General features: G+C 34.0%; 3 protein-coding genes and 1 long non-coding RNA gene across 5 annotated transcripts; 1 reads left to right on the plus strand and 3 right to left on the minus strand.

The window, feature by feature from the left end:
* Nucleotides 1–2,719: 2,719 nt before the first annotated feature.
* Nucleotides 2,720–9,551, plus strand: LOC114261631 (sulfoquinovosyl transferase SQD2). Its single transcript, XM_028201921.2, has 11 exons — nt 2,720–3,367; nt 5,749–5,815; nt 6,316–6,386; nt 7,244–7,361; nt 7,480–7,553; nt 7,685–7,740; nt 7,837–7,920; nt 8,067–8,154; nt 8,243–8,320; nt 8,465–8,521; nt 8,773–9,551. The coding sequence occupies exons 1-11, from the start codon at nt 3,027–3,029 to the stop codon at nt 9,266–9,268; spliced, it is 1,530 nt and encodes a 509-aa protein (XP_028057722.2). The 5' UTR covers nt 2,720–3,026; the 3' UTR covers nt 9,269–9,551.
* A 7,339-nt stretch (nt 9,552–16,890) lies between these two features.
* LOC114266772 (paired amphipathic helix protein Sin3-like 2) lies at nt 16,891–20,089 on the minus strand. Of its 2 annotated transcripts, XR_014363452.1 has the most exons (6): nt 19,883–20,089; nt 19,606–19,789; nt 19,424–19,522; nt 19,117–19,290; nt 17,219–17,393; nt 16,891–17,029 (listed from the first exon to the last, which is right to left on the minus strand). XR_014363452.1 is itself a non-coding variant. In XM_082919129.1 (5 exons), the coding sequence occupies exons 1-5, from the start codon at nt 19,948–19,950 to the stop codon at nt 17,301–17,303; spliced, it is 618 nt and encodes a 205-aa protein (XP_082775255.1). In that variant the 5' UTR covers nt 19,951–20,089; the 3' UTR covers nt 17,066–17,300. The 2 variants fall into 2 exon arrangements, 1 of the variants encoding a protein (XP_082775255.1); XM_082919129.1 differs by lacking the exon at nt 16,891–17,029 and having other exon boundaries at nt 17,066–17,393.
* An 851-nt stretch (nt 20,090–20,940) lies between these two features.
* On the minus strand, nt 20,941–21,951 carry LOC114261634 (uncharacterized). Its single transcript, XR_003629016.2, has 2 exons — nt 21,517–21,951; nt 20,941–21,269 (listed from the first exon to the last, which is right to left on the minus strand). It is a non-coding gene; the product is annotated as an uncharacterized LOC114261634 (long non-coding RNA).
* A 728-nt stretch (nt 21,952–22,679) lies between these two features.
* LOC114261635 (BAHD acyltransferase DCR) lies at nt 22,680–24,327 on the minus strand. The gene has a single exon (XM_028201923.2). It carries the CDS (start codon nt 24,207–24,209, stop codon nt 22,866–22,868), a length of 1,344 nt encoding a protein of 447 aa, XP_028057724.2. The 5' UTR covers nt 24,210–24,327; the 3' UTR covers nt 22,680–22,865.
* Between the last annotated feature and the right edge of the window lie 47,762 nt (nt 24,328–72,089).

Genomic DNA, 72,089 nt, shown 5'->3' on the forward strand with positions numbered 1-72,089 from the left:
ATAGTGTTAGAATTACAATTATATTCTAATTCTAACATTATTTACAACGTATCTTCAAGCATGAATATACGTTAGTATATATATAAGTGTTAAGAAGTCATGTAAGATGGGTTTTTGATCACACACTTTCTTTGATGCCTTACATAAACTTTTGGACACTAGACAATTAATCGCTGTTTGGCATTGATTTTTTTGGTTAGCTTTTTTTAGTTGAAATTTTTTTAGCTTGGGACTACAAAGTTTGTTTGGCTTGATTTTTTTGACTTTTATAAGAGAAAAAGTGAAATAATTATGGTTTAGAAATGATATTTTGTCTTATTGACTTATTTAACCTATTTTGGGGGTGTTTGGGAACCTAACTTTATGGCTAAAATAGCCTCAAAAACAATTTTAGTCTAAAAGTTCCTAAATCAAAAGTTTTTTTTTTTAAAAAAAAGAAGAAGCCCAGTAGTGGGCTGTCACTGTGACAGTGCAGGCACAGCCTATAACTATTACAGTGACATGTAGGTAAATTACAATTTTACCCCTTTAGATTAATTTTGAAAAATGTAAGGTTAGGGGCAAATTTGTCATTTTAACTTCAAATATCATTTCAACATATTTTTCAATACACCAACTCAAATAAAAATCCATCCTATCTTCCTAAACACAAAAACTAGGGGTTGTAGGGTTGTTTGAGGTGTCCTAAATAAGTGCACTTTTTGTCTTTTTGGACTAAAAAGTTGAGAAAAAAAATATGGTTGTTTGAGTTAACTTTTTGACTTTTTACGAAAAAACGTATATTAAAAAATTATATAAATTAATGTGTAGGAGAAGGTAGGGAGAGTAGCAGTACGGCCAACCGTCTTAGGCAGAGGCATTTGACATAAGAAATGGTTGTCTCATTTGCGGGCATTGCATTAGACTGTGATGTTCGGCCCGTGGGGGCCCACCACGAGTCTCTTTTTGCTAATCGAAACCGTTCAATGTGTAGAACTCATCGAATATTATATACTTATAAAAAATTAGGTTGGTCGGATATCAATAACTATCTGATCGGATTAGTTTTTTTTTCAACTGTTAACTATAACACCATCTATTTTTTTATACAAAACTAATTTGGTCATATAGTTAGCGTTATCCGATCAACATAATTTTTTACAGTCATATAGTACTCGACGAGTTCTACACATTGAACGGTTCAGATTATCAAAACGGGACTCGTGATGGCCCCCTACGGCCTAAACAACAGCGTGCTTTTTGTGCAATATGGCTGTACAATTTTTTTCAAAAAAATTAGCTTCACCTGTGGGACGTCAGACGAGTTTTATTATTTTTTGTGTAAAATTAAGTTTTTTATTATTTTTTTGGGTGAATAATGATAATTTTATTTTTTTTTTGTAATTTTTTTACTTTTTACTAGGCCTAAAATAGCCTATTAAAATAGGTAAAAAACCAAAAAACTTTTAAAATAGTCACTTCCCAAACACTCACTTTGCCTTTTGTGCTTTTTTAGCCCACCTAAGGTAACCAAACGAATGCTTAGTAGAATCAAGAACAAATTCCTAACTTATTCCATAAGCCAAACTCTGATTTGCCTCCTTTGAAAACCATCACCATTAATGCAAAAAGATAAAGCTCACATAGCTTCAATTTTGTTATTGGCAAGGAAAATTTGGTAAAAAAACCTAGGACCACCCAACCCAAATTGTCACATGCTAGCATGTACTTATATTTTTCAAAAATGATTGGTGGCCCTAAAAAATTTGCCCCTAATGCCCCTAATTTCTAATTTTGGAAACTGTTTTTTTTTTTTCTTTCTTTTTTCCTTTTTTTTTTTTTTTTTTTTTACCTTAAACGGAATTTCGGGGCATTCGAGCCCCGAAACGTCGGGCCCTCAATCACTGCGCTATATTTTTTGTTTTTGTTTTAAATCAGTTTGATAGGAATAGAAAAATGAAATTATATTACACAAATGTGAGAGTTGAATTCAGATATTAACTTAATAAGAAATATCTATTTCATTAAACTTTTGAAATCATTGTTTCTCCTTATCTGAATCATAGTTTTTGGACTAATATGATAAAGGCAACAATCATTTTCTTCCCTTGTGCTTCCAAAAAAATAAATAAATAAATAAATAAATAATTCAAAATTGATGTGTGAATATTACATTAAAATTGTAAGTGGATCTAATGTGATAAAAGCAACAATCATTTCTTAAGTCATTTAATGGAATATTACATTAAAATTGTAGGTGATTCATTAATATGTATATCTATGTATTGATCATTGGGTTGGATTTCTTCCTTTCAATGATGATTCAAGATTTTTTAAAATTCCAATCTAAATATAAAAATAAGACATTATCCTATTAGATTTTTAAAATTTTGAGATCTGTGACAATAAAATAAACAAATGAAGAGCTTAATTCTATAAAAAAAATAAATAAATAATTAAAAAAATAAAAAACAAAGGAGTATTTAATTCTCAAAAAAAGGGGGAAAAATCAAAAAGTTGGAAAGAATAACTAGATAAAATGACCATATTGCCCCTGAATTTATATAAGAAACCAACATGAATCTCCCTAAAAGTTGGTTTAGAATGTGAGTTAATTTTTTAACTTTTTTATTTTGGAGTTAAAAAGTCTTGTTTAAATTTTTTTTAAAATTTTTATAAAAAAAATAAAATAATTATAATTTAAAAACAACTTTTCTACTTATTGCATATTTTTATAACTATTTTAACCCGTAACTTTTTTCTCCAAACGAGTGCAAAGAATGTATATACCAGCAAGCAAGCAAGCATATACTTTCCAAGAGCTTCAATTATTCCACCAATTGAGAGAGAATATCCCTTCACTCACAGAGAGTCATTCTCATGGTTTTTCGTTCTCTCCCTCCCCCCTTTCTCTCCACACACGCACGCTTTCTCTCTCCCTACATTAACGAAATCCAAATACCCAATTCTGTGGATTCATCTCTCTCTCTCTCTCTCTCTCTTTTACAAGTCACCATATACTTAACATCTATCTATCAATATTCACTATGTCCACTCTCTCTATAAATCCATCTTTCTCTCCATCTTTCTGTGCCTCTTGCTCTTCTGATACCCCTTCTTGTTCTTCATCATCAAATTCACAGCCACCATTCAAAGTCTCTTCTTTTTGTCCTCCAAGACCACAACAACCCATTGGCCTTGCTTGCACACAGTCTCAATTTTTGCTCTCTAAAAGACCAAAGAGTTGGGGGTTGACTCAGAGCTCAGCAAAAGACATGACCATCACAGATTTCAAGGATGATGAGGAAAGCCCTCCTCTTATGGTCGAATCAGAAGTTATTTCCAGGCCTCGCCGAATTGCTCTCTTTGTTGAGCCCTCTCCCTTTGCGTGAGTATCTAATTCTACTTCTGGATTGGTTTATACAAGAATCTTTGTGTATGTAGTGTTTTGTTAATCCAAAGTTGAATCTATGGTGACCCATTTGGTTAATTGTGCTCTTGTTGATGTTCTATTGTCAATTTTATGATTTGGGTTTGGATTGGTTGTGTATACCCTTTGTGTTTGCTGTGTTGACTTTGTTGCTGTGAGGTTCAGCTATGAAATCTTTGTGAATCTGATTACTTTGATGTGAGGTTGTGCCTGGATGAGTTGTTAATTTGAACTATGTGGATTAGATTTGGAATAAAGCTGTAAAGCTTGTAACATTTTGTGCCAAAATCTTGGTGGGTTCTATGGATTGGGATTTGCTTAAATTGGATTTGTTTCTTATAATGAAGTCTGGCAATGTGCTCTAGTATGGAGTTTAGTTATAATTTGTTCGTTTCTCCAGTTACAATGGTAGCTTAAGGTCATTTGACAGTAAATTGTAGTCGTATACATGACTTGGTCAGCTTTCTAACTTAGCTGGTGTTTGATGTGTAGAGTTATAACGGCCCGTTTGGCGTAACTGTTAAAACAGATTATAGATTATAGCTGTATAGATTATAGATTATGACTTTAATCAGCTGTTAATCTGTTTGGTGTACCTGTTGGATTATATTGCTCAATAGCGTTTGTTAAATAAGGTGTGAAGTAGCTTTTTCAATGAACTTTATTTTTTGTTATTCATTACTTGTGTACATTTCTCATAAAAAAATAATAATAGTAATTTATAGTACATTTGGGTCTTTTTTTTATTTTTTAAAAAAATAAAAATAAAAAAATCTAAGAATATAATCGTAAATTAACATGTCTACGGCAGAAGCTGATAATCAGAAGTAAGGGTGAGCAACTTTTCAGAATCAATTTTTTTTTAGTTAAAAAAAGTTGTTAGAATTAAAAATTGTTTGAAATAAGTTTAACCAAACAGTCCAAAATAACTTTTTTAACGTTAGAAGTTGTAAGTTGGCTCAAAAAAAACCAAACAAACACTCTCAGCACATCAACTATAACTTTGATAGGTCTTTTGTAGCCTGATAATTTGAATTAATGGGTGAGCAGTTTCTCAGAATCAGCTTTTTTGAGTTAAAATAAGTTGCTAGAATTAGAAACTGTTTGAAATAAGTTTAACCAAACAGTCTAAAATAGCTTTTCCAAAGCTAGAAGCTATAAATTGGCTCAAAAAAGTCCAAACAAACACGCTCAACACACCAACTATAACTCTGATAGGTCTTTTGTAGCCTGACTATTATAGTGTCAAGTTCAAACATGGCTGTCGAATTAGGCTTATTGATCTCTATTGTGCGGAGTGCTAGCATATTGTACATACCGTGTAGTTCCATGGACTTATGGTTGATGTTGAAAATGCATGTGAGTTTTGATTTAGCTCCTACTGAAGATGTTTAACAGTTTGTTGTTCAATAACCATTGTGTGGGAGGACTCGAGGGTGCATCTTGATTTCATTAGTTCAGTTTTGTCTTTAGTGGCATTTTTGTCGATTGACTTTTGATATGCTGGGTTGTCACAAATAATAATTTGAGGATGCTTATGCTTTAGACAATAACTTGTTAGCTAGATGACCTGTTACTTATGTGGTTTTTGTTTTTAAATTTATGAGGAATAATTATGTGTCTCTCTTAGCGTCGTTGACATAGAATAAATTCATTGAATTGTGCAAAAAGTAGTGCTTGTAGTCTTTATAGCTTCCCTCTTTTGAAGTTTTTCCATAATAAAATCATGCAAAAAGCAGTGCTTGAAGTCTTTATAGCTTCTGGTGGAATGAGATGTGAGAATGCACATGCAAGACTGGACATTTGTGCTTCTTGAGAGACACAAATTGGAATTCACATTTATTTAAAACATTGTTGAGTTCTCCTTCTCATCTGCCCGCATTCTTTTGTAAACTTGTAGTGAATCAAGATGGGACAGTGCTCATACCAAGAAATGAAAAAAAGAAAAAAAAAAAAGAAAAGAAAAAGAAAAGAGAGGAAGGTGGAGCAATCTCTGGTAAAGCTTGTGCCACTGCATATAAGCCTTTTGAGAGATCAAATGTATCTTGGAGACTTTAATTCATTTCTAAGTACACTTGCTCAGTTGAAACTTTAGAGTTGTGTGTATAAGAATGTCTTCACATGCCAACCATAATCATTTAGATGCCATTTTTACATTGTTTGTAACATCATAATGAAGAGAGTTGAAATTTTTAGTGGAAAAACATAAACCAGCCTTGTGTAGGTCTTTGTTTGAAGGAATTATAAACACGAAATTGTAACATCATGTTGTGACTTATTTTTTATCCTGCTTAACTTAGTTTCATTAACCTCTCTCCTGCTTTCTGTTGAATTTGCAGTTACGTGTCCGGGTATAAAAATCGGTTCCAGAATTTTATTAGATATCTACGGGAAATGGGAGATGAGGTAAATTCTTGTTTTTTTGCATAAGTTTGTTTTATTGCATTAGTGATGTCTTGGAGAAAAACCTTATAATTCCTGGCTATGCGATCTGCTCTCATTGTAAGCTCAGGCATTGTAACAAATAACAAGCACATTGTGGTGAATTGGCTTGGGTTTTCACCCTATGTTTAGCTGAAGAAATTCAATTCTTTTAGTTTTGAACTTGATTTAAGTTGGCAATCATAAGTTTTGGTTCCTGACCTTTGATCAACAGAATCAAGCTTGTCCAAGCTTGACTGAACTCAACCTCTTTAGCTTTAGAAAAAGTTTGAATCACTATTGTGTCAGTCAATGATTAGAAACTTTGTGAACATTACTTAACCAAAATCTTTCTTTTGACTTGCATCAAATATTTGAAACCTGATGGTTTACAAGCTAAAAACATGAACTCTTATTTTGGCATAGTTTCTACAAATGTCTTCACATGATTAACTGATAAAATGGCTTCTGGACACTGGTTGTAGGTGATGGTTGTGACAACTCACGAAGGAGTGCCTCAGGAATTTTATGGAGCAAAATTGATTGGATCTCGAAGGTCGTAATTTCAAAGTACTTTTTATATAGTACTTTCTGTTTTGTTTGCCCTTGCATTTTATTGCTTTAAAGTTTCATTCATTAAATACAAACTTGCCACTTTACATGTTATGTCAAGGTCAAGCAAAAGATCCATATCAATAAAATACTTTGAAGAGATGAGGCAGAGCAAAAGATTCTGTCAATAAAATACTGTAAATACTGATCTGAGGGATTCATTTTTTAATATCTAGTCAAGTTCATATACTTGAGCATGTGTGAGATCCTGGAATATTGCGAACCAAAGTGGTGGCCAACAACTAAATTCAAAATTAAATGTGATTTCATGAGCTTTCATCAAACACAAAATGGAATTCTTGCTACTAAATATACTAGTCTTCTTATAGTAATTTCAGTTATAATCTTTTGAACATTTGCATATTATACACGTTCCCATATATTTTTCTTATGCTTGTTACAACTGACTGAACCAGTTGGCATCAGATTTTTCCGTTTTGAAACCAGATTCTCAAAATAACCTTGGGTACATTTAACATATTAAAGGAATATGTTTCTTATGTGAAGATGTACTATCCATATCATTTCTTATTTAGCAAGTTAATGCCATTAGCTTCATTATATAATTTTTTTTCGTACTCATCAAAAAATTCAATAAGATTTTTTATAAGTATTTTTGCATTATAGTTTTCTTATGAATGATTTACCTTGTATTTTTCATTTTATTTATTTATTTATTTTTGTTGTGGGTCATCTGGGATGAGTGAACGAGGTAATTATTGAACCGCATTGTACTCATTGGCCAATGGACAGTACCTAAAACCATAAGTTATTCCTAACGGTTCTCAATTCTTTTTGCAGCTTCCCCTGTCCCTGGTACCAGAAAGTCCCCCTATCCCTAGCACTAAGCCCTAGAATAATCTATGCGGTTGCCCAGTTTAAGCCTGATATAATACACGCATCATCTCCCGGTATTATGGTAAGTCTTTCAATTGCTGTTCTTGTTCACTTGGCTGTATTGTCACTTCTCCTTTCAAAAATTGATGGAGGAAATTGGCCCGTGTTGCATCATTGACAGTTTGTGTTTGTATCTATAGGTTTTTGGTGCTCTCATTATTGCAAAACTTTTGTCCGTTCCTTTAGTGATGTCTTATCACACACACGTTCCAGTGTAAGTTGGATTCACAGCTGATTTTCCAGATAAATAAATTTGTATTATTTTGTCATTATGATACTATGGCTTTTTTTAGACATGTCAATCTAGTGTTCTGGGTTGAGCCCGATTCCTGTTTTGACTTGCAGATACATACCAAGATATACCTTTAGTTGGCTGGTCAAACCTATGTGGTGGGTCATAAGTACGTGAACTTTTGTTTCTAACCTCAATTTCACATGGATTCTAACTTTTTGTGTTTGTGAACTAATAAATGAAAGTTTTGTTCTTTTCTTAACAGAGTTTCTTCATCGGGCAGCTGATCTTACACTGGTTCCATCAGCTGCCCTTGCAAAGGAGCTTGAAGCAGCTAGGGTAACAGCAGGTAATAGATAACTCTCTGAAATTTCACATTGATCACATAACAGAATTTGACATTTATGCTTCTGCTTGAATTTTTATTTTATTTTTTTCAAATGTTTCTCTAAAAATAGCAGCTCATATCCATGTTAATTCTTTGTTTATTTTCAGGTAACAAGATTCGTCTCTGGAATAAGGGTGTTGATTCCGAAAGCTTCCATCCCAAATATCGCTCTCAAGAAATGCGAATAAGACTAAGGTATGGCTTTCTTTCAATCTGTAAAATTTCATTGCCATGCCATATGAGTTTCCTCCAAATGTTAATATATTGTTCTTTTTTTAATCAGCAATGGGGAGCCCGAGAGACCATTGATAGTCCATGTTGGACGACTAGGAGTTGAGAAGAGTTTGGATTTACTCAAAAGGTACTGCTCTTTTATTTCAAATGATAAGTATTTTCTGCTTTTGCAATTTAGGAAATATTACTTGCAAAATATTGACGGAATAATGCTTTTTTCATAATTAGTATAAGTTGTAACCATTGACATTTGGGATGTATGATTGAACAGTGTCATGGACCAGATACCGGAGGCACGAGTTGCTTTTATTGGAGATGGACCATACAGGTATTTCTCTAAGGACTTATTGGCTGTTTAGTTTTGTCAACATTGCCAGAACAATCTCTACAGAATATAGTATAAAATCATTCTTTGTATTAAAAACCACAAACTGCTGTCTAACGAAATGAATTATTTATTTTTATATTGTTGCTTACATCCAATGATACACAAATTGGGCCATGATGATCGCCTGAATTTATTTTCCAGTAAGAACCATGGGCAAAATTTATTCATCTAGAATGATTTCTTTGTGGTAGGGAGGATCTGGAAAAGCTGTTCTTCGGCATGCCTGCCGTATTCACAGGGATGTTAGGAGGTGAAGAGCTCTCTCAAGCATACGCCAGCGGAGATGTTTTCGTCATGCCTTCAGAATCAGAGACGCTCGGACTGGTCGTTTTGGAAGCTATGTCGTCGGGACTTCCAGTGGTGGCTGCTCGAGCTGGAGGAATCATTGACATAATTCCCGAAGACCAAGAGGGTAAAACTGGATATTGCTTCAGCGCTGGAGACATTGACGACTGTGTGAGCAAATTGAAGCCTCTCTTGCATGACGCTGAATTAAGAGAAACTATTGGCAAAGCTGCGCGCGAAGAAATGGAGAAGTATGATTGGAAAGCAGCCACTTGTAAGATACGCAACGAACAATATAATGCTGCCATTTGGTTCTGGCGGAAGAAGAGAGTGCTGCTACTGAGACCATTTCAATGGCTATTCAGGCGTTTTTTTCAGCCACCCGCAATTAACTACAGGTGATTTTTAGATATTGTTTTCCTTTTGGGGTTTTGACGTTGGTTGTTTTGAATCATATTTCGAGGTTGAAATGAAATTATTGATTGTTTGTGTCGGATAAATATTGATATTGATTGTTTGTCGGATAGATATTGATTTGTATTCTATTCGGACCGCTACAAGATTTGGTCTGTTTGAGCTGTTGTCATCAGCATAGCATCAAGGGAATTCATTGATTTTATGTAAGTTTCAATGTAATAAACGGGAAATTAAATTAGTTTATTGGATTGTGCCTTTTCGTCTGTAACATACCGGTCTGTTAATGGAATTCGACTACTTGATGCTACCGAAGCTTATCAACAAAACACCGTTTAAAACTGTCAATCCGGGAGTTGCGAATTTCAGAGTACCAATTTTTCTTATTTTTTCTTTTCTTTTCTTTTCTTTTCTTTTCTTTCTTTTTCTTGGCCTTGAAAATCAGGTACTAATCTGCATTGCCAAGTTTCTGTCTAAATTTCCTTGGATAAACCTTGTGTGTGTTTTTGTAGCATAACGGTGATTTGTCTTTCATTTTCTCTTAAACATATGTATTTTCTTTGTAGATAGAAAAGATATATTGAACCACTAGCATTTCTCAATGGTGTATTATCATCAATGATATCAAACATCTTAACCAAATTTGAAGGGACTAGCAACAAGGTTAGCTTCCACCTGACCAGCATTTCTTGAGTCTGTCTATGGCTCTATGATTCAAGGCAGTCAATTGAGATTTTTATTTTGAGGGAGTTTTTAGAATTGAAAGACTAAAACCAAACTAAATAAAAAAACAAGCCCTAAGTCCCATCAAATGGGTTTGATTACATGAATCTTTCTTCTTTACGCAGCCCTATAAAGATTATTTCATTAGTCAAATTAATATTTGAAAGACTAATTACAATCAAATTGAATTCACCATGTCAACTAATGACTGATGATATTTTTACTAATATATACATTATCAAGCTTAATTTGCATAACATTGTGGGGGAGTTTACCAAAAAAAAAATTCATAACATCGCGAACTGACATGGCAGAATAGGTGTCGATGACATGCAGCCAAGAACGGCGAGAAGAATCAGATCACCATACCTATCAAAGAGCTTATATAGGTTCCCGAGGGAAATTATCATTCACCGGATATCAAGAAAGTTTGATACCGCTAACTAACCTACTGAAAAATAAAAAAATGTTTGGATCCCCATGATTCTCACTAATGTATTAATTATTGATATGTTTGAATTTTTTTAAAAATTGTATCTGATAGTGACATGAATGATTCATATAAAGATCTCTATCATTCCTATTAAAAAATAGAAAAGAAGATACAAAGAACAAGATAGGAAAATATGTTACATCAAAAGGAAGGCGAAGCTAAATAGTCATCATCACAAAGGACAAACGAAATTTTATTTAGAAGCCTTCCAAATCAAAATATGTAACATACGAATACTCAAGAAAATATTAAAAACTCTCTAAAATAATTAACTTGATCATAGGAATGCTTATTTGGAGGAACCTTCCAACCCGACTCCAGTATCTTTTGTGTTCTGCAATTTAAGTAGTGAAAGAATGAACATATTTTCCGTCTCACCACACATTGATCATATTTTCATCATTAAATCTCATTTTCATCACTAATTGGTTAGTTAAATAGATGAAATGTTATTATCATCCTTTTTTTATATTAAATATATATATATATATATATATTTATTTATTTTTAAGAGTCAATGTAATTATTTTAAACTTATGTACTTTATTTTATATATACTAGTTGGACCGTGGGGTCGCATTAAAGTTAGAGTACTCATTTTGTATATATGTATATCGTATCATTTTGTCTGATTTTATATTGTATTCAATTTATTAAATAATCAAAAATCGAGAAGGCAATCATTTAAGTAATACCATTAACTAAAAAATAACAAGTACATAACAAAAGAATTAATTAGTAATAGATTAAGCTAGAAGCATTTCTATTTATGTACATACTCCATATTATGTGCCTATTCCCTATTTCTATTTTTCTTTACAAATATTTATCTAAATTTATGATCCCAACACAATACGTAAAGAAATTCTGAAAAATGCATTACAAATCATTCTATAGACAGACTAAAAAATAATTGTTCCATTACATTTTATTTCAACCGAATGAACCAAATACTACACAAGTGATTATCACACAAATCTATCTAAGAGCAAGATGTACATTCAAATCATTATACAAAATAAATAGAAAATAGAAACATAAATCTTACATTAGGTTGTTCTTGAATCCAATCCATTAATGGTGAAAAATCTAGAAATCTCCTAGATGTTGATTTGTGATTATGTATCAATTTTAAACAGAATATAACAATCCCAATCAAACAATCAAGACAAATCGAAACAACGATTTTATGTGAAAAAAATCATAATTGGACACCTCCAATTGTAATAAAAAAAACCACGGGCAATAGCCACAAAACAATCTACTAAGAAGATATAAAGGAATTACACAAGTATACACTCAATTACCTAACGAATCCACGCCTGAATTGAACCAACATCTATGTGCCTCTTTCAACCCTGTCTTCACCTCAGAATTGTCTTGACGATGAGCCACTCCGGAATCCACCAAAGCTTCAGGCTCGAATTCTTCAGAATCCATCGAAGAACAACTCTCTGTTTTGTGTAGAACAAACAAACAATCCTTTGATGTATACTCTTTAAATCATGAGTTGAATACTCAATCAAAACATCAAAGAAAATTAGCAAAATATCCCCAGATATAAACCCTAGAACCCAAGAAGAAAATTTGGAGAAGTAATCCTAGATTTGGACTGAAACACGTATTTATAGAAAACTGTCCCGCGATCTCCGCTCGAGCGTCAGATTGGCCGCTCGAGCGAACCTATGCTCGAGTGCGGAAAGTTCCGCTCGAGCGGGAAAAAACAACATCCAGTATTTTTGCAGGCGAATAAACTTCTGGAACTCAGCATTCTCCGCTCGAGCGGGGGAATGTCCGCTCGAGCGGACAGGCAACTTGGAATGCATCATAAACTGCTCTACAAAGCACGATTCGGGTTGGATTCGCATCTAACAACTCATATTCTCACTAAAATAAAAATGCGAATAAAATTACAACACAAAGGAGTCTAACAACTCATATCCTCACTAAAATAAAAATGCAAATAAAATAACAACACAAAGGAGTTTTGTCAAACGGGATTACCAAGAATAAAACCTAACAATCTCCCCCTTTGGCAATGCCGTGACAAAACACACCTAACAAATAAAATCCTAATTACCCCAACCCATTACAGTCAACAAAAACAAACTTCTTTCTCAATGTCATGATCTGCAAAACAGCTATTAGTGCCACAATCTCCAAAACAACTATTAGTCCCATAAGAGTATATCAATCTTCAAAACAACTATTAGTCCCACAAGAGTATATGAAAAAGCAATAAACATATGGCTAGATTATCTTGAAGCATGAGATGAAAATCATGAAAACCTAAGACACATGCACCTGACAACATAACTCTCCTTTTTTGTCACGAATTGACAAAGGAAGCTTAAACAACTATAGCATACAAAAAGAGAACAAGAAAGAAGCAGTGCATAGCAACATGCAACACAACTAAGGCCAATCTCCCTTACCAAAACAATTCAAAGAGTTCATGTTAACAAGCTTTTCCAATGATAAACCAAACTCCCCCTCACGAAAAACAACCACAAACATTGAAAACAATGAACAGGAAGAAAACGACAAAAATAATATAGTGGAGCAAGCAAGAAATTTCAAATTAGTACCTTAAAACACACAAGACTATCCAAGAAGCACAATTACTTGAAAACACAATGTGCACAGCCTCTAGAAGATTCCTCATAAAAGAAAGTGATGCATTATGTGAAAAGCATAGATCTCATGAGAAAAATGTGTGTGTAACTCTTGGAGTTTGACAAACACAAGATTCAAATCCTAGTAGTGATATCAAAGCTGGACCTCCGACTAGAGAATCTAAGCATAACACAAGAAAGTCAAACCACTAGGAATCAAGAGGTATTTGTTGAGTAAAGGCGGAGGCTCCCCCTCAATCAATGAATCCTTTATTTTTTTTCTTTTTTTCTTTTTTTGTTTACATCTTTTTCTTTTCTTTCTTTTACACATTTTTTTTTGTTTCTTTCTTTTGCACATTCATTGGCGGCTGACACGCTCAAAAGCATGGAAATCGAACCAGAGAATCGTGGATATAATAAGGATAGCCTGGTTGGTGACTTTGAGGTAGCCATTTCCTCATGGCTGGACTACAAAGAATAGAGGGGAAAACCGTGGAGATGCAAAAAGATAGAAGGTGGTTAAGAGACTCAACATCACCTATAATATGCTAGTATAGGTCAATTCCTCTACAAACAAAAAAGATCAATGACAGAAGTCCATAGAGAAAAAAAAATCACTAAGGCGGAAGACTCCAAGATTTGCTACTTCAAGAATGTGTACAGAATGAGACATACTAATCAAAAAACACACACTCCAAAATGAGTAATGACCACAGAAAGTACACACATATTAACATGTAATGGATATTCTTATCAATTCCAATATAAACCAAGGACCACTCACAAATTTCAAGCTTGCAAAACCATACTAAAAAAATCTTTTTGGATTTTTTTTTTTTTCAAAAATAAAGCAAGACAAAAAAATGAACAAGCACACATGTAATGACAAAAAAAAAAACACGAACAGAAACCCAAAAACGAAAACGACAAAACAAATTAACACAAGTTAAGTTTTCTCACCCAAACTGCTTTAGTATGAACAAAGTTGTGAGAATTGCGGTTCTTGGGTGGTGTCTTGACGTTGTGGTTCCCTTCCCTTTCAATGGGAACCCGTCTCGACTTGGTTTCCAACTTCCTATGTCTAGGTCTAGACAAACAAAACCTCTATTCACGTTTAGTCTCAAGCAAATCAAAATAACGAGGTCTAATATGACCCTTAACCTCATTACCACCAATGAAGTGTCTCTTACCCCATGAGATGTTAAAATTTCTTCCATCTTTATGAGACACTCTCCCATGCAACTTATAACAATAAGGGCGAATATGACCATGCATACCACAATGATGACAAATAAAAACAGGGTGTACAGGGTGTACTTTCTTTTCTTTTACCTTACTAGCTCTAGGAAGTTTGAGAAGTCCATCCTTACATTGAATTTTTTGTTCTCCCTTTCCTTGAGTTCTTGTATTGTGAGATATAGATGCATTTTGTTTTTACTCTTTGTTATCACCAAAGCCAATGCCACTCTTGTCAGAACAAATTTGTTGAGACCCAATGATATTGTCCAAAGTCTTTGATCCTCTGTTCCAAAGACCAATGGTAGCCATAGCACACTTGAGTTCTTCCTCTTTCTTGATCATTAGTTCTTCCAAAACAACTTGAGACATATCGAGAGTTTCAATTTTTTCTTCATATGTTGTATAGATTTGTTGTATCTCGTTCCTCTCTGTCTCACAAGTCAAGAGTTTTGCACAAAGAGCTTGTCGATCATTAGAAATCTTAAAGGCATCATTCCTAGCCTCGAAAATCTCTTCCTTTAGTTTGACATTTTCACTTTCACATGCTTTGAGTTTCATAGTGAGTTTTTCATTCAATTTGGATAACTTAAGAGATTCCTTATACAACTTTTCATAAGCTTGCTCAAGCTCTTCATCATCACTTCCGGAGGATTCATCATCAGTGGCATTCTCAACCGGGCCCTTCAGATACTCTGTTCGTCCTTCAATTTCAGAAGCCGCCATGAAAGCAAGGAATTGTTTATGTCCCTCTTCGCCTTGATCTTCGTTGTCACTTTCATCTTTATCAGATTCTAATTCATCATCTCAAGTGATAGCGAGGGCTTTCTTCTTCTTCAAACGAGTGGGGCATTCTGAAGCAAAGGGGCCAAATCCTTGACATTCATAGCATTGGACTCTTTCAGAGTTCCCTTGTATCTTTCCTTTCTCCTTCTTGGCTATAGAATTAATTTTGAGTTTATCTTTGCCTTTAGATTTATGAGTATGAGTAGATTCCAAAAGATTGTGATTCTTTTTCAAAAAAGATTTTTTTAAATTGTTTAACAAAAGCAGCCATAATCTTGGAATCTATCTCACAATCCTCATCAGAATCCTTTCCAACTCTATGAGCACTACTAAAAACAATATCTTTTTGTTTCTTTTTGAAATTCCAATGAGCTTCACAAGTTTGGAGATTTCCAACCAAGTGATCTAACTTGAGGTTGTCAATATCTTGAGCCTCCTCAATATCTTGAGCCTCCTCAATAGCCGTAACTTTTGGTTGGAACCGATCAGGCAAGGATCTCAAAATTTTTTCCACAACTTTGAATTATGGTATTTTTTTTTCACCTAAATTGAAGTTGAAATTTACAATGTCACTCAATTTTGCATAAAATTCATCAAAGGTCTCACTATCTTTCATTAAAATATTTTTGAAACTAGACGTGGGCCTTTGAAGTTTTGAGCGTTTAACAGAAAGAGTGCCCTCATGAATAGTTTGTAAGATATCCCAAGCCTCTTTTGCGACTTCACAATAGCAAATATGACTAAACTCTTCAGGTTTGACAGCGCAAAAGAGAGAATTGATAGCTTTACTATTCCAGCTACTATTTTGGTAATCAATTGTGTCCCACTTATCAATTGGTTTGGGAAAAGTTACTCCATCAACGGTAATTGTTGGTTCGGTCCACCCATTCATGACAGATTGCCAAACTTTTTCATCTATAGATTTCAAAAATGATCTCATCTGAGCTTTCCAAAAAGAATAATTGGATTCGTCAAGTATGGGTGGTCGAACCATAGAATTTCCCTCACGAATTGAATCTATTATCACAAATCAAACAAGATCTTGCTCAAAAGTTTTAAAAAAAAAAACGAGCAACCTGCTTTGATACTAATTGAAAAATCTAGAAATTCTCTAGATGTTGATTTGTGATTATGTATCAATTTTAAGCAGAATATAACAATCTCAATCAAACAATCAAGACAAATCGACACAATGATTTTACGTGAAAAAACCAAAATTGGACACCTCCAATTGTGATAAAAAAATCACGGGTAACAGCCACAAAACAATTCATTAAGAAGATATAAAGGAATTACACAGGTATACTCTCAATTACCTAGCGAATCCACGCCTGAATTGAACCAACCTCTATGTGCCTCTTCCAACCTCGTCTTCACCTCGGAATTGTCTTGACAATGAACCACTCCGAAATCCACCAAAGCTTCAGGCTCGAATTCTTCAGAATCCACCGAAGAACAACTCTCTCTTTTGTGTAGAACAAACAAATAATCCTTTGATGTATACTCTTTAAATCATGAGTTGAATACTCAATCAAAACATCAAAGAAAACTAGCAAAATATCCTCAGATATAAATCCTAGAACCCAAGAAGAAAATCTGGAGAAGTAATCTTAGATTTGGACTGAAACACGTATTTATAGAAAACTGTTCCGCGATCTCCGCTCGAGCGTCAGATTAGCTGGTCGAGCGGACCTACGTTCGAGCGCGAAAAGTTCCGCTCGAGCGGGAAAAAACAACATCCAGTATTTTTGTAGGCGAATAAACTTCTAGAACTCAGCATTCTCCGCTCGAGCGGGGGAATGTCTCCTCGAGCGGACAGGTAACTTGGAATGCATCACAAACTGCTCTACAAAACACGATTCGGGTTGGATTCGCATCTAACAACTCATATCCTCACTGAAATAAAAATGCGAATAAAATTACAACACAAAGGAGTCTAACAACTCATATCCTCACTGAAATAAAAATGCAAATAAAATTACAACACAAAGGAGTTTTGTCAAACGGGATTGCTAAGAATAAAACCTAACAAATGGTATTCTTTTTTCTTTGTTGATCAAATAAGAAAATTCAAATCAAACTTACCCTGGAATGCATTTATACGTGGGTCTAATTCCATAGTTTTCTTTCTCAAAGAATTCTACAAGCCTCGCAGCATCCTTCAAGCCTAATTGGTCACCAGCAAACTTAACCACAGCAATGCTGAGATGACCATCACTTCCGTATAAGGACTTCGACTTGCCACCCCCGAATCCAAGATCTGAAAAAACATTTATAAAAGAGATACAAAATGTTGTGTAAGAACTTGATTTCATGTATTGATGGCACAATAAGCCCATTAGGCATATCATGATAAGGGGCAAAATTATATCAGCTCATTAAGCTTGCTTTTCTAATAAAGGTTACCCAACGATCAAGGTAACTCCGAAAATCACCAATCCACAACTTTGGATCCTGTCAAGAAGAAATCTCAGGCTAGTCCAACACATTATACAAACAAGAGACGGTCAAAAACAATATTCTAGCAGGTCTACACACTCTAATGGGTAAGTGGAAAGCGTACAAACTGTTTCTACCATATAAAATCCATCAAACAAGCAGAGAGAACATCCAGCTATTTTTAGAACTGGTGAGAACATAAATTCCACTAATAATAAAGGCAAAAAAAAATATGTTAATAGAAGATGAGAATGCGAATAACAAATCTGTATGCCTGAAATCGGTTACTTTGCTTCCAAGCACTGAATACTCCAACATTTTTGGACTCTACACAAGCACACACAATCAAGAGACACCAATCACTTAATTATAAGTGTTCTCAAAACTCAATTTGCACAGAAACCTACATTATTGAGTTTGAAACCAAATAAATTTATCTACCAGCTCATTAGCCATCAACCAGTATGCTATGGTTTCCTTTAATAGAACCTATCGTAAGTGATATTATTATTTCAAACATACGCAGCTTCTTAGATACAAGTGATAATGTTGTCATGGTTCAACATCACTACAATAATCAGGCTTGTTACTCAAACATATACATTACAGTGATTCAAAGCATCACAACAAGAACTCCATTGAGAGAGACAAATAAATAACTGAAAATACACAAAATAACCAAAGAAAATGATGAAATAATTATTTAACAAATAAACATGCAAAGTTTCCTCATTTGGAGCAGTAAGCAATCCATGACACATCCGGCGATTACAACAATATAAACGCATACACTACCAGTCTACCAGTTTTGAAAAACGTTCTGAACTAACATATAGGGACGCAATAGATTTTTAAATTGAGGATAACCAGAACTTTTTTTGGCCTTAAGAAAACAAACAAATAAACAAAGAAATGCAGAAAATGATCATCAAGAAACAAATGCATAATTGAGAATGATAAACTAAACAAGTATAAACATCAATACACAATAAAATTTTACATTTCCTGAGAAATATCACTAAAAGAAAATAAGAATATATTCAATCTTGTTTAATTCAAGTTCTATGTAATGAAAAATCAAAAGCATGTTTGGTTGTCTGAAACAGTCAAAATCAGGTTAGTAATCTTCTCCGTTTTAGCTTTCTTGGTCATGCTAATGATTGTTAGTCTTACAGCGTTTTCGTTAAAATAAAGATAATTTCAAAATAATTATAATTTTAATACACATTTTCTATACGTTTCGAAACATTTTTGTATATTTAACATTTTTTTAATACATTTTTTATAGGTACATTAACACTAATATTCGCCCACTAAACAGTGAATAGCATTTTATTTTTTAAATTTAGTTCTGATGACTAAATCTCTATGGTTTTTGTCTGGTTCTTCCTCTTCCGGATTTTTTATCTCTTATATTAGGATATTATACAAGATTCAGAGTACACAGAAAGTTAAGGAGAGGAGGAAACCCAACTTCATTTGCAGTAAAATTTGGGTAGAAGTTATCACAATTAAAGAAACCATGAAAGGAAACAAGAATTTACCTTGACCGCAGGTACCTGCCGTGATGTGGTCATAGCAAAACTCTTCTCATCATTGCAATGAAAAGAATGTCGGCCAAGTGGAACATGTGGAGCTGGTGTTGTAGCTGAAGTATCGGGTAAAAATCTTGTGAACTCATCAAGCAAATCTGAGTGGTCTGAAAAAAATACAACAACCTACAAAGCAATGGAAAATAATCTCTAAAACTATAAAAATCAGTATAACAAAATTATCCGCACACCAACGGATGGTCAAATATAAAGCAATTTATGTCATTTAAGTGAAAAATAAAAGATACTACAATTTTACCTCATGGTAGACCTCAGTAATGCCCTTATGCTCCTTTCTGTACATATTCAAGATCTCAAGAAATGATTTATATACATGATCATCATTTTGGAAACGTTTCTGCAGGGAAAAAAATCCATCTATTAGATGCCCCATAAATTATAATCAGCGGCTCAATATACACAATCTAAAAACAATTTCACCTTTATCTTGTTTACAAAACTTATAGCTTCTTCAAACTCGACAGTACTCTTTGTCAGGGGCTCTTCCTCATCAATAAGGGTAATTTCATAACCCTTTGGCAAGAAGGTGTTAAACCCAAAGATTAGATTGTTGTGCCCTTTGAATAGTTCTTTCACCCTCGCTATGACACCAGTAGTGTCGACTCTGAAAAAATTAAGTCCATTAAATGAATTTGATGAAATATTCAGTGCTGACCCATTTACCATGTGATAAACAGATGAGGAGAAAACTATGTACCTTTGAGCCTTAAAATCTTTCATGACATCAAGGAACGTGTCATATTTATCTCTTTGATCTTGAAACATTTCCTTAACTTCCTTGAGGTACGTTAAGGCATCATTGGTTGTTAGTTTCTATGCACCTCCACCTCCACTACCACCACCACCACCACCTCCTCCTCCTCCTCCTCCTCCTCCTCCTCCAGAGATCTGGGGCTGCCCATTGCTTTATCACCAGAAAAAATATTATAATTTGACAAAAGGTCAACTCACTTGATAATAACACCAGTAAACCAAAATCTATAGAACAATTGATTTGCAGTTCATCTTATGTTCTGCAAATGCTAATTTTGGTGCTGAGAGTGATAGGTTTTCTATCATTTTTTATAATTTTTTGATAACAAAGATACCCGGAGCTCTGCCCTAACTACTCCCCAAATACATGCAGTTTTGCCATCTAATACATACAGCATAATTATTGGTTAGATATTTCATGAGATTTGAACTCGTGACCTATGCTTGCTAAGACACATATCACAAATCAAGTCATCAAACGGCTAACCCCTTGGAGTTTAGGTTCTATTATTTGAAAGCACAGAAAATAAAAGCCTACACTCTACATGGTTAGATGCAACTATTAGGCTCATTGTTTTTAATTTTTATTTGCATCTCTTTTCCACAATTAGTTTGGCAACCAAAAAAGTGGTTGACCATACAATCTATTCGAAGTAAGTAAAAATAGAGGCTATCACCATATTCTGATCACAAATTTTTCCTACTAAAACCATGTACCTGAAATCAGTGATTAAACATACAAGGCCTCATAGAATTCAAGGAAATTCCATGACAACTCATCATAAGACATAGCATTGAATCAAAAAAAATTAACAATACAACAACCCAATAAATCAACCCTACGGTCGCCTACCAAGAAAGAAACAGATCAACTTACAATAAAACCATTACAAAACAAACCATTTTTTTTTTTAAATACAAAATTCTAACCAACATGATTCATAATTTACCAAAATCAAACAACAAAACAAATCGAGAATCCAACAATTGTAGAAAGAGATACATATGAAAAAAATCTTCTAACTAACTTTTTTTTTACAGAACTTTAAAATTGCTTTTCCCTTTGACACGAAGAACAACCTAATCTACAATTAGAGGATTCAAATCCTATTCTCTTGAACACTTACATAAAATTTGAAGCCCAATATTCGATATTGGTTCTGCTTGTAATGATACCGATGCATTCAAAAGCAAAGAGAAAGCAAATGAAGACAGAGAATATTGAAATATACATACGAAACATCTTAGAGATGAGTTTGAGCTTGTCATGGGCCTCTTCGATGAGCTCTTTGACTTGCCCACTTGTGAGGCGCCTCTCGATCATTTTTTATCTGTAAAAAAACCAAATATCAAAACACATTACAAACTCTATCTACCCAAGAACAAATGAATTGGAAAAATTAATTGAAACAAACCAAATTGTATGAAATAAATCAGGCCTTTTCCTTGAAATTTTGTTGCAATCTTAGGAAAAGGCTTTGCCAGGAAGAGAATTTAAGAGTTATTTTAGTTAGGCATATTGTCAAACAATTGGTATGCATAATTTTTCCACACATTAACAAGCTCGAAAACACTTACAAATCAGGCATGAACATCTTAGTAAAAGACAAACAATGAGAAGGAATATCGGCAATAGGTAGAGTAAGAAGATGGTGGTGCGAAATTTAAATATTGCCCAACCAATTCTTCTACAAAGAGGTGCTCCAAGATTATAAAATCGAGGTACACCGATCAGAGGAAGCTTGTAGAAGTCATTGAAATCCACACCAGTGCAAAAAAATGTGAAGGCAACCAAGGGTGAGATCAGCCAAATAAGCAAACAAAAAGCACCGCTTCACCGCTACACCCTGTGAAGACACCTCAGCATTTGTCCAACTCAAATGAGAAGTTCTAGGAATCCACGTGCCCAACCCAAAATCTGTGACGAAAGAGTTAGAAATGAAGCAAACAACATCGTGGAAAATTTCTGCAGGAAAAGCTTTACAAACCAAAGAAGCAACAGAACTACGCTGAGAAGCCCAGCGTTACACCATGTTACACCACTCTTACGTTCTTTTTATATATGTTATAGATATATATTTCAAATTTTAGCACTTTTTTTGTTATAAAAAGGGCAAATTACACTAACAGTCCCTATAGTTAGGAACTCGAGTTACTTTAGTCCTTGATTTTTCAATTGTGACACATATGATCACGATTTTTAAATCTTGTTTAAAATAAGAACAATTAAAAATACAATTGTTTAATTTTAAGGACAAATTTGTCAATTTAATAAAATATAAACTAATTTGACAAAAATTATTTTTTAAAAATTATTTTTATTCACCAATAATAGAATTATGTAAAATTGATAAAAAAAAATTAATAAAAATTACATTATTAATTTTTAAAAATTAATTTTACATGATAATCATCCAAATACATAATAAAAATTAATTTGGTAAAAAAATAAATAAATGTCTAAAAAATTTATCAATTTTAAATAATTTTATTTTTAGTGGATAGAAATAAGTTTTAAAAATTCAAAAATATTTATTTGACATTTGTTTTTGTCAAATTAGTTTATATTTTATCAAATTGACAATTTTACCTTTGAAAAATCTAATGATATCTTCAATTGTCCTTATTTTGAACAAGATTCAAAATTCATAGTCAAATGTGTCACAATTAAAAAGTCAGTGACCAAAATAACATAAACCTCAAATTATAGAGACTATTAATGTAATTCACCCATATAAAAATTATACAATTATTTTAAATTTTATTGACTAATTCGTTGATATAGTTACAATGTACTAGTACTAAACTTCTACGTCCAAACACTCTCGGTTACACAAATTCAAATCACAGCCATCCATCACCATATTTTGAACCCCCATCCATTTCCCTGATCTTCCCACCTGATTTTGCCACGTCACCTGATTAATTTAAGAAACATATTGCATGAACTCCAAATCAACCTCCAAACCAGCCATCGTCTCCGGAGCCAAAACCACCTCCAGATCAACGCTCCCGCCGCCATCTCTGCCAGGAAAGGCCGAGATCTTACCGTCGAATTTGTTCGCCTTTCCGCTCCGTACGGCCCAAGGTCGGCCCCACCCGAAATCATTATCGTACATCGGGAATCTCGGCGAGCTACCCATCGTAATTGATGCACCGTCGGAGTTCCCTAGCGGAAACAGCCTAGGGTTACTTTCCCAATCCTTCACCCCTCTGCGCACTGTAGCATCATCGTGCGCAACCACGTTACGGTGCAGCAGATCTGCACTCCAATGCAGATCTCGAGACAAGAGCTCCCCGGCCAAAGCAATGGTCGGAATGCTCTGTATCGCATTCCCAAAGTACAACGGCTCCAGCTTCGGCTCCAGCCGGTGACGACAGTTGACCGCCATTCTAAAAGTCGTCTTTTTACAACCCTCCAGCTTTCTAGCTCGGCTCACCGACCGCCACAGCTGAGCGCACAGCGACTGGAACGACGAAATCTGCGTTATCTTTCCGTTACTGTTACCGTTAACAGCTCTCCAACCGTCGAGTTTTGTTCGGTGGTTCGCTTTCAATTTCAGTTTCAGAATCGATTCTCTGCTGAAATGGAATATTCTCTCTCGCAACTGCTCGTCGCCGGAAAATGTCGCCGACGGACCGCCGTCAGGGAACCGGAGCACTGCAGGAGAGTCAAAAACGGTGTTCCGGCGAAAATCCGGCGAGTTAGAGACTTTTTGGGCGCCTTTGGTGATCTCGGCGAAAGTATTGAAAAAGTTCCAGAAAGAAGTTCCGTCAGTAACGGCGTGATTGACAGTGATGCCGACGAAGAGTCCGTCAGCGAGCTCGGTGACTTTGACGGCGGCTAAAGGCTTGTAATGGCCGGCGTAGCTGAGAGTGTCGTCGAATGCGAAGAAGCTTTTGAAGCAATTGGGGACGTCGAGAGGAGTAAGAATGTCGTGAGAGAATATATTTTTGGCGCGGCCGTGAATGAATTGGACGCCGGAGTCGTTGCACAGGATGTGGATTTGGGCGGTGGCGGTGTCGGTGGAGAGGCGGCCGGCGAGGGCGGGGAAGTGGGTGAGGGTTTTAGAGAGAGAGAGTTTGAGGAGAGAGATTAGGGAGTCCGAGGGAATGTGTGGGAGTGAGAGTAAGACACCCTTTTGGATGTATTGACATGAGAGCATAGGAAGGTCCGAGACAGAGAGTTTTAGGGACTTTATGGTGGATTTCTGTTCTGCGTAAATGGTGCATTTGGATAATGTGGATACTGATGATGAAGACCAAGGCATTATGATATGATATGGTTTGATTTCTACTATAACAAGTGTCACGGAGAAGAAGGTGCGTTAGTGTGTGTTGATGATGGGAGAGAAGTTGGGGGTATATATAAGGCTTGGTTTGGCAAGAAAGTTTGGGTGGGTTAGGAACTAAAATAGTTATAAATAAATAAATAAATAAAATAGATTATTTTAATTATAAAAAATAAAATATCAAATTCAATTCATAATTATTACAATATTTTTTAAAAAAAAAAGTTAAAAAAATCAAAAAATTAAAAAATCCTTCTCAAATCAGGCTAAAATAACCCAAATTAAAATAACTAAAAAACCAACCCACTTCTAAATTAGTTCAGACATTCGGTTTTATAAAATTAAAAAATAAATAAATAAAAAAAATATCGAATTGGTTCATGCACTTGGGCGGTCACTTCATGAGCAGTTGTTATTTTTGTCTTTCTTGTTCATCTTAATTGTTGATTTAGGCTTACGACTCTTTTTTAAAATGGGTTATAGTTTACTTCTTAGATTATAACTTACTTTCTCTCTTAAAAAGAAAATTATTTATAAGTTTTTTAGAAGTAATTTTTTTATTAAAAAGTTAATTATAACTATCTTTTTAAAACAGTTATTAATTTGGCATAATAAAAAAAAATTAAAAAGTTAAAAAGTCACTATCATATTTAAGTCACATCATTTCTCTATCACATCACTTCAAATCCAACCCATACCCAACTCATATTTATAAAAAGTCAAAAAGTACTTATTTAATTTATCCCAAACAACCCCTTAATTGGATTACAGGTTTAAACACAAAAATTAAACTAGAAATACATATGTTTTACTCGAACTATTGTCTGCTTGTAGGTGTTGTTTGACAAGTTAATTTGTGGCTAAAATAGTCACAAAGATAAAATAAACTATTTTAACTATAACAAATAAAATATCACATCTAATCCATAATCATTACATTCTTCTCTTATAAAAAAAAGTCAAAAAGTCAAAAAATTCTTTCAAAACTAAACTTTTTAGCCCATGTTAAAATAGTTTAAAAAAACCAAAAAAATAAAAAGCTAATCCGCTTCTCAAACGGAGGCTAATCTCATGAATTGGTGATTAAATATAATTTTGACTTTCATTTTCTAAAAATATTAAAATTATTATTTCAAATGAGAAAATTGAAAATTATATATTTTTATATTAAGTGAGTCTCTATTATAATTTCTTGAAATCTTTGTCACGTGACAATTACATAATAATAATAATAATAATAAAATTTATTTTACAATAACTTCTACTAAATCACATTCTCTAAATAACTACTTTATCATAACTTCTTCTTTTGTTTAATAACTTATTTTTATTATTTTTCTTTTGTACTTTTTTATTTCTTCCTTTCTTTCTACAATCATTTTCTCTTTTAAAAAAAAGTACAAAAGTGCTTCATTCAATTGTGACAAAAGAAGTACAATTTTCTTTAGTGGTAAGTGGCCTAAGAGTTTTCATTTTTTATATTGTCAATGATTAAAACTTTTGTTTATTTGTTTTTGGGTATAAATTTTTTTTTTCTTCCTCTCCTTTTACAATCATTCTGCTTCATGAATTTTTTTTATTTTTACTTTTTAATTTTTCAGAGAAGGAGATTGAGTCTGTTAAATATACTGCTCCTTTTGGCAAGAAGGTTTGGGGCTATTTTAGTCACAAAAGACAAAATAGATTATTTTAACCACAACAAATAAAATATCACATTCAACTCATAATCATTACACTATTCTCTCACAAAAAAATCAAAAAATTCAAAAAGTCAAAAAATCCTTCCCAAACTAAGCTTTTTAACCCAAACTAAAAAAATTAAAAAAATTAAAAACTCAAAAAGCTAACCCACTTTCCAAACGGAGGCTCAAATAAATTGGAAAACAAAAAAAAAAAACACAAATTGAGGAAGAAAGAGATGTAATAGAAAAAGAACAGTTATTAGATTTAGAGATTCAAAGAGAGGTCATTTGGGGAAAAATTGGGAGGCTTTGGAATGAGTTTGGAGAGGAAGTACAAAAGTAAAGTACAAATCGGTAATAGAGTTGGCTACTTAATGAGTCATTGTGTAAAATTTATATTTATAGAATTCGTATTCTTCTTTCTTTCTTTTTATTTTCAAGTTGTTTTATATAAATTTATACAATTTTTTTAAAAAGGTTGTCTTACAACTTATATAGATAATTTTTTTTTTCCAAATTGTTTTACAGCTTTGTGTTGTTTAGAAGAAATGGTTTTTCAAGTAATTATTAATATTTATCTTTTGTTTTTCTTTGACGGTAAGTAATCTAAGAGTGTTGGATTTTATTTTATTTTTTTAAGAAAATTTCAATGACTAAAACTTTTATTATTTTTTCTTCATTACATTCATTGTAAAAATAAAATAAAATAAAATAAACTCCGTTTTCATTTTACGGTGTTGATGGGAGAGAAGTTGGGAAATATATAGGCTATGTTTGGCATGTTTTTGTTTGGCTATTTTAGCCATAAAAAGATAAATATGTTGTTTGGAATGTTTTATATAAGTGCACTTTTTAAATTTTTAGCTAAAAAAATAGGGGAAAAAAAATATATGTTTAGATAACTTTTTGAATTTTTAAGAAAAAATGTGTAATAAAATATTATAGTAAAATCAAAATGACCATTCTATCTTTGTTGACTTTTGGCCATGTTTGATTGGGGGTTTGGGAGGGCGGATTGGATTAGCAATCTGTGAGACCCACCAAACCTTTGTTTAGATGCAACACAATGTGATAGGATTAGTAGTGAAGGGGGCTTAGTAATCCCCCTCTGTAGGGGGATTAGCTTGGGTGAATTTTATGTGAGATTAGGAAAATAGTGAGGGGATTGAGTCTATTTTATATAAAAAAAATTATTATTTTAATTTTTTTAATATAGAAATAATTTATTTATATATTGTATATAAAAATAATTTAACAATCTCATCACTAACCATCTCCCACACTATCATCAAAACAAATACGTTTTTACTTAATCCCCTCACTAATAATCCACACATTAACAATCTCTTCACTAACAATTCTCTCACTAATAATCTCATCCAACCTAATCCGCCAAACAAACGTGACCTTTAGGTAGTTGAATTTAAATGGCAAAATAATAATTTTGCTTTCTAGACTTCTCCTACAAGCTTTCCCAAATAGTATGGAGTTTTTGGGTTTTTTTTTTTTTTTGTGTGTAACTTTTTGGCTTTTGTAGGTTATCCCAAACCAATCATAAGTTAAAAAGTGAATAAGACAAATGATTCATTTGGGAACATACAAAAAAAACTAAAAGCTAGTTTTTAACCCATTTTTGGTCATATTATCTCTCACATAAAAAAGTCAAAAAAGATTAAAAAAAAAAACTCAAAAAACCAACTTTTAATCATCTTTTCAAAATGCCTCAAAATGTCACATTCAAATCATAATCATTTCAGTAGCATTTGGTAGAGTTTTAGATTTATGATTTGAGAATAGAATTGTATTTTGAATTTATGAGTTTTAGAATTTTGATTTAAAAAAAAGAACCTTTGTTTGGTTATTTTGAATTGAATATTGAAATGAGTTTTAAATTTTTGATGTGATATATGAAATGAGAAAAGTTATTTGGTTATGATTTCAAAACTCAATTCAAAAACTTGTACCTCATAACTAAACACGCAACTCAAAATTCTATTGAAAATTATATTCAAAATTCATAACCAAACTCTTTTTAAAATTCAATTTAAAAAAAAAATTGTCATTTTTGGTCTAAAAAAATAATTTCTATATTTAAAAAATATCAAAAACAAATATAATTTTTTTTTTTCCCAAATAACAGGTGGCGATTGGCAATTGGAAAAAAAAAATAAATTTTACTGTTCCAGTCAATAGGTTGGACGATTGGCCGGACATCTTGGAGGATGTTCAAGCGGACGACCCGGTAGATCAAAAATTCAAAAAATATCTGGTTTACTAAACATGTTTTTAAAATGTGTTTTAAAATTGATTTGGAATCATAATTTGAAAATTCTTACTAAACGTAGGATTATAATATAAAGTTTTGGAAAGTCTTACCAAACACAGTATTTATTTTTTCTCACATAAAAATCAAAAAAATAAAATAAAAAAAATATTCAAAATTAAATTTTTTAACCCAATATTAAAATAATTAAAAAAAATTAAAAAATCAACTCATATCATAAACGAAGACATAGTCATAAATTAGTCCAACCATCCGGTTATAAAAAATAAATAAATAAATAAATACCCAATTGGTTCATGCACTTATTCGGTCATTTCATGACTAGTTGCTAAACGTAGTATTTTTTTTTTTTTTTTCTTTCTTGTTCTTAATTGTTGATTTAATTCGATTGCAGGTTTAAAGACAAAAATTAAACTAGTAATCCATATGTTTTACTCGGACTATTGTATGCTTGTAAAAATAATATCATAGGAGATTGTAATTACTAAGTTAATCTTATGAATTGGTGATTAAAATATAATTTTGACTTTTATTTTATAAAAATATTAAAATTATTATTTCAATTGAGGGAATTGAAAAATATAAATTAAAAGTATATATAAATACAAATAAGGTGGGACACGTGTTTTGGGTCTTGGCTTTTTTATTTTTTATTTTATTTTTCACATCACTAATATTTTTTTAAAACTCTTAAATTAGAGAGATGTATCATTTCTATTTTAAAAACTAGCTATTTATTTAAGTGGATATATATGATTGTTGGAACTTGAGTAATTAGAATGGTGGTGCAAAAGGTTTGATTGTAGTTTTCAGACATTTTTCTTAGAACAAAAAACACCTACGAATCAATGCCCACACCCAATTACGGCTTTGTTTGGATAGTTAATTGGGGCTAATTTAATTTATTCAAAAATAAAATAAATTAAGAAATTAATAAAATAAAATATCATATTTAAATTATAATTATTTTAATTTTTCTTTCACAAAATTACAAAAAAATAAAAAATTCTTCTCAAATAAAACTTTTTAATCAAATTAAAACAATCAAAAAATCAAACTAAAGAAATTAATCTCAAACAAAAGCTACATGTGAGTGCAGGGAGAGGGCTCATTCTACTCGTGTGTTGTGTTTTGTCTTTGGGGGTAAAAGTGTTTTGTGTTTCTTTTTTCTTAAAATCAGTTTATGTGCATTTTGATTAATTTTTTTTTTTTTTTTTTTTAAAATCAGGTTAAAGGTAATTGATATCGGAATTCAAAAATTCACAAGAAACTACTCTCTTACAACTTGCCTGCAAGAATCAAATCTTGACAAATTATGTAGAGAGTGCACGTATCAACTAATCAGAACAATTGTCAAAATTATGTTTTGTTTTTCTGATGATAGATATGTTCTGTTTTGTTGTTTCCACGGTTTCGTTTGGCAACATCATTTTTTAATTTTTAAAAAATTAATAACTTATATCAAAAAAATTAAAAATTTTATTTTCTTTCTATTTTTTATACATCTTTTCGTATAAAAAATTAAAAAATAATCTCAAATATTTTTTTTTTTACATCATATTTTAATTAAAAAATTATTAAAAATGTCTGTTTCCAAACGAGTTGCTTTCCGTTTGGTTTTTTGTATTAGCAATTTTGGGATTTCCTGTTAGGAGTTTTTTTCCCTTCAACTCTGAATTAATAAAGTTTATTTCTTTTTGTAAATTTTTTTTTTGGAAAAAACAAAAAGTAAAGAAAAGAAAAATCAATCCCCACCATTATTTTCCTGTGACTCGGATTCAATAAAGTCTTGAGCCTGGAGAGATCTAGATTGAACAACAACAAAATTTTTACATATTTAAATTTTCATCCCCAAAATTTTTACATATTCACTGTTTGGGAAGTGGTTTTGTAGGCTTTTTTGGTTATTTTAACCACAAAAGATAAAATAGACTGTTTTAGCCACAACAAACAAAATATCATATCTAACCCATAATCATTACACTATTCTCTCACAAAAAAATCAAAAAAGCCAAAAAATCCTTCTCAAACCAAGTTTTTTATCCCAGACTAAAATAATCAAAAAAACCAAAAAGCCAACCCACTTCCTAAACGAAGCCAAAATTTTCATCCAATTTATTAAATTTTCATCCCCAAAATTTTCATCCCCAAGACTTGCAACACTGATAATATTCAATATTCAGGCCAAGTTTGGCAAGCAGTCAAAAAGTTAAAAAGTCAAAAAGTTACTCAAAAATTCAAAAAGTTATCACTATTTACCAAAAGTAAAAAATGACGACTACACAACTCCCAATCCTAATTTTTCTCTACACGCTAATTTATATAATTTTTTAATACACATCTTTTCATAAAAAGTTAAAAAATTAACCCAAACATCCATGTTTTTTCCCTCAATTTTTAAATCTAAAAAGACAAAAAATACACTTGTTTAAGACATCTCAAACAACCCCTATATTTAAAGTCTTGAGACTCAGATTCAATATCTACTTTGTTTCTTGTTCTTACATTGAACTTCATAAACCATGCACATACACCATATACAAACTTACACTATAGATATCATATTCCTCAAGGATATATATATATATATATATATATATATATATATTGTGTGGGTGATTTTCCGACCACACTGCCCGCTTAGTAACCAGTTGGAGAGCACTGGCAGAATAGATGGCACCTGACTGACCTGCAACAAAAATATAAGAATCCCGCGGTGGTTTCGACCACCCTGGGGCACTTCGACGATCAAGTCAGTATATCTCTCAAAGATAAATCAAGTACTAAACTCACAAGCTTGAGTATCAAAAGCATACCTTAGACCCATGAGGGTGCCTCTTTTTTATAGCCGACATAAACCTAGTCCCAATAGAAGCCTAACTTCTATGGATTCAGGATTACTGCTAATCTTGGACTCCCAGTAAAATTAGGATAAACTCTCTAAGAGTCTTATCTTAACACAAACTGAAGTCTTCTCTCATTCTAGGACTCTTGTCCCTCATCCAGGTTGAGTTCCCTTTTCATTCTAGGACTCTTGTCCCTTATCCACTTATCTCGGATTCTGATATCTTCGGAGATAACCTCGGCCTTGCCGAGATCACCTCGGCGTCACGACCAGAACACGTGGCACCTCGGCTGACACGTCGGTGTCACCTTGCCACGTGTTGGAACTCATAAAATATATCCCCACAACTGTCCCTTAGGTTCTATTACCTCGGCATTCTGAGGTAATGGAATCTACACTGTTCGTTCATCTGTGCCCCTCTGTCCGAGATCAAACTCGCTGACCTCAAAGTTCCCTAGACTTTACTGTCCACTTCTGTCAAGTATCAAGTTTCATGCTTTCCAAGCTGCTCGAGATCACACCTCCTAGTCGAGGTTCTTATTCCATTAATTCGTAAACTCCAAGAGCTTTGCAACTGTTCCACTCACATTTTTCGGTGGATTCCCGACTTCCAATCATCTATTTGACTCCAACGATCTTCACATCAGCGTTTATTTCTCTTGGTAGGTTCATAAACTCTTTTATTAAGCTCAATCTTTCATAACTCTTTTGAATCCGTTTACTTGCCCTTTGTTGTCTTCTATTTTCGTCTGTTTTCAAGTTTTGAATTGCTTGAACGCCTGGCACTGTTCTTGCCATATCCGCTTTCTGTTGCTAGTATCGTGTCTGGGTCATTACTTTTTTATTCTTCACATTTTTACTTAGTGCCTGTGTACTTGGCTTTATTCTTTGAACTTTGTCATCTTCTTGACTCTGATTTTTCTTTTCTTGTTTTTCTTATTGTATTTCCAGATTCTTGCCTTCGTTTCTGTTTTCTGCATAGTCTTAGAACCACGTCTCTTCTTGAAATTGTTGCCGAGATAATGGTAGAGAAGCTCTCAATGCTGAACCACCGTCAACTGTTGAAGTAGATTAGTCCGACGTTCTTGTCTTAGTCCCTAGTTCTTAGGGTCTTCATTTTTGTAATTTTGTTTTCTTTGCATATGTAACCTTTTTTGCTTCTGAAAAAAGTATGTTGTTGGCCGATGTTAACATTCCTTGCTCCTTGATTGTCATTCCTTCTTCCACTGTATTTGATAGCCATGTCGGGTAATTGACTTATTGAATGGCCCTATTCTCCAGAAGTCTGTCTACTTCTTCCACTACTACATCGACGTGCATCAACGTCGGTCCTTTTGCTCGTTGGATTTATAGGTTTGGCCGACCTGTCGACGTTCAGTTGGTGGCAAGTGACCTCAGGGTCAATGCCAGGCATTTCTTAAGGTGTCCAAGCAAATATCTTAATGTTTGCTCTCAAAAAAACTTCCAATTCCCTTTCTTCTTCTTTGGCTAAGCCTAAGCCGAGAAGAAAGAAGCGTTTTTCATCCCCCTCCTGGACAAGGATTTTTAGTGCCTCTTCACTCCTCTCGGCTGGCTCCTTGCCGACATCATCTAGTACTTCTATGCCCTCGTTTTCAATCTCTACCTTCTCTGGTTCTCGAATGCTGCAGGTGGATTTCATTGCTGCCATGGAGCAATTCTCCGCCTGCAGTTGATCCCCTCTAACTTCTTCAATCCCATGTTCTGTTGGGAACCGTGGTAGTTGGCGCAATGTTAAGGGAACTGCCCCCATTGCATGCAACCATGGCCTTCCCGAGACGATATTGTATGGCGAGGGGTGTCAATTACCATGAATTCTGTCTTGATCTTCTTCTAACTGCTCTCGCATGATTCTATACTTAGAATATTTTACATATCTTATGTACTTTTCCTTCTTTGTGCAATCTTCTCGGGGTGACACACCTCGGTTATGCCACCTGACGTTTTACTTCGACAAGTACTTGTCCTGTAAATTGCTTACCAATTTTAACAAGGATAAACATATACTAGTTTAATCTCAATTTTGTAAACTTTGCTTAAGTTATAGCAAGTACTAAACAATGATCTACTTGTAAATTGCTACAAATTTTCACAAGTGTTAAACAATATATATCGGCTTAACTTCAACTTGTAAATTGCTACAAATTTCAACAAGCGTTAAGCATTACTTCGGTTTAATTTCAACTTGTAAATTGCTACAAATTTCAACAAGCGTTAAGCATTACTTCGGTTTAACTTCAACTTGTAAATTGCTACAAATTTTAACAAGTGAAGATAAACAATTATCTCGGCTTAACTTCAACTTGTAAATTGCTACAAATTTTCACAAGTGAAGATAAACAATTATCTCGGCTTAAATTCAACTTGTAAATTTTTCTCAAAATTTCAACAAGTGTTAAATCATCTTCCTTTCGATACGACCTCGGTTTAACTATAACTTGTAAATTCACACAGAATTTCAACAAGTGTTTAAACCAATCTTCTTTCGATACGACCTCGGTTTAACTTCAACTTGTAAATTCACACAAAATTTCAACAAGTGTTAAATATGACCTCGGTTTAACTTCAACTTGTAAATTCACATAGAATTTCAACAAGTGTTAAATATCATCTCGGTTTAATTTCAGCTTGTAAATAGAATTTCAACAAGTGTTAAATATGACCTCGGTTTAACTTCAGCTTGTAAATTGCTACAAATTTCAACAAGTGAAGATAAAAAATAATTTCGACTTAACTTCAACTTGTAAATTGCTACAAATTTCAACAAGTGAAGATAAACAATTATCTCGGCTTAACTTCAACTTGTAAATTGCTACAAATTTCAACAAGCGTTAAGCACTATTTCGGTTTAACTTCAACTTGTAAATTGCTACAAATTTCAACAAGTGAAGATAAACAATAATCTCGGCTTAACTTCAACTTGTAAATTGTTACAAATTTCAACAAGCGTTAAGCATTACATCGGTTTAACTTCAACTTGTAAATTGCTACAAATTTCAACAAGTGAAGATAAAAAATAATTTCGGCTTAACTTCAACTTGTAAATTGCTACAAATTTCAACAAGTGAAGATAAACAATAATCTCTGCTTAACTTCAACTTGTAAATTGCTACAAATTTCAACAAGCGTCAAGCACTATTTCGATTTAACTTCAACTTGTAAATTGCTACAAATTTCAACAAGTGAAGATAAACAATAATCTCAGCTTAACTTCAACTTGTAAATTGCTACAAATTTCAACAAGCATTAAGCATTACATCGGTTTAACTTCAACTTGTAAATTACTACAAATTTCAACAAGTGAAGATAAACAATAATCTCGGCTTAACTTCAACTTGTAAATTGTTACAAATTTCAACAAGCGTTAAGCACTATTTTGGTTTAACTTCAACTTGTAAATTGCTACAAATTTCAACAAGTGAAGATAAACAATAATCTCGGCTTAACTTCAACTTGTAAATTGCTACAAATTTCAACAAGTGTTAAGCACTACATCGGTTTAACCAGCTTATAAATTGCTACAAATTTCAACAAGTGGTAAACATATTCTTCTTCTCTCTGCCCCCTGCATGGCTTCCACATACTCCTTTGCGAACCTTATAAAAGGTCTTCAACTTGGCTAACTGCAATCCAACCTTGTGTGTTTTCTTTTTTATCTTCTAGGATTTGAGATTTGCTCACTGGGCTCTTCTCTTTTCGGACTTAAGTGCCGAGATCTTGTCTGCTAGAATCTTGGATCTGCTCACTCAGGTTGAGCTCTTCTCTTCTCGGACCTACTCATCTAGGCCGAGATCATGTCTTCTAGGATCCGGGATCTGGAATTCGGGATCTGCTCACTTAGGTTGAGCTCTCGTCTTCTCGGGCCTACTTGTCTAGGCTGAGATCATGTTTTCTCGGATTCGGGATCTGGAATTCGGGATCTGCTCACTCAGGATGAGTTCTTCTATACTTGAATGTTATCTCCTTGGGAGCGCTCATGCCCCCTGTCTTTGCATCCCTTTTGGAAGGGTCTTCTTTTCTCCGCAGGTATCTATCCTTTCATACCTGGAGGTCATATTCGTTGTGGTATCCGCTTCGATCTGTTGTCTTTGGTGCGTCACCTTCCTGACCAGCGTTTTTCACTCCGTGACTCTGGTCACGAGTTTCTGTGTTGCTGTTGTCCCCTTCAACGTCGAGGTTGATAGATCTCCCATTCCCAACAGGAGCGTTGTCTCTAGTCTGATCCTTCTGTCCGTCATTGGCCATCTATTCTTCTTTCTTTTATTGGCCATCTATTCTTCTTTCTTTCATTGGCCATCTATTATTCTTTCTTTCATTGGCCATCTATTCTTTTTTCTTTCCCACAGACGCCGCCAAATTGCGTGGGTGATTTTTCGACCACACTGCCCGCTTAGTAACCAGCTGGAGAGCACTGGCAGAATAGATGACACCTGACTGACCTGCAACAGAAATATAAGAATCCCGCGGTGGTTTCGACCACCCGGGAGTACTTCGACGATCAAGTCAGTATATCTCTCAAAGATAAATCAAGTACTAAACTCACAAGCTTGAGTATCAAAAGCATACCTTAGACCCATGGGGGTGCCTCTTTTTTATAGCCAACATAAACCTAGTCCCAATAGAAGCCTAACTTCTATGGATTCAGGATTACTGCTAATCTTGGACTCCCAGTAAGATTAGGATAAACTCTCTAAGAGTCTTATCTTAATACAAACTGAAGTCTTCTCTCATTCTAGGACTCTTGTTCTTCATCCAGGTTAAGTTCCATTTTCATTCTAGGACTCTTGTCCCTTATCCACTTATCTCGGATTCCGATATCTTCGGAGATATATAGAGTCCGATATCTTCGAATTCCGATATCCTCGGCGTCACGACCAGAACACGTGGCACCTCGGCTGACAAGTCGATGTCACCTTGCCACGTGTTGGTACTCAGAAAATATATCCCCACATATATATAGAGTCCTTTGTTATTAAAAATAGATTGAAGATGCTTTCTATATTAATGTATAGATGATCGATTAAAAATATAAACAACTTATAAATTCAGAATTTTTATTTAAAATTTTATTTAGAATAGTTAAATCTATGATCCACATTTTATAGATATATTTACAATATGAACAATTCGAATTATTAAAACACGATCGGGATAAAGCCTTAAGAGACCTTACAATAAGAGTCTTGTCCCAAATCTGATAATCTCAATATTCGGAAGGAAAAAAAAAAGAAAAAGAAAAAGTTGGGAATGAAAATTTTATCAATGTCACAAGTCTTATTAGGAGAGACAACACAAGATGGATGTTCTTAATTTGTTAAATAGAAGAACATGCCTTCGTTTAGAATGTGAGTTGGCTTTTTAGCTTTTTGATTATTTTAGCTTGGGGTTAAAAAGTCTCATTTAGGATAAATTTTTTGATTTTTTTAATTTTTGTAAGAGAAAAAATGAAATAATTATAGTTAGATGTGACATTTTATCTTATTACTTTATTAGCCTAAAATTCATACCAAATATAGCCTTAGAGGATTTCCAAAGAGGCGCGCGCGCACAACCACACACACACACACACACACACACATATATATATATATATTTGAACAAAAAAAAAAAAAGAATGTTCAGTGGTGTCGTTACTGCATTCATAGGTCCTAGTCTCGGGATAATCGATTGTCGGTCAGATTTAATCCAACCCATAAGAAAGGGACCCATTATAGAGGCACCAATAAAACTCAAGTACTCATCATAAAAGAATTCGGGGTTGATCAAAATGTAGTGCAAGATCTCAAGTAGAGCCAGTTGAAAATTCATTCACTTGTTCACACCCACCCAAATTCAAACCTAGATCACTCCTGTAGAAAAAACTGGCATTTCCACTAGTTCACCACCCGGTGGTCAAAGCGCATACATGAGAACTAGGGATGGCAATGGGAATCCTACCCTATGGGTATCCATGGAGATCCAACCCAAGTATATGGATTTTTTCCCTTTTTTTTACCCATAGGATTAATTAAGTGAGTTTTTTAAATATCCATAGGATATGGGTCGGGGATTGGGTACCCGCCCATTTCCCCATATGTTAGGGTTCTCATTCTCAATCTCGCTCTCACGGTTTCTCACTCTCATTTTCATTCTCACTCTCACAGCAGTGAAGGCAACGATCTCCATAGGTTTTGCAAAGGCAACGATCTAGCGGCGGCGATCTCCGTCGGCGTTACCACGGTGGTTCTCCGGTGTGGTGAGTTTCTCTATCTCGTTCTCTCGTTCTCTCTCTCTCTTGTTCTGTGTGTGTTTACAAATTCATCTATTCGTCACTTTCTCAACTTCCAAACAAAGTTGTTGCTTCACAGAGTTGTTGGTTTGATTCATGGAAATTTTAACTCAATGTTGTTTAAAGCTATGGATTTAAATCAGTTGTGAATTCTGATGCATTTGGAAATTGTTAGCTTTGATTTCTCATGTGGAAGATGAAATTGATTTACCGTCTATTTATTTTCTTGGGACTTTGCTATGTTATGTTATGTTAAAAGGGTTTAGGGTCAAAATGGATTGCATAAAAGCTTTGTTACAAAAATGGCAATTCCCTCTGCAAATGATCAAGATCAATATAGCTACTCCTTAAGTTTTTAAGCAAATAGGTCATCTCTATTTAAGAGTCTAATCATCTTAAAATTGGTGTTTTGTGTGGCATATACATTTGAAGATTGCAAATATTTGGAAGAAGTAATGCATTCATGCATGAGCAATGTCCATTCACATTGTCACTTGGGTTTTTTAATTTTCCCAATTTGTAGGAGCTCAATGCTATCTTTTGAAAGCCCCTGAAAGAGCTTTTGTCTGCTGAAATTGAAGTAGATGACGCTGCTCTTATATCAATAGACAGCAAGGGAACTGATATTCAAGTAGATGACCCTTGAATTCGGGTAATTTTGTTTTTGTTTTTGTTTTTGGTTTTTGAATCTACCTGTAGTATATAGGTAGTAGTACATAATAATATAATTTTTGCTTGATTCTGAAGCTATCATAGTTTCCCAATTCAATTAAAACTATGAATTTGTTGTTACACTTTGATTGCTTTTCCTTCTTACCCTTGCTTTCATTTCATTTGCGGTTTGTTGCTACTTCTTGTTATTTTTGTTAATACTTGCTTGCTGGAATTACTGTCTACAATTTATACAATTATACTTTGATGATATGTACATGAGCCTGTGTATTAGTGTCTGTGTGTGTATTAATATATATCAATTGTTATTTGTTACCCTTATGAGAAAATAACGATAATAGTGTGCATGTATCATACTAGAATAAGATTGTGAAGTGTATATTGAATTCAAAATCTGAAAATTAAAACATTTTATGAATCTGAAAAGACCAAAAGTCGAGAGATTTGAAAAAAAAGAAAAAGAAAAGAAAAAACAAACTGAATTGTTTTCTGGAACTAAATATCCCACAGCTAATGTTGCTTTTCCAAATTTATGTGAGATTAGGATAACTATCTTCCAATGGCTCTCTTGTTCAATTGAGGTTGTTAGATCAATGGCATCAAAAATGTTGGGAAAGTTTGACAAATGTTGGGTTATTATACATGGACTTATAGGGGTTGCTGTTGTACTTGATCCTAGGTACAAACTTAGTGTGTTGGAGTTTTATTTTGATAAACTTTATGGAGATACAGCTGAAGAGGAAATTGTGAAGATTCGCCAACTTTGTTATGATTTGTTGCAAGAGTATCAAAGAAAACTTAGTTTGGGAACTGATGCTAATGTTGAATCTTCTATAAGTTCAAATTTTGGGGATTCAGAGGTAGTTTTAGATTATGATTTGTTTATTAGTAGAAAACGAAGAAAAAAAGTCAACAATGTAACATCAGAGTTAGACCATTATTTAGAAGATGATGTTGTGACAAGAACTCCCAATTTTGATGTGTTGACTTGGTGGAAATCAAATGAATTTAAGTATCCACTGTTGCTTCGGAGTCTGCATTTAGCACTAGTGGTAGGTTGGTGAGCCCGTATCGAAGTAGACTTCATCCAGATACTTTGGAAGCATTGATGTGTGCACAGAGTTGGTTGTGGGCTATAGAGATGCAAGGTACTTAAATAAAACAATATGTAATTATTTTTAAAATAAATATATTTTCATTGAATAGTCTTAGTACTTAATTTTTTTTTCTTATTTTTCAGGTAATTCAACATTGGAATCAGTTGGTTACGCTACTATATATGATGAGATGGATGTGAATCAAAGTTGATCTTACTTTTGCATTTCTCTTGTTGGACGACTCAAACTTTCATAGTAGGATCTTTTTACATGTTATACATTGGCTTTCAATATATGGATGTGAATTAGAGTCTAGCAACATTTTTTTCTTTGATCTTTATTATCCTTGTGTAGGTTTTGTTGCTGGAGCGTTGTTGTTGTTGAAATGCTGTTGCTGCTGGAGTGTTGCTGTTGTAAGAAACTTGTAAAGACTTAAAGTTGAAATGTCAAAGAATGCACTTTGTTGAATTGGGAGCTGAAATGCCAAAGAATGTGCATTGGGAGTTTAGTGTGTTTTGCTTCTAGTTGAATTAAGCCTTACTATGAACATCTAACTATTTTAATAATTTTGTGCAATTCATTTATGATGTTTACAATTACACAGATAGATACTTTGGCATACATGTGTATTTAGAGTGAAGTTATCCATATGTGGGTTTTGGTTGGCAAAGAGTTTTTTGACATTATTTTGTTGGTTCTGTCTTTAAGATCTTTGCTGTGCATTTTGATTTGTTACAATTTTTTTATTTTTTTGTGTGTGCTACTGTTGGGATGAACATGGATAGCTATGCATTAGTGTTGGTTGATAGAGATCAACAAACAATTCCTTATTTATGCCTTGATGCAATTTAATATGGGTCTTATAACACTTTCTTCAAACAAGTTCTTTCACATTTTATTTCTTCAAACAAGCTCTTATAACATTGTAAACAGGTTCTTATAACATGTAGGAGAGAGAGTGAGAGTGAGAGTGAGAGTGAGAGTGAGAGAGAGAGATGGTTGTAATTTTTTTTTTAATCTTTAACATTCTTCTACTTTTTTTTTCAATTACTCAAACTTATTTGATTGTCTCAAAATTATATATTTGATTATTATAAAACAAACTTTTTAATTAATTAATTAATGTGTATTTGATTTTGTTGTTGAACCAAATAAAATAAAATAAGATTGAATGTATATTTAGCTTGTGAACCTTAAAAAAAATAAAAAAATAAGTTGTTAACATTAAATATATTAAAAAAGAAAGAAAAAAAATTGAAGGTATATTTAGCTAAAACCTTAAAAAAAAAAGTTGTTAACATTAAATATATTATAAAAGAAAGAAAAAAGATTGAAAGTATATTTAACTTTTGTTGTGAACCTTAAAAAAAAAAAAAAAAAAAAAGTGTGTTTGTTAACATTAAATATATAAAATAAAAATGGGGATCAAAGTTGGTTGGAAAAAATCCAAACTCATTAGAAAATAGGGAGGGTGGTACCCATGGGAAATGAAAAAAATTTATTATAGGAAAATGGAGATGGAGAATTAATACCCACCCCATTAACTCCTATTAGCATCCCTAATGAGTATTAAGCAAACTCAGTTGCAGACTTCACCTTCAATACTGCCGAAGCAGCTGCGTACTGCCGAAGCAGCTGCGTCAGCATTACCAAACCAACTCCACCTCATTTGAAATCTGTTAGATTAGTCAGCACTAGTTAGTATTAACTATAGCAGTTGTAAAGTTGTTAGAACTATAGTTAGGTAGAGTATATTAGTTTATAAATACTGTACATGATCTATATAAAATATATAAGAGCTACTATTAAAATCGTGAAAAATATATGAGCTAATAATAGAAATTTAATAATAATAATAATAATAATAATAATAATAAAGGTTCTGTTATTGACAGTTATAAGATTTGTTTTTAAAAAAATACAAAATATCAAAATATTTATAATTTTAATGCACTTGTCACATATTTCAAAATATATTTTTTCATATTTTTATACATTTTTCAACATTAGCAACAACCCTCAGGGTTGTTTTTAATATTTTCCAACAAAAAATTAGAAGAAAAAATAAATCTACTTAATTGACATCAAGGAGAGACATCCAGTTGGTTTTATTTTCAAAATCAATTTTTTTTTTAAAAGCTCTAAAAGTTAAATAATGAAAATTTGAAAAACAATCAATTGGACACTTAAAAAACTGAGAGGTTTCTAATATATGTTTTTAAAACAAGTATTTATAAAAACTAACAATAAGATTATAAGCATTCTTAACATATAAACAAGTTACACTAGAGGTGTTGGCGGATCGGTTTTGTGCGGTTTGCGGTTCAGTTTTGACTTGTCCGCACTTATGCGGTTTGGAGAAAAGTCAAACTGCAACTGCCCGCAGTGCAGTTTGTGATTTGTGCAGATAGGGTTTGCGAATATGCGGGTGGTTTCGGGCGGTTTGCGGTTTAGATTTTTTTCTTTAAAAATTAACTTTTGAGTTTTTTTTCCCATTTTATAAATATTTATTTCGAGTCATTTTCTTTCAATTTTCTAAAATGTTTCAACATTAATAATTAATGAATTAAAACTTATAAAATTAAAAACAACAAAATCCTATTTTTGAACCTTATTTATTCCCTTTCTTTCAATTTTCTGTGCAATCAAACTGGGTGTTCTATCACAATAGTGAAAACATCCAATTATCAATTGGTGAACATAGCAAGAGAAAGGAACAAGCTTACATTGAGACAATGGGGGAGTAATTTGAACAATATGAAATAGATAGGATAGAATAGATAGATCTAGATAATGAATGAATGGTCCATGTTAGTTCTTTCAAAAAAAAAATAAAAAAAAATTATATTTGGCTAAGTGCAGCCGGGTTGTGACGGGTGCGATTCAAAACCGCAATCTGCTCGCAACCCGAAAATCTTATATATTTCAAATCGCACCTTACCCTATTCAATTTGCGAAACCGCCCATACATGTGTGGTTCAGTTCTGGTAGGGCGGGTTGTGCGGGTCGGATAACCTTATACCCAGCTCTAAGTTACACCATCAATATATATATATACAAGTAAATAAAATCCATGTATATATGGGACATATATTATTTATCAAGAAATTAGTATATTTCAGCTAGGAGTGTTCGCAGTTCAGTTGAGCCCGGGGTAGTTCCAATCCGCCATCCATTTGTCGAATTGACAGATTAGAAAAAATAAATCCGCATCCGTTTGTTGAATTGACTGATGTGGATTGGCGGATGGATGCGAATCAGTTTAGCGGTTTAAACTTTTACAAATTTTGAACATAATAAAACTTGTCAAAATATTTTTTTGGATAATACTCTAACTCAATATAACTAAAAGATTATCAAGTAAATTGTCAAATACCAATAATAAATACATATAAGAAAATCATTCATTATCAAAATTATTTCATTACTTTTTTTATTTAAAAATTATTTAATTTGATTTTTTTTTAAATAACAAAATTAAGTGTTATATTTTCCATACAAAAATACCGAATATCAACACTTGTCATTTGATAAAATGATTTTCAAATTGAAAACACAAAATCTTATAAATTACTAAAACTACTCGTGGTTTGGCGGTTTAGTTACGGTAAAAAAAATCTCAAATCTGCCATCCATCCAAAACTAAACGAATTAGAAAATATCAAGCCGTAATCATCCGTTCGTCATTACGCATCTATCCAAAATACGATGAATTAATTATGTTTAAACGGATCAAAATATCCGCTGCGGAGGCCAATTCCTAGAGCCTCCAACCTCATTAAATTCATCATTTAAACGTGTGAAAATTGTTAGGAAGTACTCTACTACTTGTTTGGCCAAACCAACCATGTTACACGTTGCTTCATCATTATTCCATTCATTTAATTTAATTTAATTTAATTTAATTTAATTTATTGTATTGATGTTTATGTTTATGTTTTTTTTCCAAATTTTGGTTTGCTTATTGATGTAACAACCATTTTCTGATAAAGAACTACACGAAGCTTCCTCCTCGTCGTGCTGTAACTTTCAACTTCTCTATATTTCTACTAATAAAAATATTATTCTATCAAAAATTTTATACAAAATTTGAGGTCTGTATATGCGTATACACTTTTTTAAAAAGTAATATTAATTATAAGAATAATGACAAATAAAAAGACACATATATGCCTGTGTTTGGCAAGGGCTTTTTCAGGCTTTTTTGGCTATTTTAGCCACAAAAAACAAAATAGGCTATTTTAGCCATAACAAACAAAACATCACATCCAACCTATAATCATTACTTTCTTCTCTCACAAAAAAAGTCAAAAAAGTCAAAAAGCCAAAAAGCCCTTCCCAAACCAAACTTTTTAGCCCAGGCTAAAATAGCCAAAAAAGCCAAAAAGCTAAAAAGCCAACCCACTTCCCAAACGGAGGCATAATATATATTGCTCAAATAATAAGTGTCTTATTTACCAAGCTTATGATTTTGATTTTGATTCCCATTCTTCTCTTGGTATAATTTTTATATAAATACCAATTATATAGGCATTTAGGGAAAACTTAAACTTAATTAGTAATATTATTTATGTAATTAAAAGTATTTCAATAAACTCTTCATCCTAAAATAATAAACTCAAAATCTCCTCAAGTTAATATGTATAAATTTTTCGTATAAAGTTTTTGTTTGTATATAAACTACTATTCAAATTGTCTTTATTATATTTTTCATGAGTTTGGTTAAAAATTCTACATTTTCGCGTCGGCATATAAAAAAAAATGTAAAAAATTGTTATTTTAGCATTTTCTTCTTTTCAAGAAATGGATATGGTTCAAAAAAAAATTATACTTGGGAAGCTTTTTTTTTTTTTTTAATGGTTAAAATAGTACTAAAAGATAAAGTAGTTTAAGCCTTCGTTTGGGAAGTGTGTTGGCTTTTTGGTTTTTTGGCTTTTTTGACTATTTTAGCCTGGGCTTAAAAGCTTGGTTTGGGAAGGGCTTTTTGACTTTTTGACTTTTTTGAGTTTTTTTATGAGAGAAGAATGTAATGATTATGGGTTGGATGTGATGTTTTGTTTGTTATGGCTAAAATAGCCTATTTTATTTTTTGTGGCTAAAATAGCCAAAAAAGTCCAAACCATGGCTTCCCAAACGAAGCTTTAAAAATAGTCAATAAGATAAAATGTTATATCAAATCTATAATTATTTTAAATTTTTTCTCACAAACATTACATTTAATTATAAAAAAAATCAACCATCTTTCTAAACATAACTAATTTAGCTTACTAAAATAGCTAAAAACTAAAATAATTTACTAAAATAGGCAACTTTCCAAATGGGGTCAAAATCTTCTTATGACGTGGTAATGATATCGTAAAAATTGAGGCTCCGTTTAGTAAGACTTTCTAATTATGATTTGAGAATATGAGTTGTATTTTAAGTTTATGTGTTTTGAAATTCAGCATTGGTAGAGAACCCCTCCAATCACCACCCCCACCAACCCCCCCCCCACACATGTGGCGGGTGGTGATTAGAGGAGAAGGAAAAAAAAAAAAAAAAAAAAAAAAAACTGGCTAATGGGAGGGAAAGGGGGTCAAAGGGGGTGGGAGGGAAAGGGGGTTTGAAACATTTTTCTTTGAAATTATAATTTGAGTTCAGAAAAAAATTTTGGTTATGATTTTTGAATAGAGTGTTAAATTGAGTTTTGAAAGTTTGATTTGACATGTGAAGTAAGAAAATTTGTTTGGTTATGAGTTTTGGAAAAAGTTTTCAAACTTAATTTAAATTGTTATAACTCATAACAAAGCACACTACTTTCACACTATTGAAAATTCTAATTAACACTCATAACCAAACTCTTTTTAAAATTTAATTAAAAAAATTTATTATTAATAGAAAATAACATTAATCAATTTTTTAATTGAAAATACTACAAAGGAAATAATTTTTTTCAAAATAAATATTCAAAAAATTTAAATCATAAATATTTAAATAATTTAGATAATCTAAAAAATTTAATAAGTAAAAAATTAAAATAAATATTCAAAAAATTTAAATAATTTAAAAACAACTCTACACTTAAATTGTAATCAAACACATAAAACAAAACTCAATTAATAAATTATTTTTAAAACTCATAACCAAATACATAACTCGAAACTCTATATTACTTTTACAAATCTACACTCAAATAGTAACCAAATACATAACAAAAAAATTAAAATATGTAAAAATATTTTTATAAAATAGAGTTTGAATTTATTTTTATAAAATATTTTAAAATTTAAAAAATTAAAAAATTAAAATCGTAATATTTAAAAATTAAAATATTTAAAAATATTGAAAAAATTTAAAAATTTAAAAAATTGTAACATATTTAAATATTAAAATATTTAAAATCTTAACAAAATTAAAATGTTTTTAAAATATTTAAAAAATTAAAATATTGTTTTGAATTGAGTTTTGAAAAGTGATGATTATGTTTTGAATTGAGTTTTGAGAAATAAATGTAGAATTATGATTTGAAAGTTCAAAACAAACACCACACTCAAATCAATGGGTGAAACTATAATTTGAGAGGCTTACCAAACGAAGCCTAAGAAGCATTTTCACGGTTCTATCACCTTTAAAAAAATGATAAATTACACTTTGTTTCATTTATATTTGGTCACTTTTTTACTTTGGCCTTTAAAGTTTTTTTTTTTTTTTTTCATTTTGGCCCTTCATATTTTAAGTTTTTTTCACTTTACTCATAAAGTTAATTTTTGTTAAAAATTAGACAGAGAATGACATATTATCATATACTTGACATAAAAATAGTTTATTATATATGACTCACATCTCTAATATAAACTTAAATTCAAATATAATAATATATTTTTTTATATTATGTGACAGTTATTGTTGCATTTTATGTTTAATTTTGAACATAAGTTAGCTTTAGAAGTAAAATAAAAAAAAACTTGAAACATGAAGGGTTAAAATGAAAAAAAAATAAACTTAAAGAGTCAAAGTGAAAAGTGGCCAATCAAAAAGGGACATAGTATAATTTACCCTTATATATATATATATATATATATAAATCATCAATTGGCCGGTTCATTTTATATAAATTTGTTATGAAAAATGCTATACAAATTTACAAAATTTATAAACCATTCTTTATTAATAGATGTGGCACATATAAATCAAATTTTGTGAGTCATATACTCATATAAAAAGATTTTATTTAATTTTATAATTAATTTTGTACAAATAGTAGTGATAAAAAGTCAAAACATGAGCGTGTGGGGGGCGTACCCACGTGTTTCATTTTTTCTTGGACCTTTTTTGACCATTCAGCGCACATGTGATTATGAGAATTATATTGAGTTTGATGATTATTGTTTAGTTGAACATAATTATTTTCATATTTATAATTAATCTCTTATGATTAACAAAAAGGAAGAGAAAAAAATGTACAATTTAAACACGGTTTTTTCAATTTACATTTTATTTTCAATAATCAAGACCTATCATAATGTAAGAGTTTATGCATTTAAACTATTTGTGCATTGAGAGTTTCTCTTAAGTTGTTATTGACCTTATCATAAGAGTACTTTCCTGGCTATGACCAACCGAATTAGCATTGATCGCAATCGATCTTATTGATCTCAATCGATCTTATAGACGTGAATCTCAGAGGATAATCTCAATCCTTCGACTTTGTTTCTAGGAATCAGGATCTCAGTTGGTTATGTGGTCAGATTTTAAAACACCCAAAAAGTATAATTTAATTAATATATGAACTTCATTTTTCGGTATCATCTTCATTTATTATTTTTTTTATGCTTTTTTGGAATAAAAAACCATACAAATTTTCAAAAACACCAATTGCCTTTATTTTTGTACAAAGCGGTCTTCAAAATTTTAAAAACAACTTTAAAATGTTTCATAAAAGAACTTGCCAAGTAAATCAATTTTTGATCTTCAAAAAAGACAGAATAAATTTCTTAGTAAATTGATTAAGAATAATAGCTTAATTTGTTTGACAGTCATAACAACAACATTTGAAAAACAAGGATAAGAATTATTGAGATACCCATTTTGCAATGTGTGGACACCATTTTTGGGTTTTTTTAGATCGTGACCTCCTAAAAGTTATAGTTTGCCAAGTTGGCAAGTTGAAGCTCATTGAAGTTGAAATAACAAGTTTACAATCGTACAACTAATTATAGAATCAATCACATAAAACAAATTTATTGTACATATCAACTATTGAGATTCATTCTAAAAGTATTAATTTCACTCTGATTGTTCCATCTATATTTTATGCCGTTAGTTTAATGGTTAAGTATGCGTTTATAAACTTATTGAAGTTGAAAACTATTATGACGGAACAAATGAAAATGAGAAAGCAAAACGTGGTTTGGTTATAAGCTTACATCTACGGACGAAGAACAATAGATGATTTCTTTATCAAAAGAAGAGAAAATGCAAGGAGCATTTGTCTCTATCTAAAGCCATATGTTACAATACAATAATCCTTATCCATGAAATAACCCATATACATATTCAAAGATCTACATATCAAGAAACTGAGTATGATCTTGAGTGAGTCACAAATGAGTTATAAACATAAACTAATGAGTTATAAACATATAATAAGGCCTCGTTTGGGAAGAAACTAATTTAGTAAATTTTTGGCTATTTAGTTAAAATATGAGCTAAAAAAAACTAGTATGTTTGTGATGACTTTTTGGCTTTTTACGAAAAGATGTGCAAAAAGTAGAGAGAAAAGAGAATCTTTGACTTTTTGGTATGGGTTGTTGACTTTTTGGCTAATTTAATAACTTTTAGGCTTTTTAACTAAAAAATTCGATTGCCAAACGAGACGTAAGTAGAATACGAAATATCCCCAACAAAAACATTTCAAGATCATTGACTTTTGTTCATGAATGTATTAAAAATGCTGTTTAACAAACTAGTAAATGGTTGTAAATTCCTAAACTACTAACTTTTTAAAAAAATGTGCTACTATTTTAAGATTGTTAACAAGTGGCCAAAGGGATCCATTAACAAGACGCAATCCTTGTAAATAATGCATTCAAGATTTTTTTATTTTCATAAAAAAATATCTATCACTTCTATTCAATCCAATTTTGGCATACACACACAAGGGAGTTCATTTTTTGGTGAATCTAAACCAACACATTAATTCTGGTCCCAACTAATTATGTTTGGCCTAGTTAGCAAAGAAAAATGAAATTTAAATATCATTTAATCAGGACTAAACTATTTAAAAAGACAAAAAGTTGAAACTTCAAGCTTTACTATTATTGATTTGACTAAATATAATTGTTAATAATCAAAATTGAAGTGATAATAGAAACAATTTTTTGCCCATATAATTATTATTGACAATACAAATAATGGACAAGGGGGGGTTTATGAGGGGATTTTTACGTCTTGTGACTTCTTTCATTTTAGAATTAAGAATTTTTTTTTTTCTTGGTGTAATAGAATTATGAGGGAATAGGAGTTGATTTTTTTTTTTTATTGGTTTTAACATTATTTCTTTTTGTTTAAAAATGACAGGGTCAACGAGGTGTAGTGCATGAACTTGGACACAATTTGGCCTCGTTTGGAAACTTTCCCTTTTAGCTAAAAAGTCAAAAAGTTACTAAATTAACCAAAAAGCTAACAACTTATACCAAAAAGTCAAAGATTCTTTTTTCTCTCTACTTTTTGCATATCTTTTTGTAAAAAGCTAAAAAATATCCAAAATGTACTAATTTTTTTAACTCATATTTTAGCTAAATAGTCAAAAAGTTACTAAATTAGTCTGTTCCCAAACGAGGCCAATTCTTTTATTTCACTTTTTGACATGCCTCAAAAAGTATAACTTCCTATAGAAATAGTATTTATATATAAAATCTTCATAATAGTAGTGTAGAGATTTATCAAAATATATTTTGATTGTTTTATATTTTAATTTTTAAAACATCATCTTAAATGTACGGGGAGGAAATAATTCTCCTCGTATAATCCTGTTGACCAAGTCCACGCTCCTCCGTACGACGTCGCTTTGTCACCTGAAAACACAAACGTGAGCTAGCCGGCGGGTGTGCGCCGGAAACCTCTCCGATGCCTAAGTCAGAAAACTTGACAAATAGACAAAGCTCTAAGTTCTCAGAAAGATTGTGTTCAATTACCTTCTCCAAGGTGATGCTTGTGAGCTTTTATAAGTTTCCCGTGGCACAATCCTAGTAGGACTTGTACTTCTCCATGCAAAGTCCTCCTAGGATTCATTCTCCTAAGGATAATGCTTATCCTTTTACACCCTCCCCCACTGCTTAAACCAAGTGGGATGGTTTTCTTTATGGCCGAACTTCCATTTGACCAAAGTAAAATTGGCTATACCGAGCCACAGAGGGCCGAACTATCCTTAGCTCGATCTTCTCCTCCAACTCTTTACTTCGGCTGCCCTGTTCAACCTTGATGTGCTTAGTTCAAACTTCCAAGTAACAAGTTCTGACCGACCTAACCATTGTAAGTCACGACCGGACTAATTCCGACACCGGCCTTCCCAGAACATACTGCGACCGGACTAACTCTAAGACCGGCCCTACTCCGAGTTGTCTCTGGACCGGAGTAGCCTTACTCTTCCTTGGGCCGAAGCAACTATCTCTTCTTGAGCCGGAATAAACTCACCTCCTTGGGCCGAAGTAACTTTGTCTTCCCAAGGCCGGAGTAACCTTGCCCTCTAGGCCGGAGTATTCAGTACGGCCTTTTTACTTAGTCCTTCGCGTTTTGGGCCTCAATGCCCAACTCTCAGCTCGGCCCAATTTTTCCCAAAAATTACCCTCTCAATTGCCCCTTAATTCCATCTGCCTAGCATGATCGGGATTACCAATCCATCAGCCGAGCTGACGTCGTTTTAAGCTATTCCAGCCGAGCTAAAAAACCCTCGAACTTTTCAGCCGAGCTAATTTTACTCCGGGCCCGGGTTTGTCCGGTCAAAAACGTCTCTTCAATCAGTGTCTGTAACGCTTCCCATTCCAGTGACACGTGGCAGGTTCTGATTGGCTAAGGACGGCTGTCACGCCGTCTTCGTGTTTTGAGATCTTGAAACAGTTCCCGCCCAAATTTTGGGCTCTCTAACAAAAGTGAACCCTGAGGCTAGGGTATCTTCACTTTTACCACCCTTCATACTCTCTCTCTGCTTTTTTGGCTGCTCGAGTTCTTGAGCTTTGAGCTTACTGTGTTCGTGCTTCCGTTGCTGCTACTGCTCCATCTTCAACTTCTTCGTCTCCAAACTGGTAAGTTCTGAGAAAACTTGTTGTTTTTTTGCTTTCTTCATTTCTGTTTTCTCTATTTGGGTGAAGCATGCCCGTGTATTCCTTGTTTTTGCTTCTGTACTTTCATGAAAAAATGAATAGAACTTGTATGTGTATGAACTGTTATGTAGAAAAACAAGCCTTAGATCCAAAATCACATTGCGACCGAACTAGGATTTTGTTTGCCCCTAATACGTAGATTTCTGTAGTCAATAACCGAACTAGAACTTGTAGGAATGTCAGTAGTTTCTTCTGAACCACTCTAGCCAAGATAAGATTACCGAACAAGCTTGCATATACCGAACTAGGTACTTCGGTCTCCAACCGAGCTAAGACCTTGGGGCCAAGCCGGCTTTCTTAGTTCTGAAACCGAACTCAGAAAGCCGCCCCTAGGGGCTCAGCCGAAGTAACTTTCCTCACATCGCAACCGATTTAGGCCTTGGGACTAAACCAGCTTTCTTAGTTTTTTAGACCGAACTCAGAAAGCTGCCCCTAGACGTTAAACCGGTCTAAACTGCTCAAAACCGAGCTAAGAAACCTTCTGATGAGCCGAGGTAGAACCAGCCCACTAAGCCGAAGTAGGATTTGTATATCTTGCTTATAATTTGTAGCGCGGTCCAACGATCTGTGCTTAACCCCTTTGTTTTCTACTTTGCAGACTTAGGTTGCCCAGGCACTCCTGCGTGTGCTCAACCGAGCTACTGAGCCTAGTTTTTGTATCGAAATAATTCATTCGTAAATTATACAACAAATGGGTAAGTATAGATATTTAGTCGAAACCCCTGGTCGCATGGCCGAATTTAGGCAAGATTACCAGATTCCGGATGATGTCCATCTGACGTTGGCCGAAAAAGATGCTACCCCCTGGAACAATGAAGGCTTCGTGCCCTTTACCCTTCAATCCATAATAGAAACCGGACTACGGTTTCCTGTCCAACCGCTAGTCTGTGAATTTCTTAGACAGACTAGGTTATGTCCCACCCAACTATCCACCAACACATATCGTATTATAATGGGGATAGCCGCATTAAACCACCAAACCGGACTGAATCTTGGTTTGGCCGAGATCTTTCATCAATACTCTATTGGCTCAAAGAATGCTGGGTAGGTCTACTACCTTAGAATTCGTCGCCGTCGAGAGAAGATAATTAAACATACTCCGGATAAAGATCTAAATGATGATGATTTCTTTTGGGTCTCTGGGAACTTTGAGGATTTTCAAGCTCAAATTCCAGGCCGACCTATAAATTGGAAAATGGGAGAGCCTGGTAATTTTACTTCGGTCTTCTGCTTTGTAAGTTATCTCGGTTGTTTAGTCTATTAGCCGAACTAACACTTCTCTTTTTTTGCAGATTTCGCCCATCTCCATTCCTTGTATAGCTATCCCAACCTCGGAGTTTTGCGAGCCGCATTTCGGGTTAAAGAAAGAGATTGGGCCAAGCTTCTAAATTTCGAACCGACCTACCGTTACAGCGGTCGACGGAAAGCAAAGGTAACCGATTTTCTTCTCGAGGAAGACCCAGAACCGGACCCAACTTTGCCCGAGATAAGACTTGTCCCACTAACAGCTGAAGAAGAAATGGCAAAGAAAAGCAGAGTTAGGGCCCTCCTGACCGCAACAACCAGGGTCGAAGTAACACCAACTACTAAGGTGCAGCCCGCCGTCGTGGCCCTTCCTTCACAACGGCCTTCTTCATCTCGCCCTTCAAAACGCGCCCGATCTACGTCCGCCGAACAACAACTTGTTGATGAAGTCGAATCCGTCCCCCAAAGTCCTCATCCTGCCTCCCAACCAGAGCAAACTGACCGAGCTCGATCTCCGAAGTGGGCTCCGCCTTTGATCTTCAATGACCGAAACATCAAAGCCACTGACTCGGTCGTGGCTGAAAAAGACCACCAACTGGCCTTTAATCTGGCCAAAAGTGTGTGCCTCCCTAAGGACATGGAGCACCACTTGAAGCAACTGAACACCGAAATGAAATCAATTCGGTCTGCTTCCAAGTCCATGATCTTGGTAAGTAGCTCTGTCTGTTTTTTCCTGTCTAAATTTTTCTAACTTTTACTTCGGCTGAGATGATCTTGGTAAATTTTTCCAGGCCTTGCAAAAGAACAATGTCACTTATAGGAAAGTCCAAGAACTCCGCAAAACCACAAGGCAGGCGATGGCGGAAGCCGAAGCAAAGTCGGCCGAACTACTACAAGGCGAAAAGAGAATGGCCGAGCTAGAAGCGGAGAATGGCCGTCTTGCCGATCTAGTTAATTCGGCGGAAGCGGAGAAGCAGAAAGCTGCCATCGTTATGAAGGACAAGTATTTGCGGGAGTTGTTGAAGCTTGAGAAGAGAAAGGACGCCGAAATAAGCGAACTGAAAAAGAACATGGAGGCGGTCGACAAGGGGGGGTACAAGCGAGGTTTCAAGGAGGCAGAGGAGGCCTACGTCAAGCAATGCGATGCCGCCAAGGAGCTTTTCTTCAAGTGCGGCTGGAGGGCGGCTGTGGAGAAGCTCGGTCATGATCAACAGACCGAGGTCTTCAACCCTCCAGAGTACTTTATACCGAAGTCCCTTGCGGGGTATGCGGATGCCATGCAGCAGCAATTCCTTGAAGGTTCAGATACTGACGAAGATTCTGCTTCTGAAGATACTCCGGTTGAAAACGTGGATCAGATAGATCGGCTGGAGTCCAGAGTGGAAGATCTGACTATTGAACAGCCAAATGAAACTGTGGCTCCGGTCGATGCCACTATTGTGACTGAAGGAGTCCTGCCACCAGAGACCGGTCTTCCAGCTGTCACTGATGCTGCCTTTGATGCCGAGATTGAAGATCTTTTCGCTTGACTTTGTATTTTGTTTTTCTTTGTAACCGAACTAAGCCCCCTTGTAATGACTTCTCTTGCAATGAAAATTTTACTACTCTTATTCCGGTTATTGTGTGTATGCTTGCATTTGTAATGTCTTCTATTACTCCAAGTGTTATTTCGGTTTTTGGTTGGTTAAACTATACTTACCAGCCAACCACTCCTTAGCCGACATAATTACTTCGGCTGAGGAGTACTAAGTGTTGGTTTAATCCAGCCAACCACTCTTCAGCCTTACACTTACTTCGGCTGAAGAGTAACAAGAGTTGGTTTATTCCAGCCAACCACTCCTTAGTCATGCACTTACTTCGGCTAAGGAGTACAAAGTGTTGGTTTATTCCAGCCAACCACTCTTCAGCCATACACTTACTTTGGCTGAGGAGTAACAAGAGTTGGTTTATTCCAGCCAACCACTCTTCAGCCATACACTTACTTCGGCTGAAGAGTAACAAGAGTTGGTTTATTCCAGCCAACCACTCTTCAGCCTTGCACTTACTTCGGCTGAAGAGTAACAAGAGTTGGTTTATTCCAGCCAACCACTCTTCAGCCTTACACTTACTTCGGCTGAAGAGTAACAAGTGTTGGTTTATTCCAGCCAACCACTCTTCAGCCTTGCACTTACTTCGGCTGAAGAGTAACAAGAGTTGGTTTATTCCAGCCAACCACTCTTCAGCCTTACACTTACTTCGGCTGAAGAGTAACAAGTGTTGGTTTATTCCAGCCAACCACTCTTCAGCCATACACTTACTTTGGCTGAGGAGTAACAAGAGTTGGTTTATTCCAGCCAACCACTCTTCAGCCATACACTTACTTTGGCTGAGGAGTAATAAGAGTTGGTTTATTCCAGCCAACCACTCTTCAGTCTTACACTTACTTCGGCTGAAGAGTAACAAGTGTTGGTTTATTCCAGCCAACTATTGAAGTTAGTTTTTCCAGCTAACTTCTAGTTTTTGGTTATTCCGACCAAATGTCCTGCAGCCTGGATCCTTATCCTGGGCTTAGGAAGGGTGTTGGTTTAATCCAGCCAACCTCTAAGGTAGTTTTTCCGGTTAACTTAGAATGGAATGCTTGCAATATACTTAAGTCTTGAAAGCTAACTTTTACAAAGAGTAATCTGTGCTAAAAAGAATCTCATTTTATTGAAGGAAGAGAAAATTACATAATGTTTGAAAAAGAAAAGCTAAAAGTAAAATATCTTGAGATTGGCCGTATTCCATGGCCTAGGGATTGCCTTGCCATCCTTGTCTTCTAGGTGGTATGCCCCTTTGCCGGCTAACCCGACCACCTTATAAGGACCTTCCCAATTTGGGCCTAACTTGCCGTCTCCTGGGACCAAGGTGTTTCCCATTACTTTGCGCAGTACCCAATCGCCAATTTTGAATTGTCTTGGATGAACCTTTTTGCTGTATTTTCTGATTAATTCTCGTTGGTATGAGGCGATGTGGACCAACGCTCTTTCTCTTCTTTCTTCTGCAAGGTTGAGTTCTAAGGCTATGGCTTCTCCATTTAAGTCTGGATCAAAATTTTCGCTTCGAATTGTGGGGAGGCCAACTTCTAGTGGGATCACTGCTTCCATGCCATAGGCTAAGGAAAATGGTGTTTCTCCAGTTGATCGCCGAGGTGTGGTGCGGTAAGCCCATAAGACGTGAGGAAGTTCATCCGCCCACTTGCCTTTTGCTTTCTCTAGCCTTTTCTTTAGTCCATCCAAGACGACTTTATTTGATGCTTCAGCCTGCCCATTTGCTTGAGGATAAGCCGGTGTGGAATTGTAGAACTCTATCTTGTATTCTTCACAAAAGCTTCTGAAGATTCTGCCGTCGAACTGAGTTCCAATGTCTGAGATCAGTGCTTTTGGTATGCCAAACCGAGTGATAATATTTTGCCAAACAAACTTCTTCACATCTTTTTCTTTGATTGATGCCAATGCTTCTGCTTCCACCCATTTTGTGAAGTAGTCTGTTGCTGCGAGAAAGAATTTTCTGCCTCCGGGTGCTGTTGGAAGTGGTCCTACTATGTCTAAGCCCCACATTGCGAAAGGCCATGGGCTAGTTAAAGGTAGGAGTTCTCTTGCTGGTTGATGTATTTGGTGCGCGAATTTCTGGCATTTTTCACACTTCTTCACGTATTTCTCTGAGTCTGCTTGCATATATGGCCACCAATATCCTTGTGAAATAGCCCTGTAAGCGAGCGACCTTCCCCCTTGATGACTTCCACATACCCCTTCATGTATTTCGAACAGGAATGCTTCTACTTTGCTGGGATGAACGCACTTGAGGTAAGGCCCAGAGAACGACTTCTTATATAATGCCAAAGATGGAGATAGCCAAAACCGCTGCGACTTCGCCCTTATTCTGTTGGCTTCTTTTTTATCTTCTGGTAGGATGCCGTCTTTTAGGAACAGGATGATGGGATCCATCCAAGAGGGCCCTAATTCTGCGCAATACACTTCTTCTGCTTCGGGGTCTTCTATGCTTGGTTTTGGTAAGAAGTCGACGAGTAATGGATGAGGGATCGATGTATCTGCCATTGAGGCAAGGCCTGCTAGCTCGTCCGCTCGGCTGTTTTCCTCCCTGCCAATTTGTTCTATCCTTACCACATCAAACTTCTTGATCTCCGTTCTGACTAGCTCTTGGTACTTGGCCATTCTGTCATCCTTTGCTTCGTATTCGCCAGAAATTTGGTTTACCACCAGCAGAGAGTCACTGTATACCATTAGTTCGGTTGCTTTCATGAAGTGTGCCGATTTGAGTCCCGCGAGAAGCGCCTCATACTCCGCTTCATTGTTGGATGCTGGGAAGCCAAGGTTGATTGCTTGCTCTATAACCAGGCCGTCTGGAGAGATGAGGACTATGCCAAGCCCTGCACCATGTCGGTTGGATGCTCCATCCACAAAGAGCTTCCACATCTCTCCAACGAATAGTTTCCAGCAGGTGGAAGGGTCAGACGATGCCGTGGGGTCAAGGATGGCGATTTCTTCAAAGTCCATATTGGCTGTCTGCCCTTCGTCCTCTGTTTGAACTGCTGGTGAGCCTTTGTTCGTCTCTTCCTTGTGGTCCTTGGTGTGGTTTGCCTTTGTGCTTGATGGACTACCTTCCACTAGGGGTTACGCTATTCCGGCGTCAACTTCCGTCCCTAGTTCGGTTGGACTACCTTCCACTAGGGGTTGCGCTATTCCGGCGTCAACTTCCGTCCCTAGTTCGGTTGTGTCAGTCAGGTCGACTAGGCAGATATGATGACTTCCAGGAGTAAATTCTGCGACGAAGTCCGCCAAAGATTGGGCTTTTATTGCTGTCTTGGGTTGGAATTTGATGTCGAATTGTCCCAACTCCACCGCCCACTTCAAAATTCGCCCACTAAAGTTCGCCCTTTCAAACAGAGCTTTTAGTGGAAAGGCCGTGAGGACGACTATGGTGTGGGCATGAAAGTAGTGCGCCAATTTTCTGGATGCCATCATTAATGCTAATGCTAGTTTCTCCAATGGTAAGTACCTTGTTTCGGCTCCCAACAATGTCTTGCTGACATAAAAGATGGGCAAGTGTTGTATTCCTTCTGCACGAACCAACACTGCGCTGACTGCGTGTTGAGAGACTGCTAGGTACAAAAAGAGTTCTTCACCAGGTACTGGAGTAACAAGTAGTGGTGGGGAAGACATGTATTCCTTCAAGCTTTCCAGAGCTCGGTCGCATTCTTCATCCCACTCAAACTTGGCCTTTAAAGCTTGGAAGAACGGTCGTAGTCTGTCCGACGATCTGCTTATGAACCGGTTGAGTGCAGCCGCCATACCAGTAAGATGCTGCACTTCTTTGACTGAGTTTGGTCTCTCCAACTCCTGGATTGCTTTGATCTGAGAGGGGTCGGCTTCTATACCTCGGTTGGTCACCAGGAAGCCCAAGAATTTGCCAGATCCAACTCCGAATGCGCATTTGGACGCATTGAGGCGTAGCTTGTGTTTCTTCAGGATCTGGAACATCTCGCCTAAGTCTTTCAGATGGTCATTCTCATCCTTGCTTTTGACCACCATGTCGTCGATGTACGCCTCCATTGTTCTGCCTAACAATGGTTCAAACATCTTGGTGACCATCCTTTGGAATGTCGCCCCTGCGTTCTTTAGGCCAAAGGGCATGACCTTGTAGCAATATAACCCCCTTGGTGTTGTGAAGGATGTGACCTCCTGGTCTGGTTCATGCATGGCGATCTGGTGGTAGCCTCTGTATGCATCCAAAAAGCTAAGTCGGTTATGTCCTGCCGTTAAGTCCACCAGTTGATCTATCCTTGGTAGAGAGAAGCTATCTTTTGGGCACGCTTTGTTGACTGTTTTGTAGTCGACGCAGACACGCCATTTACCATTCTTTTTTGGCACTACGACGGTGTTGGAGATCCATTTTGGGTAGTGCACTTCCCTTATCGCTCCTGCCTCCAACAGGTTGCCTACCTCTTCTGCCACTATTTCGGCGTGGTGGAGTGCCGATCTGCGTGTGCGTTGAATGACTGGTCTGGCGGATGGGTGGACATTGAGTTGGTGACTGATGAAGTTTGGATCAATGCCTGGCATGTCGTAAGGTGTCCAGGCAAACACTTCGATATTAGAGGTCAAGAATTCCAAGACCTCTAATCTCTCAGCGCTGGACAATGATGAGCCAAGCAAGAAGAACTTATCCGGGTTCTTCTCATCTATTTTTACCTCCACCAAGTCTTCCACCGCTTTCTGATCAGCCTCTTTGCCGACGTCCGCGAATAGTTCATTACTCTCTGGTTCTTCCACCGAATGAACGTATCCTTTGGCAGCTCGGCTTCCATTTGCTGTGGCGAAGCACTGTTTTGACATGATCTGATCGCCATAGACTTCTTCGATTATACCGGCATCATTGGGGAACCGCATTACCTGATGGTATGATGACGCTACCGAACGCATGGCATGCAGCCATGTTCTGCCCAGGATGATGTTGTAGGTGGAGGGGACCTTCAATACCCAGAACTCCACCTGTTTTGATACACTTCCTGCTCTGACTGGAAGGATTATTTTGCCGACAGGCCACTCTGGCATGGAGTTGAATCCAATCAGGGGAGAAACTGCAGGTGCTAAGTCTTTGTCTTGCAGCTTTAGTTGTTTGAATGTGTCGTAATACATAATCTCACATGAACTACCCTGGTCAATCAGAATCCGCTTGACGTCGAAATCCTTGACTCGGAGAGTGACAACCAGGGCATCATTATGGGGGCAGTAAATTCGTTCCAAGTCCTTATCCGAAAAGGACATGACGTTTGTTGCCTCTGTCCTCCCCTTCTTGATGGCGGGTTGGGCACTTAATACTTCCCTAAAGTGTTCTGCCTTCTTGATTGATCCCCTGAGCTCGCATACACGCTCAGGTTCAAAGACTCCATGTATTACGTTGATGATACCTTGTGGAGGGGCGTCGATTGGCATTCTGTTAGGATGGTCATTATGATCTTGGGGGGCCGGTTGCGCTCCTCCTTCAATGTATTTGTCCAAGTGGCCTGCTGCCACCAATTCTTCCAAGTGCTGTCTTAGTGGCATGCAATTCTCAGTTCGGTGCCCCTTTTCTTTGTGGAAGGTGCACCGTGATCTGTCGTCGTAATTCTTCTGAGCTTTCCCTAGCTTGGCTGGCCACTTGACAAATGGCTCGTCTTTTATTTCGCTCAGAATCCGATATATTGGTTTTTTAAACACCGTTGTTATGGCAGTGCGGATTCTCAGCCATCTTTTGTCTGGATCTTCTCCGTTATCTCGTCTGCCACGCCCGTTTTTGTTACTTCGGTCCACCGTATTAACCTTTGCTGAGGTTTTCTTTTCTGGTACCGCGGTCGCACTTGATTTTGCCTTGGAACGTGCGCCATCTTCTTCTACCCTGATGTGCTGATGCACTCTCTCCATCAGGGCCTCCATGGTGAGGGGTGGCGTCATTGTAATCGAATCCCTTAGTCTATTCCCTACTGGTAGGCCTCTTTTATATTGTGCAATGGCCAGATTGGTGGGGCAATCTCCAATCTGGTTGAATGTCTCCCAGTAGCGACTGTTGTAAGATCTGAGGGTCTCTTTTTCTCCCATGTCGATGGAGAGTAACTGGTCTATCCCCACCGATGTTTTAGTATTTGTCCGAAACCTTGTTACGAACGCTTCTGCCAATTGGGCCCAGGAGGCTATGCTGCCCTCTGGGAGCTTTTCGAACCAAGTCAAGCCTAGGTCGCCAAGACTTGACGGGAAGAGTATGCACATTAAGGCCTCGTTTCGCCTGTACACAGCCATGACTTGGCGAAAGTGGCTCAAGTGTGAATACGGGTCCGTCTTCCCTTCATATGTGGTGAATTTCGGCTGAAGGAAACCTGATGGTAGGGGCGCGTTTTCGATTGCTGGGACAAACGGCGAAGTCTGTAATCTTGCCAATGCCTTGTCCGTTGGTTCGTAGGCCGGTCGCGGTATTGGCATTCCAACCTCGACGCTTCCATGCGTCCGAGGAGCCAACCTTTGTAAGGCCGAAACTCGGTGTGGATCCCTTGCCCTTGCATCCTCCTCGCATCGTGCTTTTTCTTCGAGCACGGTTCGTAAGTCGGATGACCTGGGCAGTTCTGTTTGTCTAGATCTGGTTTGGTGTGAATGGGAAGGCCAATACGTGCTTCCTTCAGTATATGATCTTTCGGATCTCGTCCTCTCAGACCTGGAGTGACGAGTCCTGGAAGATAAGGAGTGAGTGTCGCCTGTCCTGAGGCTTCTGCTCTCTCCTTGGGAGGGTGTAGTATTCCTACTACGATTCTCTGAGTGGCGAGGGGGCGTCTTGTGCTTGCGCCCCTCTCCTGTCGCCACATCTTTAGTCTTCATCTGGCGTTTTAAAGCCTCCATGTCCGCCGCCATCCTTCGAATTAGTTCATCTTGTTCCTTCACGCGATCTTCCAGGGCTTGAGGATCAATCCTCCTCCTTTGCCTGTCAGGACTCTGAGAGTGACGAGGGCTGCTATTCCGCCTTCCCCTGCCACTCCTCCTGGAGTTATGTTGTTGGGGCTCCAGATCCGCCATGGGAGGGACAGAGGGTAATCCTTCACGCCTTGCGCCCCCCTCTGGAGTTAGCCCGTCGACGGCGGACTGCGGCAAGTCTTCAATGTGTGCCATTGAATGAAAAAAGGAGAAGCTTAGTCAAGAGGTTTTTTGTTCTTGTCTGTTCTTCCCACAGACGGCGCCAATTGTACGGGGAGGAAATAATTCTCCTCGTATAATCCTGTTGACCAAGTCCACGCTCCTCCGTACGACGTCGCTTTGTCACCTGAAAACACAAACGTGAGCTAGCCGGCGGGTGTGCGCCGGAAACCTCTCCGATGCCTAAGTCAGAAAACTTGACAAATAGACAAAGCTCTAAGTTCTCAGAAAGATTGTGTTCAATTACCTTCTCCAAGGTGATGCTTGTGAGCTTTTATAAGTTTCCCGTGGCACAATCCTAGTAGGACTTGTACTTCTCCATGCAGAGTCCTCCTAGGATTCATTCTCCTAAGGATAATGCTTATCCTTTTACACCCTCCCCCACTGCTTAAACTAAGTGGGATGGTTTTCTTTATGGCCGAACTTCCATTTGACCGAAGTAAAATTGGCTATACCGAGCCACAGAGGGCCGAACTATCCTTAGCTCGATCTTCTCCTCCAACTCTTTACTTCGGCTGCCCTGTTCAACCTTGATGTGCTTAGTTCAAACTTCCAAGTAACAAGTTCTGACCGACCTAACCATTGTAAGTCACGACCGGACTAATTCCGACACCGGCCTTCCCAGAACATACTGCGACCGGACTAACTCTAAGACCGGCCCTACTCCGAGTTGTCTCTGGACCGGAGTAGCCTTACTCTTCCTTGGGCCGAAGCAACTATCTCTTCTTGAGCCGGAATAAACTCACCTCCTTGGGCCGAAGTAACTTTGTCTTCCCAAGGCCGGAGTAACCTTGCCCTCTAGGCCGGAGTATTCAGTACGGCCTTTTTACTTAGTCCTTCGCGTTTTGGGCCTCAATGCCCAACTCTCAGCTCGGCCCAATTTTTCTCAAAAATTACCCTCTCATTAAATAAAACCATACGTTGGATTAATTATTAGGTTTTGTGTCAGGATTTGAAACAACTAAATAATTTTTTTGTTCGAAATTTAAAAAGAAAAAAAGAAAAAAGAAAAGAAGTTTTATGTTCACTATTATTTCTTTCTAAAAAATTAACCTAGATTTTTTGTAATAATTTTTATTAGGAGTACCCACATTCTTAAACTGATCAAATATTATCCACAACACTGTTTTTGGCACATGCATGTATATACATATTTGACAAATCAATTATATCAATCTTTGTCCTTTCTTGTTCAAGTGTTCAATGAAAAAGTGTTACAATTCACAAATTCCATCTCTGTCATGTGTATGATTTATTTATGCTGTTGGTTGCTGTTGTTTTGGATATTTGGTTATGTGCATGAACCTTGACAAAAGCATTATACAATATTTCCATAATTAATTAGGTTGTCAATTTTTTATTTTTTTTTCCAAAAATCACTGATTAAGCAACTGTTAGTCTATGATTAATTGGGTAGTAGTTAAGTTAGCACACATCATAATAGCCCTTTGGAAATTTTTGGTGGCTTTCTTTGTCTTCTCTGCTCCTGACCAACGTGAAGATTGTTATAATGACCTTACAATTATATAGTTATATTTGACTCACAAGATTAATAGTAAATATATTAATAATTATATTAAATTAATGTGATACTTATTATATAATTAAATTAGTAGAATAAATTATTTATTTGTCTATTGTTTGATTTGTATTGGATAAGAAAATATATGAATGTAAAATTATAACTATATTTATCTTCTTTTTCAATCTTACCCTCCATTAATGTTTCTTCACAATCTTTATTTTATCAAAATTTCTTCATAAACGTAATTTTGAAAAAAAATTATAAATAAATAAATAAAAGCAAAATAAAAATAAAAAATACAAAGCCGTGTTTGATTTGTTTTTTAATTTTTTTATAAAAAATATAAACTAATTTGATAAAATAAATATCAAAAAATATTTTTAAATTTAAAAAAAATATTTTTAGCCTTTTTATAGGATTAATTATCCATTAGATTAATAATTCTGAAATAAAATTTTAAAACAAATACAGGATTATTGGACCTACGGATTAATAATTTTAATCTCATACTCTAATGTTGTCAATCAAACATGCCCTAAGGCCATGTTTATTTGGGTGGACATGAGCTTGGGATTGGACTAATAATTCAATAAAATTATTAATCTGATATTTAGTTAAACAATTGAAGTACGGACTAACAATCCACCCGACATGGTATCCGGATTCGTAGTCTTAGGACTATTAATTATATGAATACTAATCCAATCTAATTCAGTCCGCCTAAATAAACATGGCTTAAATGTGTTTTATCCATCACACCAATAAGAACATTTGAAAATTCTTCTCTAAAAAATTTTCATCATTTTTTCTTTCCTTTAATACTGACCGAAAATCAAAATCACATATTTTGTCTAACTAATACATTTATTTATACGTCACTCTGAAATTTATTTTTTTAATACAACGTTGTTATCACTTGAAGTGATATCACTGTTTAATAATAAATTATTATGCTACTCACCATATATACAATGATTACTCTGAATTATAATTAACTAAACAATTATATTTAAATAATCAGTTTCACTAATTACTTGTAATTTTATTATCAATAAGTCTCCTTAACTTATAAAAATTAATCAAGATTTTTTTAGATGGGTGGTTGTATAGTGTGAGATCTCATATAAAAAAATTCTGGATAATTTCTAAATAATTAAATATGAATTCATAATATTACTATTTTATTATTGATTAGTGATAATTGTCCTAGCCTCCTTTGGGAACTCTCATTTTTAGTCAAAAACTAAAAAAATTACTAAATTAACCAAAAAGCAATAACTCATATTAAAAAGTCAAAGATTCTCTTTTCTCTCTACTTTTTGCACATTTTTTCGTAAAAAGTCAAAAAGTCATCTCAAACATATTAGTTTTTTTTAGCTCATATTTTAGCTAAATAATCAAAAAATTACTAAATTAGCCTGTTCCCAAACGAGGTCAAAATATAACTAAAATCAAAATTTGGTTTAAAAATTATCACTCTGCTTTTGATTTTGTTTTCATGATATATTTTCTAAAATACACTAAAAATAAATTCGTTAAAAAGTTAATGAGACATTTAAAACACTTCGCATTTTATTTTTCTTTTCTTTCTTTTTTTGAAAATTTGTTTTTTAAAAATTCAAAATACATTTTTTTTTTTTGGTGCGTGTGTGCGTGTTTTTATTTTCAACAAACCCATTTTAAATACTTTCGTGAAGCAAATTCAATTTGTAAGACTTTGTTTGAATTTTGAATTGATAAAAAAAAATAATAAAAAAAAAATTTGAAATGAAAAAAGAGAAAAGAGATTTATCAAAGTATTTGGATAATTTGTAAAACGTTTTCTTTCATGTCATGCTTCATTAAGTTTTTTCTTGTCTTGATGTGATTATCCTGTGAGGTATAGGGAATAGAAAAATGCTCGGGATTGTTATTATTATTTTTTTTTAAGAGATTTTCACAATCTTTTTTGAATCTTAATTATTAATGTATGTGTGGGACTCACACCATCAATAATTAAGATCAAAGAGAATTGTGAGTATCTCAAAAAAAAAAAACAGGATCTCAATCATTACTGCAACGTTTTGGTCAAATTTAGTATGCTAGCTAATATATAGATAGATATAGTGATCTAGAACAATAGGACGGCTAGTTGGTCAAAAAGGTGTGGGCAATTTATCGGAACCCTCTATATTTTAATTTTAATTTTTTTTTTGTAATTTTGATTTTTTTGAAATAAATTAATTCGATTTTAATTTTAAATTTATAATTTTTTTTTCAATTTAGTCCAATTTATTAAAATTGTTAGTATTTTGTGATAAAAAATACATACATAAATGACATGCGTTATATTTTTATAGATAAAATTATAAATTTACTCAAATTAATGAGTTAGCCATAACCAAAGCTATTTTCCTTCAAAAATCGTAATCGGTATTATCAATTTCACTAAATTGATACGATATCTAAAATTAAAAATCCAAATCGTACTAATTAAAATTACAAACATTAAAATGACACAAGAAATAAAATATAGAAATTACCGATACAATTTATCCAAAACTTTTTTTTTTTTTTTGGGGCAAAATATATTCCAAAATATTGAATTAATTCTTTTATCATTTCATTGGTCATTTCATTTCTCACTTCAGGCTAAGCACCCATGGTTTTGGTTATGGTGGTTTTGCTCAACTTGCATATTCCTATGCGTTGTTGTGTGCTCAATCATGAGACTAATCAATATGCCTTTTTAGAATTTGTTAATCAAAAGCCTGGTTTTAAATTATCCCTAATCACCTATTTAAAAGTTTAATCATGGTTTACATTTAGATGAGAGATGTTGACCTTGAAGGACTTCCTATTTATTTTGAAAAGATGCATGAGTAATAAACCGTTTGGGAAGAGCTAAATCAGGTTTTTTTTGGCTATTTTAGTCACAAAAGATAAAATAGGCTATTTTAGCCATAAAAAATAAAACATCACATCCAACCTATAATCATTACACTCTTCTCTCACAAAAAAAGTCAAAAAAACTAAAAAGCCAAAAAGTTCTTCCCAAACCAAGCTTTTTAGCCCAGGCTAAAATAGCCAAAAAAGTCAAAAAGCCAAAAAGTCAATCCACTTCCCAAACGACACCTAAGTGATCTTACTTGGCGCAGCTTATGAAATTATTTGTAAGGTTTTGTTTGGAAGGTGGGTTAGTTTTTTTATTTTTTGATTATCATAGTTTAGGGTTAAAATGTCTTATTTGGGTTAAGTTTTTTTTACTTTTTTGACATTTATGATAGAAAAAATAAAATAATTATAATTTAGATGCGACATTTTATCTTATTTATTTTTTAATTTATTTTTTATTTTTATAATTATTTTAACCTGATAAGTCCATGCTAAATGAGGGTTAAATTTTTTGTTTTTAAAATTTGCATAAGAGCCTTTAGTGCAACTTCTATTATTTATGGGACAAATAATTTAAATAAGTTGAAATAATTTATTATTGAGATACATAATGATCTTTTATTATTTAATTATTAATTTTAATTTATAAAAAATTATAATAAATATGCTGGGTAAGGATTTTATTATAAAATATATATATAGATATATAATGAAACTCAAGATACACGTGAAGGCAACCAACTCTCAAATAGAGTAATATTAGAAACTCTAAAAAATTTATTAAAATTTTTATTAAAGGTTTCATATAGGTGTAATGTGTGTTTTATGTAGATCTGACACTTATGTGAGATATTTTGTCAAAATTTTAATAGAATTTTTTAAATCTCTAATATTTTATATTATTTGTGACAAATGAAAAGGAAATTTGTCAAGAACACACATGATGAAACATAGAGATGTATATATTTGCATTGAGGTCTTTTCTAAGTATTAATATTGGTTTTTTATAGTTGAAAAATATGTATGTAAATTTAAAGGGGTTAGCTGAGCAGTGAAAATTTAAAAATATAATTTAATGTTTTGAGTTCAAATCATCTTAAAGAACCATTAGAAGTTTATCCCATTTTTAATTTTGAAATTTCAAAGTTAATCGAAATGCCTATCAATTAATCTGAATCCTTAGTTAAAATAATAAAAAAAAAATACGTACGTAATCGAAACTATACATATAATGATATAAAAATGAATCATATATATATATAGAGAGAGAGAGAGAGAGAGAGAGAGAGAAAAGGAGAGCTCTAGAGTCTACACCACAAAAGAACAAAAATTCATGTCAAAATCAAACCCTAATTGTCGATTATGATATTTCTATCTTCATTGAACCAGTGACAAAAAAATTTCGTACAATGCATGAGAAGTTAAAAACAAAACTCGCAAGTTCCCACTCGCTCTCTAGTCTTCATTTCCCATTAAACTATACTTTTCTATTTTATCTCTACACCACAAATAATCAAATAAGCTTATGTAATGTACAAATATAGTTAGCACACTTTTTACAGTTCCTAATTATTTTTATTCAGGAATATTAAATTCTTGGTTTTCTTTGTATTTTATGGGCATATGAAAACGATTGAAGGAAAGAAATATACCGACACTTATCAAATGTCCAAATTATCCCACCACTGTTGCCTAAACATACTACAACACAAAATAAGAGTTTTAGAGATTATTTTTTTATCTTCAAAAGTGAAAATTTAATTACAAGAAATATTAAAGATTAATTTCTATCCTCGCGAATATAATCGTTAAAATGTTGTACTGAAAGTTAAAAAAAAAAAAAAAGGCTTTTAGCTATAATTTTAAAATGCCCCCCTAATAAATACACTTTTAGGATAAAATAATTTATTTAAAAAAGTTTATATTTTTAGACAAAAAAACAAAATTGGCCCCGAAAGAATAATAATTTACCACTAAATGTCTAATTTCATTACTAAAAATACAATAATGACACTGTGACAACAAAATATTTCGATTCTACAAAATAATTTTATCCTTAAATTTTTTTTCTCTGAAACCTTAATTTGTTACGGTGAGAAAAAACTTAGGATTTTCATTGTTGTGTTAATAAAATTCATTTCATTTGAATTAAATGATGCAAAATCTATAGAGTCGTAAATTTGTCAATTATTTTCTTTTTCTTTTTCTTTTTCTTTTTCTTTTTTGTAGGTGCTCAGGAGAAGGTATTTTCAGTCTCTCAATTTTAGATTAGGTAATCCTATATATGAAAAGAAATTACCAAATTTAAGAATTTCATGATAAATGAAAATTTTGTATATTTTAAAATTGTTTCCGTTTCAACTGAACACACCTAGCATTCTAATAACGAATGAGCCAATTGTAGAAGGAAAATAATATGTGTTAGAGCATTATTATCAATCTCATTAGAGTCTTTTCTTGGTTATTTTATAGCACAAAATCATATAAATACATTTCATCAAATTCAATTTTAGGCTAGTTACTTTAATTAAATATCAAATCACTAGATGCATGTAAATAGAGAAAGAAAACTCACTAAATAATTTTAGATAATAAAATATTAATATATTATATTTATTTATTATTTATCATTTAATCAATTATTACTATATTAATGATAAACCAGAGTAGTGAAATCATTAAACTAATGCAATTATAATACATGAGATAAAAAATACAATTTGATAAATAAAGGAAAATTATTTATAAACAGAACTTGTATATATATAAAAAAAAAACTAAATTAGAATGATATAATTGTGTTATTTTTGAAAATATAAATTAGAATAATAGGTATTTAAATTGAGATGAACAGAACATAAACTGTCACACTATTTTATATGTAAATTTAATATAATTTTTTTAAGATAAATTATATTGACTTCCCTGATGTTTGAATACAACAAATCATACGTTTTGAGATAATTAAATCAACCTCTTTGTTAATAAGCTTCAAGAGATCGGAACGAATGTAGGTAGTGTTAAAACTCGAAGATAAATAAAATAAAATAAAATATACATTTTAATATAAAAAGATGACAACGAATCAGCTTGCTTGTTTTCATTTTTCAGAAAATACTTTCAGAAAATTCTACATTTTTATTTTCCGTGTTTTTTTATTTTTACTGAATTTTTTAAATATTTTAAGTAATTTTTTTTACTTTTTAGACACACCTAATATAAATACAACTAAAAAGTAAAAAAATTGTAAAAAAAATCTTTTAAAAATTCACTACCAAAAATACAAAAAAAATACAAAAATTCAGTACATTTTTTATATTTTTATGTATTTATTAATTTTTAAAAATATTTTTTCATAAATTTTTTACTTTTTAGATACATCTAACTAAGGTGCATCTAAAAAAGTAAAAAAAAATGTTTAAAATTTAAAAAATATTCACTGAAAACAAAAGAATACGAAAACTAAAACTAAAAATCTCAGTTTTCAAAAAATTTAATCTAGAAAACTCAAACTAAACACACTGATTAGTTTTTTTTTTTTTTTTTGTCCATAAGAGTGTCTCTAACGCTTACTCATTTCTTTCATCAAATTTAAATTTGATGAAAAAAGTCCAGTTTTAGTGCTCCAATGTTAACATCAAACTAGTATCAAAATTGAGGATGTCTTAAACTTTTTATCAAATTGAGAATGTCTGGCGCCTTTTATCAAATTACTATAGATAGTCGTTAGCTCTGCAAGTATAGAAGAGCACTGGACACCGGCTAGTTTTCCCCCCGAATATCCACTTCTTTGCAATTTACTGTAAAAAGTCAATTGTAGAATTTGGGCAATTTACACTGGCCGATCGACTAGCAGAACATCCCCCAGTCGTCCTCTCGATCGACCGGTGACTTGATAAAAATTCAAAATTCTCCTCTGGAACGATCCATTTTAGATGAAACTTTTACTCAAAAAAAAAAGAAAAAAAAGTAAAAAGTAAGGGATGCTCCAAGACTAACAAATTATAAGAAAGAAAAAATGAGTTAAGTGTTACATAAATTAAAACCTAGAAAGAGTCTAATATAATTAGAAAAATTTGTGAAATTTATTGTATTTGCTCCAAATTTTAAGAGACGTGAATGTAATTTATCCAATATTTTATTTGTATCGTTACCCTAAACAAATGTGATCATTCATTATTTTAAATCTCTCTTAAATATTAAATTTGAAATTGAAACAAATAAAATAAAAATAGAATAGAATAAAAAATGGAGAATTTGTTGAAAAATGTATTTGAAAAATGATTAATTAAAATAAAAAAAATAAACTTGCAATTAAAAATTTAACTATGTTGATAAAGATGCTCTTACCGGATGAATTTCACATTTTTTATTTTCTCGTTCTATGTGAATATTCATAACAAATATGTGTATGTATAGGATTGGTCTTATCTAAAAACTTTTTGAGAAAGTAATTTTTGGTAAAAATTAAGCCGAGCTATGAGATGGACTTTATGGCCCAAAGTATGAAGGACTGGGTAAAAAGGCCCAAGAGAGATAAAGTTACTCCAGCCCGAGAGAGATAAAAGTTACTCCGGCCCAGAAAAGATGTTAAGTTACTTCGGTCTGGACAACTTGGAGTTAGTCCGATCTCATAATTAGTCCGGTCATTACGTATTCTGGTTAGATCGGTCAGAACCTTACTACTCGGTAGCTCGGTCCAAACACACCATGGTTCATACAAGGGAGAACCGAGATAAGGTGTAATGAAAGACAGAACCGAACCAATGATAGTACGACTTATTTTGTGGCTCGGTATAGCCGTATGTACTTCGGTCAAATGGTAGTTCGGCCATGGCAAAAACCATCCCACTTGGTTTAAGCAGTGGGGGGTGTAAAAGGATAAGCATTATCCTTTAGGAGTATGAATCCTAGGACTCTGCATGGAGAAGTAGAAGTCCTACTAGGATTGTGCCACTCGAAACCTATAAAAACTCACAAACATCACCTTGGAGGAGGTAACACATAATTTTGCTTTCTGAATGCATTGAGCTTTTGTCTATTTGTCAAGTTTGCTGACTTAGGCATCGGAGAGGTTTCCGGCACACACCCGCCGGCTAGCTCACGTTTGTGTTTTCAGGTGACAAAGCGACGTCGTACGGAGGAGCGTGGACTTAGTCAACAGGATTATACAAGAAGGTATATTTCTTTCCCGTACAATTTTCATTATTTTCTAAATATGACAGGTCTCATATATATACATGACGTTTATTATGTGGATGTACATAAGAAATACTAATTATAAATGATAAAAATAAAAAATAAAAAAGTGAGATATTCATTCAGGGATAATACAGGCATTGTTTGAGAAATTTGCTATTTTAGTTGATTTTTTTGACAATTATGTTTGAGTAGTTAACTTTTTTTTTTTTTTTGTAGTTAATTTTATAATTGTGAGAAAAAAAGTGAAATAATTATAAATTGGATGTAATATTTTATCTTGTTAACTATTTTAATAAAAAATTAGGTGAAATGTGAATAAAATATACTTATATTTCACCTAATTTCACACATCTTTTCTCTTTTTAAATTGCTCATCAAATTCCTTGATCAAATACAACATTAATGAGTTATTTTAGTCCAATCATCTTCTCAAAACCTTAACGCCAAAATTGCCATGATCCGTATTTTGGTGACAGCCAAACAGCTTTTTAATGAATGAATATTAGTATAAAGTCTAGGTGTGACGCAATAGTAAAACACCTCGAGCAAGGTCTGACATAATGAAACTCTTGTTAATGACCCACATTTAAATGGACTGGCCCAAATTGGCGCAAGACTTTAGAGGGCTTGTCCACACAACATCCTAGCAAACATATGATTTGCACACCCCCCAAACAAGTAGTCCCATGTGGTTAAGGGCAAGTTTAGTACCAGCGATAAATTTGGATATCTTGAATTCGACTATAACGTCTCGTTTGAGAACAGATTTTTTTAATAATTTTTTTTTATTTTTTTTGACTAAAATATAATGTAAGAGAAATTAGTATGTTTAAGATGACTTTTTAATTTTTTATGAAAAAATATACAAAAAGAAGAGAGAAAATAGAATATTTGACTTTTTAGTATAGATTGTTGGCTTTTTGATTTTTTAACAATTTTTTAACTTTTTGACTAAAATCACCGGTTGCCAAACGAGGCCTAACTAGTAAACATGATTTCCACGCACTTCAACAAATTCGGATGTTTTAGATTCGACTTTAGAGGGTTTGTGTATATTACATTCTAATAAATAGAACCAGGCATGGGGTATTTGAATTGCACAATTCGTCCAATTAGAATCAATCCGCATAAAAATAGATGATTTTGCAGACACAATGTTGGTGGATGCGGTTTGAAATATGGCATTATTGCGAGTTGCGGGTTTTACCCGCACCGGCAAGAATCCGCAAGCACTTAGACCTTTTTTTTTTTTTTTATAAAAAAACATGAACTATTGATTTCATTCATCATATCCTAGATATTTTTGGATTTTAAATGATTTTACTTTAATTGTATTGTTAGGTAGTAAATGGTCTTGATGTTTTAATTTAAGATTTTGAAAGATGTGCTTTTATTAGTTTATGATTTTATTTAAAAGTTTAAGATTTTGAATGATTTGTTTGTTTTAGGAATTGATTTTGTTGTATTTTTAATTTTACAAGTTTTAATTCATTAATTATTAATGTTGAGCATTGTAGAAAATGGGGAAAAATGGTCCAAAATAAATATTTACAAAATGGAAAAAAAGAAAGGCCTAAAAATATATTTTTAAAGAAAAAAGTTCAATTCGCAAACCATCCATAATCACCCGCATATCTTCCAATCCTATCCGCACAAACCGCAATCCGCATATCCGCGAATCATATTCGCACAAACCGCAACCAACACTGCGGATGGTTTCGGATTCAATTTTCCCAAAACCGCACATATGCGGACAAGTCCAAAGCACAAATTGAATCTTCCAAAACCAAACCGCGAGCTCTCCTACTATCAAACATGATGACTTACACTCCCAACACGAAATAATTTGCACAAGAGATGAACTCTAGTACGAGTTATAAAATTGAATGTGTTAAATTTTAGTCTGACAAGTATCTTCCAAGATTAACACGTAATTTGCAGGTGATCACAAATATTCAAACATCTCTCTCCAAGTTTTAAAAGGCAAAATATCAGTTTAATTTGTAACAATTTTCAAGTTATTAACGATCCACTTGAGTGATGATAGGGTTAATCACAAGCTTGTTTTCTTATAAATCGGTTTTCTTGGAT

Source organism: Camellia sinensis, chromosome 3 (genome assembly GCF_055761805.1).
Source record: "Camellia sinensis isolate YWXY chromosome 3, ASM5576180v1, whole genome shotgun sequence".
In the NCBI taxonomy this organism is placed as follows: Eukaryota; Viridiplantae; Streptophyta; class Magnoliopsida; order Ericales; family Theaceae; genus Camellia; species Camellia sinensis.

Excerpts from the sequence above, each read along its gene's own strand:
- LOC114261631 (XM_028201921.2), top strand. The coding sequence starts at position 3,027 with ATGTCCACTCTCTCTATAAATCCATCTTTCTCTCCATCTTTCTGTGCC. Across the intron at positions 6,387-7,243 it reads AAATTGATTGGATCTCGAAG|CTTCCCCTGTCCCTGGTACC; the intron begins GTCGTAATTTCA and ends TTCTTTTTGCAG. Across the intron at positions 8,155-8,242 it reads GAAATGCGAATAAGACTAAG|CAATGGGGAGCCCGAGAGAC; the intron begins GTATGGCTTTCT and ends TTTTTTAATCAG.
- LOC114266772 (XM_082919129.1), bottom strand. The coding sequence starts at position 19,950 with ATGTTTCAAGATCAAAGAGATAAATATGACACGTTCCTTGATGTCATG. Across the intron at positions 19,790-19,882 it reads AAAGATTTTAAGGCTCAAAG|AGTCGACACTACTGGTGTCA; the intron begins GTACATAGTTTT and ends TAATTTTTTCAG. Across the intron at positions 19,291-19,423 it reads TTACTGAGGTCTACCATGAG|GTTGTTGTATTTTTTTCAGA; the intron begins GTAAAATTGTAG and ends ATTGCTTTGTAG.
- LOC114261635 (XM_028201923.2), bottom strand. The coding sequence starts at position 24,209 with ATGCCTTGGTCTTCATCATCAGTATCCACATTATCCAAATGCACCATT.